Below are 72089 nucleotides of genomic sequence, written 5' to 3'. Positions count from 1 at the left end.
CCAAGAATCAAAGAGTGGATCTAATTTCTCTATAAATTTGCATTGTTGCAGGATCTTCGAGCCGAGGTGTCTAAAATTGAGCCAAAACATGAAAAGGAAATTGCTTCATTGATAGATAGTTACAAAAGTTTGTACAATGAGTGGGCTTTTGAGTTACAGTATGTACATTCCCACTCATTTCTTTTATAATGTGCAGTTATGGCTTTAAACGAACAGAGTGAACGCGAAGGGTGGTTTGTTCGTTTAAGTTTAACAATTTAACAATAGGAATACTTTCTTGCTCCAGTTCGTTTGTTAAGAAAATTAGATTGGTCATGTTCGTTCAGTAATAGATAAACAACATAGTCTAAAGTTGTAAAATACATAGATTATTTTAAAAATAGTCTATCATTAAAAAAATAAAGCTATTATGTATCTGAATGTTTACAAACTTAAATGAACGAACAAAAAGCTTGTTCATATTGATTCATTTAACTAAACAAACATTAGTTGTTGTCATGTTTGTTCATTTGACAAATAAACTAATATTATTAAGGTTCAATATGTACTCATTGATTTAAAGTCTCACTATGCCCCAGAAAAGGTTCGCTTTTGGAGTCACATTAGTGTTTTTGAATATTCATACTGATACAAATATCTTTTGTTTTCTAACCCCAAAATGTTCTTTACATGTAAGGATCAATGTTTTGCACCAAACTAAACAGTTTGTTTATCAGTTTGAACCAAGACAGAACTCAACGACACTAAAAAGTTAATTATGGATTTGTTTTTCGGGGGTCAATGTTATTAAATAATAAAAACTAATAAATATTATTTTTGAACTCTTGCAGGTATGGTTTTGGTCTTCTACTTTATGGTTTTGGATCTAAGAAGACTCTCATTGAAGATTTTGCCTCAACAGCTTTAACAGAGTATAGTGTGATCGTAGTTAATGGATATCTTCAGTCGATCAATCTTAAACAGGTATGCTCTTTTTATTTACATAATTTTAAATATATATATATATGTTTTGTGCTTTTGTGTGTGTCAACATTATCATTCAGTTGAAGGCACTAACACATGGACATAATGTATGGTAATGCTTTTACAGAACCCGGGGGGTCGAAAACATATATACCAAAAGTTTCTATACGAAAACTACATATATAACACTACTGAGCGAAAAGTTCGGGGGGTCGGGCGCCCCCTCCCACCCCTTTTATACTTCGCCCCTGCATGCACAAATCGGCCTTTGTCCCGATTGTTGAGTGTTATGCGCCTCATGTCCAAGGCTTGATACAAAACTAGTATCGAGCCGGGGGTCTCACTGGAAGCAGCCTCTCTATTTCTATGGGGTAGAGGTAAGGTTGTCTACATCTTACCTTCCTCAGATCCTATCTTAGCTTTGCTATTGGTGGGATTTACTGAGTATGATGATGATGATGCATGGTGATTGGTCAACATCCTCCAAAGGGACAATACACTTGTTTGTTGACTTTTGAATTTGGTAGAGATAATAACTCTAGCTAATCTTGTTAGTATGAATAAAGTAATCTACTATCTTAAGTTTATTCTGGCACATATACATTTCATGTTTTCAGTATAATTGTAATTTATGATTATTTCCTTTTGTTGGTATAATTTAATTATAAAAAAAAGAAGGAAAAAAATGCTAAGCTACTTAATCTTCATACCCATTCTTTTTTTCTTTTTTAATTAATGATAAATATGCAGGTGGCAACGGCAATGGCCGAAGTGCTATGGGAACAACTGAAACTACAACCAAGGTCTGCTTCCGGAGGCTCGATTAAAAGTCAACAACCTTTTAATTCCCGGTCAATGGATGATCTCATTGCTTTTCTTGATGGGCCCCACGCACCAGAAAACGAATCTTTTGTATGTCTTGTTATCCACAACATTGACGGGCCCGGGTTGCGAGATTCCGAATCCCAACATCTTCTAGCGAGAATCGCTGCTTGTTCTCATGTTCGTGTTGTTGCTTCTATAGACCACGTGAATGCACCTCTTTGTAAGATGAATTCATCTGATGACAATTTTTTCACAATATTTACCATATTGCCACCACTGTTTTGATGGAAACTGACAGTGCGACAATTTAATGACAGTGTGGGACAAAAAAATGGTTCATGTACAGTTCAATTGGTGTTGGCATCATGTTCCTACTTTTGCACCGTACAAGATTGAAGGTGTTTTTCATCCGCTTATTCTTGCTCATGGCAGCGCTTCACAAAGTGTCAAAACGGCAACGATAGTCTTACAGAGCTTGACGCCAAATGCTCAGAGCGTTTTTAAAGTTCTTGCACAACATCAACTAGCCCATCCTGATGATGAAGGTACACTTTTTTTTTTTTTCATTCTGACCTGACCTGATCCCTTTTGACTCATTTGGATGTATTGTTTAGCCCAAATAAACCAAAAAGATTAACTAGAAGGCCTTGATCGATCCAGTGTGATACTTATGGGCTAACGTTGACTTTCTTGACTTTTTTCTTGGTTGCATTCAGGAATGCCCATTGATGTGTTGTTCACAAGCTGTAGAGAGCGTTTTCTGGTCAGCAGTCTAGTCACGCTAAATTCCCATCTGACCGAATTCAAAGATCACGAATTGGTCAAACTACGAAGACACTCTGATGGACAGGATTGCTTGTACATTCCTCTCTCAAAAGACGCACTCGAAAAACTGGTGCAGGAGATCAACCAATAGGATGTTGCCACATGAGTTGGTTTATAGGGAATGATGTTTTAGGCAAAATTGTTGGCAGGTAGGAATTGATGATGTAATGTTTTGGTTTGGTACATAAGTTATGTTTATTGTACCATTTCATATGGTTAGTGACAATGATGGAACTTATGAGGTCACCTTGTGAGCATTGAGGGACCATGAGTTGATTGCATTGCTACTTTGAACCATTTAATTGTATGGCTTAACTACACATTGTCAAAACTCATAAGGACCTTGTGGATTGGATTTGACGTACTTAGAGCCGAATCTGATTAGGTTTAGTAAAGTCTAACCCTCCGATATCGGATTTGTATAATTGATACATATTGATTGTGTCAAAGACATTAAACATAATCCTAACACGTTTAAAGCTATGTGACCTGAGCATAAACCATATAAGCTGTCAAGTTGTAAACAGTTTAATAGAAGATTAGGATTCAGGGTCTTTAGGCTGGAGACATTCACATTTCAATCCTATGAAATGCATCCGAAGATCAGTAGTACTAGTAACCTCTCTACAGAATGATTTGTTGTTGGAATTAATGTAGCCGGTGGAATTTATGGAGCAAGTACAAAATTTATAATGGTTTAAACTTAAATGTGTATGAGTTTGGGGTTTGGTATTAATAATTGTTCGAATTTTTATTTACAAAATTATCAAAATTATGTTTTTTTTAATAGCTATCAAAATTATGTGCATTACAGAGTTTTATTGTTAATTTAAGAAATAATGGATTTTAATAATCTCAACTATTAATCGTTGGCCGGCAATGGACTCCAACTTCAAAAATAACCAGTGATGGTCTCACATTTTCACATATTGTAAATCAATGAATCTCTACTGACATAAAAGGAAAAAGAGACAAAAAGAAATATGGTTCTGCTAGTAAAGGTCCATTGGCTTACAATATGTAAAAATGTGTGACCACCACTGGTTATTTTTGAAGTTGGGACCGTTACCGCCCAAGAACTAATAGGTGAGATTATTAAAATACATTACTCCTCAATTTACAACATAAATTATATAAAAAAGTTATATACAAATTTAGAAATATAATTAGAGCATCCATAACAAAATCGTTATTAGCGTCCTTCAGACATTATCATTATTGAACACACTTGTCTCTTGCCCTACTCTTCCCCACTCACAAGCATGCTCGCTCCCTAAAAACTACCTTCCCCCTCCTCACATTCTTAGTTTTGGACGTTCATATGAACAAGATCACCGTCCATCACCTCCACCTCACAACCTTGTTCCTCCATCTCACATCTCTATTTTCTAAAAGCAACTAGAAGTGTTAGAATTAGAACTTTTATAGGTTTTTAGATAATAACATGTTTCTCTGTTGGTGCATATGTCTGTCGACTTCGTCTTGTATTGAGTCTTGTGTCTAGATTGGATAGAATGGAGCTCGCTAGGCTAGATAATAGGGTTTTAGAGGTATTGGACCAGTTCGCACGAACTGACAAGAGCCAGTTCGTACGAAATGAACATTGACCATTTCGTACGAAATGGATCATGTCCATTCCATGCGAATTGGCATCCCCTATATATACCTGAGCTTGTCATTTCATTTGTAACTTTGTGATTCTGGAGCAGAGGTGCTGCCGAAGTGTCTCCAGACCGTGTAAAGTTGTGAAATCAATACAAGAGACATTATAAGTGATTCTGTGTGTAAATCAAGCTGATACAACATCGATACGTCTGTTTCCGCCTTTCGTATTGATCGAGAACTCTTCTGATAGACTCGTTTAGATCGAATCTCGATTCTGCAAGTGGTATCAGAGCTCAGGAGGAAGAGTTCTTACCATTTCAGCTTGTTTTCATCGAAATTTCTAACTTCTACTCATTCTTCTTCACATTTTTCAAAATTAACGGAGTTTTTATGGTTAAAATGGACTGATTTTCATATATAACGTGCGAAACATAGTTTTAATCAATCCTTGAAAGAATTAGACCTAAAATCGACCTAAATCCTGATAAATTTTGTCAAAAATCAACCCGATCATGTGACATCAGCATCAAATCATGTGAAATTACCTCCAATTCGCACGAAATGGACTTCCACTTCGCTTGAAATTGACCCAGGTCGCACCAAAAGGTCCAATTCGCATGAAATTGCTCCAGTTCGCATGAAATGGATTTCCAGTTCGTTTGAAAATAGCTCCAGATCGCATGAAATGTGTCAATTCGCGTGAAACTCATCCAATTTGCATGAAATGGACCTCCACTTCGCGTGAAATTGCCAACTCGTTTGAAAGAGACTACCAGTTCGCTTGAAAGTGTCAATTTGTGTGAATTGTGTCCCAATTCGCACGTATTGGACTCTAAATCATCCATCCTGCTTGGAATTGATTCAGTTCGTTTGAAACTGATCCAGTTCATTTGAAATAGTATCAGTTCGTTTGAGGGTGTTAACCAATTCGTGTGGTTTGACCAGATTGTTTGAAGTTGTAATCCAGATCGTGTACGAAACATGGAAGAAGAGTTTTATAACGCTTTTGCTACTACTCCAGCTGCTGCAGTTACAGTTGCCGAAACTCTTGAAATCGAAAATGAAACGGGAACCTTCCAAAAGCCTCCGAAGCTTATGTACATTGAGGATTTTAAAGGATGGCAAAACCGTTTTGAAAACTGGGTGCAAGCTTATAAGTTTGATGCATGGGTTTCGTTAGACAAAGATTACGTTAAACCGACAGATGACCGTGGAAATGAAAAACCTTTAAGTGAATATTCAGCGAATGAGAAGTTAAAATACGCCAGTGAAAAAATGATGATTAACATTCTCCAACAAGCGGTAAAAGAAGATAATTTTGTTTTGCTTCAACATGAGGAAACTGCTAGATCAATTTGGTTAGCGTTGATTCAAAAGTTTAAGGGAAGTGCTGATATGATAAAAAATAAACGTGCATTACTAAAGAAATCTTTTGATATGTTTATAGCTTGGAAAGGTGAAACGACTAAGAAGACTATCGATAGATATTGTCATCTTGTCCAGGAAATAAAAAGATTGGACATCAAAAAGGAAGATGATGAATAGGTTGATAAGCTATCTGATGCGTTACCACAAGATAAATGGGGAACATATCTGTTGATTTTAAAACATATGAGAAAATCTGAAAGCATGAATTTGTGTAAGTTCATTCAGAAGCTTGAAGAACATGAATTAGATGTTCAGAAAACTGCTATCATGAATAATACAAATGCTCAACAAGATGATAGTTTATACTATAGAGGAAGCAAATTTGAGACTCCTCCGAGTTCGAAGATTCAGACTGCTTTCAGTGCTGATGGTACTTCAGGATCAAATGTTAGCACTACAACTCAAAGTGGTGGATATTCTTCATCGTATTCAAGTTTTGATCCGAATTTCTCAACACCAAGTTCTCAACGACAGAGTTCAAAAAATCTGCAATGTAATGTGACACTAAACATACAAAATGGTCAAAATCTTTCTCCAGAAATGGCTAAGCAACACATGGCATCACTTGTTACTGTGTTAGAATCGTATGAAAGTTTAGTTGCTGGAAGAATCAGAAATCCGATGCTCACTAAGGAGGATTATGATCAGATTGATTCTGAGGAACTTGAGTTGATGGACATCAAGTGGTGTCTAGCTAGTGTTTTGAGAAGAGCAGAAAAATTCAAACAAATCACCGGTAGAGATGATCTTCGTGATGTTGCTACATCTCAGTTAGGGTTTGAAAAATCGAAGGTTACTTGTTTTCATTGCCGAGAAAAGGGACATTTTAAACGAGAGTGTACAAACAGAGAAGCAACCGGAAGACAAGATCCGTTTGGAAACAACGATTACCATCGGAAAGCAATTTATCATCAGGTTGCTCAACAACCGTCATCATCCCGTGTTATTGAAGATGGAAAGAAGAAAGCTTATCTAGTTAATCGAGATGATGAAAGATTGCCAGAGGGATTTAGCTGGGACAAATACATTCCGGCTGATTCAGAAAAAACAGCATTTGTTGCTCGAATCTTGGAAGAAGAGTCAGTCAAATCTAAGCCAAAAAGAAAGAAGATTTTCAAGTCATCAGAAAGTGATGAAGACACCGATGATGAGGAAGAGTATATTAATACAACTAGAAAAAATTTGGACTCATTTAGTTTAGTTTGTTTTTTGCAGATAAAATCGAGATGTTGAAAGAGAAAAGGGCTGCTCGACTGAAGAGAGAATTGGAAGAATTGGAAGCAAGAAGGATTGCTGAAGAAAAGGAAAAAATGGAAGCTGAGAAAGCAAAAACTGAAGAAAAACCGACAGAGAAAGCCAAAGTTGAAGAGAGTGAAGTAAAAAATAGAAATTGATGAAGAACCGATGACTAAGAAGGTGGTGGAGAAAATTGTCGAAGTTGAAAAAATTGTCGAAGTTGAAAAAATTGTCGAAGTTGAGAAAGTTGTCGAAGTTGAAAAGATCATGGAGGTTGAAAAACCTTGTCTAAAATGTTTGGAACCATGCAAACATTATGAAGAAAAAGACAAGAAGTATAGTGAACTAGACGAGTTGAAAGAAAAACTGTTGTTTGATGTTAAGTACGTAAATGAATCGTATGATGTGCTGAACAGAACGGTTGATAGTTTGAACAAGACAAACTTAGAAGTAGAAGCTGCCTCAACGATGATGAGTTCAACATTAATGACTAAGCAGAAGGCCATCAATCATTATATTGAAGAGTGTGCAAAGCTGAAGCAGGATTTGGAGACCGAAAAGATTGAAAATGAAAGAATCAGATGATTGTTGCTGAGTTATTCATCTTGTGATTATTTGACTGACAGAGTTTATCCTACTGTTGCAGGTCTTGTAGTTTTTCAAGATAAAAAGTCGGAAGTAACGGATACTAGTAAGAAACAAGGTGTCAAGTATAACAAGTGTCCGCCTGCGATCTGGGAAAGTTATTCTCCCAGAAAACCAAATGAGGAACAATTAAAAAAGGCAGTCAATATAAAGTTAAAGTCTGAAACAACTGATGAGTTACCAGACAACATTGACGTCACATTCACAGCGTCTCACACTGATCATGAGTCTGAGTTATTAAAGAAAGTGGTCGATCAAGTGTTGGATATGGATGAAGAGTCAAAGTCGGAGTCTAGATCTGAAAGTTCGAGTCCGTCAGACAAAAGCTCGAGTTCACCAGTCAAACGGGTTTACAATAAAGAATTTCTGATGTCGAAAAATAATTTGAATGACGAAACATTCAAAGTAGCATATACTTTGAATGATTCTGACAAATTATTTTCTGATGAGGAATTTCCAATAAGAAGTGTTAAAACTGAACAGGTTTTCAAATTAACAGAAATTAATATTTCTGAAATAAAAGGTGTAAATCTTACGGAAAAACCTAAAAAATACACTTCAAGGGTTCAACAAAGATTGAACAAGAAAAAAGGTTACAGTTCTGGTTCAGGTTTTCAACAGAAACCAAACCATAACAGTAATTTCAAAAAGAAAGGTTTAGGTTTTATTCCACCTGAAAATTATAAAAATGAGAAAAATTATAAACCAAAAACTAAATTTGTTTCAGGTACAAGTTCAGAGGAAGAGAAGGAGAAACTGTTTAGGAAACAGTCAAATCAAGAGTTTCTCGCAGAAAAGAAAAAGAATGTTTTGAAAAAATCTGCATCAAGAGTTGACAGAAGAACTTGTTTCAAATGCCAAGAAGTTGGACACATTGCTTGGAATTGCCCCAAGTCCACTTATACAAAACAGGGAGTTACTTCTAACTCAGATTTGAAAAAGAAATGTGTTGATAAAACAGAACAACCAACAAAAAAATTCAAAGTGTTCAAAAATTCGACTTTCGAAGTTGATGAAAGTTCGAAACGTTTTTACAAAAGAAGAGTCGATTTGAACAAACAAAAATGGGTTGTTAAATCTAAAACTAGTTCTAACAATGAATCTGACTCGTCAAAGTTAGAGGAGTCATTTGTTGTGAAAAATGATGAGAATTATGTTCCAGAAATGAACGATGAAAACTTTCCGCCATTGTCAAAAGAAAACTTGAAGTTAAAAGTTGGAAAGATTGAAATATCAGATCAATTCTTCCCTGGTAAAGAAGAATTTGATGCTGAAAAGGTTTTTAATGGAAAAATGTTACATATTTTTGGGAAAATGGCTGATGGGAAGGTGAAAGGAGCAAAAGAGTTTTATAAATCAAAAAGATGGTGGATTGAAGATGATTCACAATCACCCAAGACTGGTCAGGCTTGGGTGACAACATTCTCTACTTAAAATCTTGACTTGCCGGAGCTCCCAAGTTGGTAATCGTGGAGCATGAATCGGCATCTTTCTCAAAATTGAAAATTGTCATATTTTAATTTACAAGTGGGTATTGTTGATAAGTGAACCTACAAGTGGTTGAAAAAGGGGTTTTCACCTACAAGTGGTTAATCAAGGTCATTAAGTTGAACTTGATTTAACTTTCATACTAGTGGTTGAAAAAGAAAAACAATGTGATGAATTAATCCCCGATCTTACAAGTGGAATCAACAAAACTTATTTTCCGGAAAAACCATTTTAATTAAAACAAACTTAAGTGTTTTGAAATCATAATGGGAAAATAGTTTGTTGTCAAGGGGAGTTCAAGTTGTTTATGCCAAATGAATGGAGAATTGAAGCAATTCACATCGGTTTGTCAAATTTTCTTTAAATGGTTTTGAATTTTAGGGGGAGTAAGAAATTTCAGAAAATCCAAAAACATTAGAAAATTTGAAAAAGCCAAAAACATGATAAAATCTAAAATCCAAAAAACATTGATAAAAATCAAAAAAGAGTTTTGTTGTGAAAAAGAGGAAATGATAGTACATCAGTGGACTATCACAACACGCTAAAGAATTGGAAAGTCAAATGTGATAAACGATCTCATTGATGATATGCCAGTAGGTTTTTATACATTCAGTAGATTGTTTTCGAGATATAAACATAAATATCAAATGCTTACTTATCTCGTGGGGAACATCTCACGGATATATAGGTAACCCCTGAAATCTTGTTTGAAGGGCTTTCTATTTCTGACATACTAGATCTTTGTGCGTGATGATATCTAGGGTATTATACCAGGACTTCTGATTTTGCGGGAACAATAGCCTAGTCCTCGTATAATGCTCTGCACTGCTTAAATCTTTAAGACCACCCTCAGCATAAAAAAATGATGAAACATTGAAAAATGCTAACCATGTGCTGTTGAGGAAAAGATCCCCAAACGGGACACACTAAAAGTCGAGCCATCATCTCTCTGATTGAACGGAAGTTCTAGCCTGAGCTCTCATGGTCTCGCATTTACCCGTTTACAGATATCATTAGTGTACATTCACCTGTAAGACTGAATATAGAAGTCTGGATACGAGAGTATATTCTGAGGTGGGACACGCGAATAAGTTTAAGTCCATTAAAACACTAATCTCGTATCTCGAAACAGTTGAACTTTGTGTGAAAATTTAAGTGGATCAGTATACTGACAATCTAAGTTGTGACACCCCAGGAAAACCAGGAAACCATGCAACCTAACTAGCTTCCTCAGTAACTACGTGCCAAATTTCGGGATGAAATTTCTTTCAAGTTGGGGATGATGTGACAACCCGAACTTTCAAGGTTGGCGACGTTTAATTCTGTGATCTTAACTTCTCGTTATTCCTCTCTAATGTGCTATATGTTCTGTACTGGTATAACTCCGTTGAGCTTAAACTTAAACGCGTAATGATCTTGTTAAATAATACATACCTATGTGTGTGGGCCGCACTTGTCAAGAATACCATTGGACCGTCACCGCATTTAAAATAACCCGGCCCGATTCCCTTGTGCATGCTACCACTCGGCCCAATATTCTCAAACAATTTGGCCCAACCCTCCCTCTTCTATATACGTAAACACATGAGTGGTGATACACAATTTCCTTGAAAATTACAAACCCTAAAACTCTTTTCTCCCATACGCAATCAACGACGAATTTGGACGAAGTCCTCCTTCCTGTTCGTTCTCCTTTCTTGTGTGGTAAGTATGCTTCTCATTAAGATGTCATGTTGCGATGTGCTATGTGTTCTTGTGTGGTAAGTATGCTTCTCATTAAGATGTCATGATAAATTAGATGTCATGTTGCGATGTGCTATGTGTTCGTGTGTGAGAGTATTAATTTAGAGTTTATGTTGCGAAATAATTAGGAATCATGTTTTGACTTTATGATCGACGATGAATGATGTGTGTTGATTTTGTATTTGTATGATACCAGATGCATGTTTATAGAACTTTTGGTATGCATGTTATGACCCATGGATCTGATATGGTTGATGATATAGTTCGGTTACACAGATTTCAAGTATGGTGATAAAGTTGCATGTTTATTGATTAGTTGGAACAATGATTAGGATGTCAGAAGTAATTTATATATATGTATTAATTTACAGTGAGGAAGGAAACTACTTTTGTGACAACTCGTAATTTGAACCTACTTTCTGTAACGTTACGTGCTTACGTGAATTATGTTAATTGAATGTTATGTTTTATATCATGTGAATGTGTGTATATTTGTAATCGAACCGAATCGCACAACCCTCACTTCTTTACATTATCAACCGCACAAGCCTTTTGGGCCGTAGTGCTTGTAACCGAACTTTTAAGGCAGCCCAAGTATGGGTTCGGCCCAACCTTTCTTGAATGATTAACACCTAGAGTGTTGGCAACCTTCTCATTTGTTACAAAACACACTTCACACACAAAACCCTACTCTTTATCCTCTCTCTCGAAAGCGACGGTAACCCGAAGAACCGGAGCCATCTCATGGAACCTCCTAGATCGGATCACCTTTGTGTACTCTTAATCGGTTAGTGTGATTATCCATTGATGATGTTTTGATGTGTGTTTTATTATAGACTTGCATGATGATCTAGGGTTTCGGATTAACATGATTGATTAGGTGGTTGAAGGATATTATTATTGATAATCGGATCATAGGGTTCATGTTTACATAATTGATAATGTACATACAATTGGATTACACGGCCTAGAGTTAGAACCAAGCACCCTGTGATCGACAGTGTTATGTTGTGTGTTGATAATTGTGATTGATGTTCATGTTATGTTTAAGTCTAGGGTTCATAAGAATTGAGGTTGGAATCCTTGTTTGATCGAAATCTATCGTGTTTGGAAACTGATAACTTGTTAATTGATAAATGATAAGTATGGAAACCTTGTAATTGATTGGCAGGGTTAATGCTTGTAACCGAATAGGCATAAATTTCGGATATTTAAAACTGATCAAACAAGAGTCCTTGATCGCACAAGGACCCAAAGCGCACAAGTTGTTGATCACACAAGATCAGGTCGCACAAGACCTGATCTGATCGCACAAGCTGGACGCACAAACCCAGTCGCACGTTATGTTTATCTATGCCTGATCGCACAACATCTTGTGGATCGCACAAGATGATGCCGGTCGCACAAGATGTTGGGCCACACACACATATGTTAATGTTAGTAAACTGTTGGACCTTAAAGCCCAAGACACAAGCACACAACCCAATCGGATCATACAAGGTACATGGATCGCACAAGATTGACTATTACTTATATGTTGGGCCGGTTGCCTTTGGGTTTAATCAAATCGCACAAGTTGTATTTTCTTGATAGCTCTTGGGCCGCACATGTATGCTAAATGTTTATGTATTGGGCCGGGCTTATTGGACCGCACAACATGCTGTGGATCGCACAAGGGTGTGCCGATCGCACAACATGTTGGGCCGGATATTATTGGGCTGATTTATTTATTCGCACAAGTTGAATGGATTGTTTGACTGTTATGTGTTTGTACTCGTAACGTGATAACTTGTGTGAAACATACGTGCATTACTTGAGTCAAAACCTGACCTGTACGGTAACCCTGTTAGGACGTGATTGACTACTCTTAATTCAAGTAACTTTGGTATAATCTGCCGAGCAAACCAAGGTGAGTTCATTGCATTTTCTCAAGCATGCGTCCCGGTGGTTTGGGACAACGGGTAAACATTTGAAAGGGGAAACTTGGGGTAAACAACTGGAACATAGAAACAATCATCTACCGGATTGCCTGTAAGGCAATGGGGTAATTAGTTGATAGCGCTATTAGGTTTGGCACCCTCACACCGGGCCGTAAGGACGGGCGTGAACTAATTACTGGGACAACATGTGAGTATAAAGCGGATATAAGACCTCCTACAGCTTGTCAAGGTTGTTTGATACCTTGACTTTGACCAATGCCTGGTTATGGGCATTGGGGTTAGGCATTCCCATCATTGACGCTGCATACGGTACAGTAATCAAGTAACAATGTCATCGGAACCAAACAACGAGTTGATTTAACTAATATCTGGTAACTTCACACGTAAGGAACACCTTGAACTCACCAGCGTAGTCTGACACACTTGTTTGCATGCTTGTAGGTCATTAACGTTTGGAACATGGACTTGCTATCTGGGAGGGCTGGAGTGGTCATGGATCGAGGCTCTTGGATTAACTCACAATTGATACATTGGTTTTAAGTATTATTATGAAACATTTGCTAAACGATATTTATATGCTTCCGCTACACAACTTTTGAGAATTGATATTATGTTGACTTCTTATTTTAGTAATTAATGTCATGACTTATTTAAATATTTATCATTGGTTCAATGTGATTGGTGGCTCGAACTCTGATGCGTAACACGCCTCGCGGGGTTTCCGCAGGTGGAATTTTGGGGGTGTTACAGTTGGTATCAGAGCCACTGGTTATAGTGAACTAGGTTTTAAAACGTTTGTAAAACCAGACAATAACCGAACACCTTCGAAAATCGATCATGACACTCAGCTCCAGATTGCAAGGTTCGTCTCTCTCACTTTGTACACTATTTGCCTAGCAGTCACACACTCACAACATACATGAACTGAAACATTTAACACCATAGTGACTTGATAGTGTGACACTACTCTTCGACTCATGTGAACCATAGACCTGTGATACCATCTGTTGTGTTGTTTGAACGGGGGAAACTTCGAGCGCAAGCTAAGAGGCACTGAGATAAGCATGCAAGTTGCCTTATTATTATGGGTGCACACTTAATAATAACGCGGGGTGCATGCAAGTCCCAGTGAGGCTTATCGAGCGTGAGAAGGGTTTTGCCTTATTATGTGCGAACTTGGTAGTACGTAGATACGAGCATGATACTTGACTCCCATCTCGTTTCGATTTCTAAATCGGTTTATTCCCAACTATAGAAACATGAGTGGACGAGGACACGGACGTGGAAACATCAACATGACTCAGGCTGAGTTAACTGACCTAATCAACACCCGTGTGGCTGAGGCTTTAGCAGCCTATCAAGCTGGTACGGAATGTACCAAGTACTCCTTACTCTTATATCGTGTACACGTCTTTTCATTTCTATAATGTGCTTCCTTTCACCCTTTAGGTCAGCAAGTGCAACCTCAACCCAACCAGCCTGCGTGTACGTTCAAAATGTTTATGGACTGTAAGCCACAGACCTTCACCGGGACTGAAGGGGCTGTGGGACTCCTAAGATGGTTCGAGAAAGCAGAGTCGGTGTTTGCTATCTGTAACTGTCCCGCTGGGGACAGGGTGAAATATGCTGCGGGTACCTTGGCAGATGGTGCCCTAACGTGGTGGAACGCCCAGGTACAGTTGTTGGGCATCGAAGCAGCGAATGCCACAACCTGGGAAGACTTTAAAGAACTGATCAGGGAGGAGTACTGTCCTCGGGATGAAGTCCAGAAGTTGGAAAACGAGTACTACGACTTGAAGATGGTTGGATCTGAAGTCGAAGCGTATGTGAAGCGATCGTATGAACTGGCCGACATGTGCCCGAACTTGTCCCGGCCTATGTCTCGGAGGATTGAGTTATTCATCAAAGGGTTGCCTCCGCGTGTGAAGAGCTTGGTCACGGCAGCCCATCTCAATGATTTGACACAGATCGTTCGTCTGACTCATAAGATTGTGGACCAAGAGGTAGAAAGCAATTCGTTACCCAAGCGTATTTCGGCCACTACTGCTGCTACACCCACTGCCACTGCGTCCGCTAATGATAACAAGCGGAAGTGGAGTGATTATGATAAAGCATCCAGTGCTGGTCAGACTCAGAAAAGGCCAGACAACAACAACAACCGCAACATCAGCCAGTCGTCTTCTGTCAATCAAGGCCAGGGAAGTGGCCAAAGTCAGGGCTCGTATGCAGGGAAGAAACCACAGTGTAATAAGTGTGGCTACCATCATTTCGGGCCGTGTAGTCGCACATGTCGCAGGTGTGGTAAAGTGGGCCATGAGGCCAAGGATTGTAGGGCCCCACAGCCCAAACACCAGCAGCAACAGAATCAGCACAACCAGAGACAACAGGGACAACCGCCCCAGCAGAACCAGGGTTTTAGGAGGGGATGCTATCAGTGTGGGGATGAGGGTCACTTTAAGCGGGATTGCCCTCAGTTAAACCAGAACGCTAACGACAACAACCGCCCGAATAATAACAACGCTGGAAACAACAACAACAACAACGGCAATAATGGGGGAAATGGTGCTCGAGGCAGAGTGTTCCAGCTTGGAGCAGGGGATGCCAGGAATGACGGCAACGTTGTAACTGGTACGTTTCCTGTTAACAATCGTATTGCTTCTGTATTATTTGATTCGGGTGCCGATTGGAGTTATGTGTCCCTAGAGTTTAGTCAAGGATTAGGGATAAGCCCAACACCTTTAGAAGTTAAACAAGTAGTAGAACTAGCAGATGGTAAAACGATAGAAGCCTCGAATGTCCTTTTTGGATGCAAACTAGATCTCGTGGGTCAGGTGTTTGATATTGACCTCCTTCCCGTTACACTAGGTAGTTTTGACATAGTAGTAGGGATGGATTGGTTGTCTAAGCACCAAGCAGAAATTTTGTGTAAGGAGAAAGTTGTGCGTATTCCTCTCCCTGATGGGGAGTCACTGTTAGTTCAAGGGCATCGTAGTGGGACGATGGTTGGGATTATCACGGCCATGCGTGCACAACAGTATCTACAAAAGGGGTATCCTGCACTGTTAGCGTTAGTTACCAACGCTCAGTCTGAAGAGAGTAAGATCGAGGATCTACCAGTGGTGCGAGAATTTGCTGATGTGTTCCCAGAGGAGCTACCAGGGTTACCTCCCCACCGTCAAGTAGAATTTCAGATTGATCTTGCGCCGGGAGCGGCCCCAATTGCTCGAGCTCCTTACCGGTTAGCACCTGGAGAGTTACAGGAACTGTCCAATCAACTGCAGGAGTTGTTGGACAGGGGTTTCATACGACCCAGTTCTTCGCCTTGGGGAGCCCCAGTTCTGTTCGTGAAGAAGAAAGACGGGTCATTCCGTATGTGTATCGACTATCGAGAGCTCAACAAGGTGACCATTAAGAACCGCTATCCGTTACCACGCATCGACGACTTGTTTGACCAGTTGCAAGGGTCAAGTTTCTATTCAAAGATCGACTTAAGGTCGGGTTACCACCAGGTAAGGGTTAGGCAAAAGGATGTTCCCAAGACTGCTTTTCGAACGCGCTACGGACACTACGAGTTCTTGGTCATGCCGTTTGGATTAACGAATGCACCAGCGGTCTTCATGGATCTCATGAACCGCGTATGTAAGCCATATCTCGACGAGTTTGTTATAGTGTTTATTGACGACATCCTAGTCTATTCCAAGAACAAGGAAGATCATGAGCGTCACCTACGTCTCATCTTGGAACTTTTGAGAAGGAAACAGCTGTATGCGAAATTTTCTAAGTGCGACTTTTGGATTCGAGAAGTACATTTCCTGGGGCACGTTGTTAACGAGAAAGGGATACATGTGGATCCTGCAAAAGTAGATGCAGTTAAGAATTGGGCGGCACCAAAGACTCCCTCTGAGGTGCGACAATTTCTTGGTCTCGCAGGGTATTATCGAAGGTTCATTAAAGATTTTTCGAAACTCGCGCAACCTCTCACCTCGCTGACACAGAAGAACACGGCGTACTCTTGGGGAACGAAGCAGGAAGAGGCCTTCCAGTTGTTAAAACAGAAACTTTGCAGTGCACCGATCTTGTCATTACCAGAGGGTACCGAAGATTTCGTGGTTTATTGTGATGCTTCGATTCAGGGTCTCGGTTGCGTATTGATGCAACGCGAGAAGGTGATAGCTTATGCTTCTCGTCAGCTAAAGGTGCACGAGAAGAACTACACGACACACGACCTGGAGTTAGGAGCGGTGGTATTTGCGTTGAAGATTTGGAGGCACTATCTGTACGGTACCAAATGCACCATCTACACCGACCATAGGAGCCTCCAGCACATCTTCGACCAGAAGGAATTGAATATGCGACAACGGCGATGGGTGGAATTATTGAATGATTATGAATGTGCCATAAAGTATCATCCGGGCAAGGCGAACGTCGTAGCTGACGCCCTCAGCAGAAAGGATAATGCACCTAGGCGTGTACGAGCATTGCAACTCACGATCCAGTCCAATCTTCCTTCCCAGATACGAGACGCTCAGTTAGAAGCGTTGAAACCAGAGAACGTTCGAGCTGAAGCTCTACGTGGCTCGAGGCAACGACTAGAACGAAAGGGAGACGGTGCTTACTACGTAACTGGATGCATTTGGGTCCCATTCTTTGGCAACTTACGAGAACTTGTAATGGAAGAGGCACATAAATCACGTTACTCTGTACATCCGGGATCAGATAAGATGTACCACGACTTGAAAACTACCTACTGGTGGCCCAGCATGAAGGCTCATATAGCAACCTACGTCAGCAAATGTTTGACTTGTGCTAAAGTCAAAGCGGAGCATCAAAAGCCCTCAGGTCTACTGCAGCAACCAGAGATACCCACATGGAAGTGGGAACAGATCGCTATGGATTTTGTGACAGGATTACCCAGAACTCAGGCTGGGAACGATACCATTTGGGTGATTGTTGATCGCCTCACGAAGTCAGCACACTTCTTAGCAATCAAGGAAACAGACAAGTTTTCTCAATTGGCAGCAATCTACCTTAAGGAAGTGGTTTCTAGGCATGGGGTGCCAACTTCTATCATCTCAGATCGAGATCCGCGTTTCACTTCAGAGTTATGGCAGTCAATGCATAAATCGTTCGGTTCCCAACTCGACATGAGTACCGCTTATCACCCGCAGACGGATGGTCAAAGCGAGCGCACCATCCAGACACTTGAAGACATGTTGCGGGCGTGTGTGATTGATTTTGGGAAAGGGTGGGAGAAACACTTGCCATTGATAGAATTCTCCTACAACAACAGTTATCATACAAGCATTAAGGCAGCTCCGTTCGAAGCACTGTACGGGCGGAAATGTCGTTCACCTCTCTGTTGGCATGAGGTGGGGGATAGTCAGATCACAGGCCCTGAGTTTGTTCTTGAGGCATCAGAAAGCATTGTGCAGATCCGAAACCGTATGGCCGCAGCTCGTGACCGCCAGAAAAGCTACGCTGACAACCGTAGTAAACCGTTGGAATTTGAAGTTAATGATCGCGTAATGTTAAAGGTCTCACCCTGGAAGGGTGTGGTGCGTTTTGGGAAACGCGGCAAACTAAACCCTCGCTATGTAGGGCCATTCAAAATTCTGGAACGAATTGGAAAGGTGGCCTACAGATTGGAATTACCCGCTGAGTTGGGTAATGTCCATGATGTGTTTCACGTATCGCAGTTAAAGAAGTGTTTGGCTGATGAAACACTTATTGTACCATTTCAAGAGCTGAAGATAGATGACAAATTGCAGTTTGTCGAAGAACCAATTGAGATTATGGATCGGGAAGTTAAAGTTCGTAAACACAGCCGTATACCGATTGTGAGAGTTCGTTGGAACTCAAGACGTGGTCCAGAGTTCACGTGGGAACGCGAGGACCAGATGAAACTTAAGTATCCACATTTGTTCCCCGAAGACCAGTCAAAACCTAGTGAACCTAGTGTTGATGCAACTAGCGAATTTCGGGACGAAATTCCCATTCAAGTTGGGGAGGATGTGACACCCCAGGAAAACCAGCAAACGATATAACTTACCTAGCTTTAACTTATCTAGTTTTCTCAGTGAGTGCGTACCAAATTTCGGGACGAAATTTCTTTTTAGTTGGGGATACTGTGACAACTCGTAATTTGAACCTACTTTCTGTAACGTTACGTGCTTACGTGAATTATGTTAATTGAATGTTATGTTTTATATCATGTGAATGCGTGTATATTTGTAATCGAACCGAATCGCACAACCCTCACTTCTTTACATTATCAACCGCACAAGCCTTTTGGGCCGTAGTGCTTGTAACCGAACTTTTAAGGCAGCCCAAGTATGGGTTCGGCCCAACCTTTCTTGAATGATTAACACCTAGAGTGTTGGCAACCTTCTCATTTGTTACAAAACACACTTCACACACAAAACCCTACTCTTTATCCTCTCTCTCGAAAGCGACGGTAACCCGAAGAACCGGAGCCATCTCGTGGAACCTCCTAGATCGGATCACCTTTGTGTACTCTTAATCGGTTAGTGTGATTATCCATTGATGATGTTTTGATGTGTGTTTTATTATAGACTTGCATGATGATCTAGGGTTTCGGATTAACATGATTGATTAGGTGGTTGAAGGATATTATTATTGATAATCGGATCATAGGGTTCATGTTTACATAATTGATAATGTACATACAATTGGATTACACGGCCTAGAGTTAGAACCAAGCACCCTGTGATCGACAGTGTTATGTTGTGTGTTGATAATTGTGATTGATGTTCATGTTATGTTTAAGTCTAGGGTTCATAAGAATTGAGGTTGGAATCCTTGTTTGATCGAAATCTATCGTGTTTGGAAACTGATAACTTGTTAATTGATAAATGATAAGTATGGAAACCTTGTAATTGATTGGCAGGGTTAATGCTTGTAACCGAATAGGCATAAATTTCGGATATTTAAAACTGATCACACAAGAGTCCTTGATCGCACAAGGACCCAAAGCGCACAAGTTGTTGATCACACAAGATCAGGTCGCACAAGACCTGATCTGATCGCACAAGCTGGACGCACAAACCCAGTCGCACGTTATGTTTATCTATGCCTGATCGCACAACATCTTGTGGATCGCACAAGATGATGCCGGTCGCACAAGATGTTGGGCCACACACACATATGTTAATGTTAGTAAACTGTTGGACCTTAAAGCCCAAGACACAAGCACACAACCCAATCGGATCATACAAGGTACATGGATCGCACAAGATTGACTATTACTTATATGTTGGGCCGGTTGCCTTTGGGTTTAATCAAATCGCACAAGTTGTATTTTCTTGATAGCTTTTGGGCCGCACATGTATGCTAAATGTTTATGTATTGGGCCGGGCTTATTGGACCGCACAACATGCTGTGGATCGCACAAGGGTGTGCCGATCGCACAACATGTTGGGCCGGATATTATTGGGCTGATTTATTTATTCGCACAAGTTGAATGGATTGTTTGACTGTTATGTGTTTGTACTCGTAACGTGATAACTTGTGTGAAACATACGTGCATTACTTGAGTCAAAACCTGACCTGTACGGTAACCCTGTTAGGACGTGATTGACTACTCTTAATTCAAGTAACTTTGGTATAATCTGCCGAGCAAACCAAGGTGAGTTCATTGCATTTTCTCAAGCATGCGTCCCGGTGGTTTGGGACAACGGGTAAACATTTGAAAGGGGAAACTTGGGGTAAACAACTGGAACATAGAAACAATCATCTACCGGATTGCCTGTAAGGCAATGGGGTAATTAGTTGATAGCGCTATTAGGTTTGGCACCCTCACACCGGGCCGTAAGGACGGGCGTGAACTAATTACTGGGACAACATGTGAGTATAACGCGGATATAAGACCTCCTACAGCTTGTCAAGGTTGTTTGATACCTTGACTTTGACCAATGCCTGGTTATGGGCATTGGGGTTAGGCATTCCCATCATTGACGCTGCATACGGTATAGTAATCAAGTAACAATGTCATCGGAACCAAACAATGAGTTGATTTAACTAATATCTGGTAACTTCACACGTAAGCAACACCTTGAACTTACCAGCGTAGTCTGACACACTTGTTTGCATGCTTGTAGGTCATTAACGTTTGGAACATGGACTTGCTATCTGGGAGGGCTGGAGTGGTCATGGATCGAGGCTCTTGGATTAACTCACAATTGATACATTGGTTTTAAGTATTATTATGAAACATTTGCTAAACGATATTTATATGCTTCCGCTACACAACTTTTTAGAATTGATATTATGTTGACTTCTTATTTTAGTAATTAATGTCATGACTTATTTAAATATTTATCATTGGTTCAATGTGATTGGTGGCTCGAACTCTGATGCGTAACACGCCTCGCGGGGTTTCCGCAGGTGGAATTTTGGGGGTGTTACAACTTTTACTATGACATAACAAATAATGAGATGCCTGACAATTCAAAGAATCATGTGAACAACTTGTAAACTGGTCAATATGTTAAATGCTGTTGATTTCTATTGGACTGATCAATTCACTAAATTTGTTTACAATTGGGCCGCCAAACTTAAAGTTGTTGAAACTTGTTCATAATTAAACTATAAAATAGGGATGGGTCATGTGCATGATGTTTGTTATACGATGATGGGTCAGCGAATTTCTTTAAATTCATGGTAGTTGCCTAGTTGGGTCATAAGTGTGGTGGGCTCGGGTTGTTACCACGTTGGGCCGTATGGTGCTGTTGGGCCACACACAGGTGATCAGCCACCCACTTTATATGACTGGACCGTAGGATGTGGGCCGCAACCATAAACCCTTACACAATAAATCTGAATTGCACACATACTCGTAAACTGGACTGTTAACCAAAAAGGGCTGTACACTGCATAGAATAATGTGATAGACTATGAAACTGTTACCCGAACCACGAACGTCTGTTAGAAATGTTTATATGACATAAATTCCTACAATGTGATATGTGACGATTGTTTTCTATTACCTGCAAATTGTTAAACGCCATGGACTGTTAAGTGTTTATTTGAACAAACTGATTTGTGATGTGTTGTTGATTATGGTCTGATTAGGTGTCATGCGTATGTGATGACGAGCTATGTGATAATGTATGTAGTGTACAATGTGTGCTATGTGAAATGGGGTGTACGTAAAACTAATTGATTATGGTAATCATACTAGGCTACGAATGACTGCTTAATTGTGAACAAGAAACTTATCAAACCGAGCAAACCAAGGTGAGTTCACACACTTTCTAAGGCATGGGATTCCCAAGGATTGGGAATGGGTAAAGGATTTAAACTGAAACTGCGTGATCTCCTGGCTTGGGACACGTACACACCCTCTTTATTGAAGGGTGACAACACGTACTAAGAACTTAATCGGAACCTGCGTAATCTCCTGGTTTGGGGATTGCGTACACACCCTCTTTACTGAAGGGTGACAACATGGATACTAGACCAAAACTCTCTATCATGAAGTCCCTCCTTTTATATCGACTTAATCGCCGGGCCAATGGCGAGCGGGTCATTAGTTAGATAGCGCTATTTAGGTTTGACAAGCCTCACACCGTGCCGCAGAGGACGTGCGTGAACTAATGGATCTGGGTACTAGTCAATGATGATAGACATTGACGTCAGGGCACCAACTTACTTTAGTCAATGGTCGATATGGTAACGGTCTAGTGGTTCACATGGGGAAGCCCCCACTGGTTATGGTTTGGGAAAGAAGGAATTGGTTAATCATATTTTCAACTATGGGGTAACCCCCACGGCAAGTAAGCCAGCTAAAGAAAAACTATGTTTTTGAAACGACTTAACACGAACACCCAACTGTGAACTCGCTCAACTTTGTTGTTGATTCGTTGTTACATGCCTTGCAGGTCTTTAGGTGCTTATTGTTGGAACTTGCTGTCTGGGAGGCTGGAGTGGTCATGGGTCGAGATTCATGGAATCGCAACACAATACTAATGGTTTTTACATGTGGTTTATAAACACTTAACGAATGAATTATGCTTCCGCTTTAAACTGTGAATTATTTGTAACGTTGTAACACTTAATGTTAATAAATGAAAGTTTTATTTAGAAATATACCTATGAGTTCAATGTGATTGGTGGCTAGATCCTGGTCAGTCACGCCTCCTGCGGTGATTCTCCGCTTGTGGATTTTGGGGGTGTGACAGATTGGTATCAGAGCCATTGGTTATAGTGAACTTGGTTTTAAAAAGGGGAAAACATTTTTATAAAACCAGACTATAACCAAACAGTTCTGAAAACGTGAATACGACCATGACACTCAGCTCCAGATTGCAAGGTTCGTCCCTCTTACTTGTTGTATACATTACGTAACTAGTACACATTTGTTTATGACGAAACATACGAACACACTCGTCACTATAGCATGATGGCATGGATTGCTTGCTTACCTTATGATGCGTTGATATTATGCCATAGTCCTTGGATTTTTGTGACCTTATTACCTTAACGACCTCCGTTTGACATCTGAGTTTGAGGAACCATTTGACATGAGTTAGGAGGAACTGGGATGAACATGCAAATCACAATATTATTGTGGGTGCACACATAATAATAATGTGGGGTGCATGCGAGTCCCAGTGAGCCTTAACAAGTGGAAAAAGGGATTCCGTTCCGTTATTTGGTCGATGTGAAACATAACAAACCTATAGGGGCCATAGCAGTAATTGTCCCCTACTCGAACGTGAACTTTTCATTCATCTTTGAATCCTTTCGAATCTCGATGCTATCGAGTAGTACCTGTACACCCATCTGAACGCCTAGCGAACCGTGTAGAATGTTAGGTGCTTATACGAACGTTCCTGAGTTGGATGTCGCAGCGTTGAATAATTGATCGATACCTTCTCACTCCTCTTCGTTTGCTGGAACTCACGTATTGACGTCTTGGATCCTGAAGTGTGATCACTTCTGCAACACTCTCATAACAGACCGTGTACTACCCAAACAACTTTCAACATCGATGAACAAGAGGATGAGCGTAGTACTTTACCAACCTCAGTATTTGGACGACCCCGACTACCGGCAACGAACATCAGCGAATTGACTTCAATCGAGTCCGTAACTCTAGTCAGCGATTTATGGGAGTCAACTCTTACGAATCAATCAGGACATAAGCAATGACAATCGACTATAATGTGGAATGTGTAACTGCCAGTACAGTGAGTAGCACTTTAGGATGTGGCTCAGAATGTGAAAAGATGGACCTTGATGGTGAAGAATCGTAGGGCTTCGTTTCGAGCAACGACATTGGGAGCAGCAGTCACAGCGACAACAAGGTATTCGTAACTCTAGCATACAATATGGAAATAAAGGTGCCTACAACATGGATTGGCTGTGGTTAAGTTAAGAAGACAACGACCCAAGGAACAACGGCAGTACTTGAAACCCTTGTAATGAAAACAGCAACACTGGAAATGATACTCATGGAAGGGCATTTAGGGCTGGCGTAGGCAATGCCAGGATTACACCATCATGGTGGCCAGCACGTTTTTGGAAGCTAATCGTTTTGTTCCTGTTCTGTTCAACCCTGATACTTCCTAAGACCAGACCTGTTGTGGAATCGGCTGATGGCAAGACAATGGAAACCTCATATGATCGTTGGGATGCAAACTCGACCTTGTGGAACAAGTGATCGACATCGACCCTTCATCTGTTGTTCTTGATAGATGTACCCTGTGAGGAGAAGATTCTACATATCCATTTTCTTAGTGGAGGATTGTTATCTGTTCTAACGCGTCGGAGTGACACAATGGTTAGCGTCATTTCAGCAATGAAAGCCAGGAGTGTCTACGGAGGGATTACCCCGCTATGTTAGCAACTGTTATTGACGTAAGGTTAGGAAAAAGAGGATCGAGGATCCACCAGTTATTCGTGATTACCCTCCATGTGCCACCCGAGGAACTTCCAGGATCATCTCTACAACTGTTAGGTAGGAACTCAGTTTGACCTCGCGCCAGAGACAGTTCTAACTACTCGTACTCTTTACCGTCCTGCACCAGGAGGGTTGCAGGAGCTGTTTAACCAACTACAGGAACTGTCGGACAGGAGTTTTCGCTTTAAGGAGTCCTCGCTATACCATAAAGAGAAGCCTTTTCGTATGTGTACTGACTATCGAGAACTCAACAAGGTGACAATCAAGAACCGTTTGCCTCGACCACGTATTGACAACCCGTCGACCAGTTGCAAGGAACAAGTTTCCATTCGAGGATTGGCTAGTGAACGAACTATTATCAGATGGAAGTCCAAGAGGAGAATGCTCTTAGAACAGCATGTCGAACGCAATGCAGGCATTTTAACTTTGTACACCATGATCATTTAGTTGATCAGCACACCAGCAGCTTCAGGGATCACGTGGATCGACCGTATTTTGTTGACGATGTTCTGAATCATGACCAGGAGAAAGGAACGCCACGGACGGCATCTGTATCTTATTTAGAGCCCCAAAGGGAGGAGCCGTTCCGTATGAAGTCTTGCCAAATGTAACATCTGGATTCAAGGGATTTTTGAAAATAGCGCCGCTGTAATCTCTTTAGCACAACAGGGTGCTGTGTTCATGAAAGACATAACAGGAGGACGTCTTTTCAGCTTTCGAATCCCGACTCTGCAATGCTCTGAGCATCGTCTTTACCCATGGGTACGGGTGATTCAGTGGTATATCCTTATGGTTCGAATCAGAGTCCCTGTTACACGCCGACGCAACACAAGAGGGTGATGACTTACGTAATGGAGTTACAAGAGGAACTGCACGACACAACCGGTGGTGGAAACCGTGGTCTTTGGATTTTCTTGGAGGCATTACTTGGACGGTACCCAATGCGTTACCTAGACCGATTACAAGGGCCTCACGTGTATCGCTGTTCGAAAGAGCTGAAGCCTGTAATGACATCGCTGGATGGAACGACTGTGAAACCTAAACATATACGAGCTCTGCAGCTCGCTATCGACTCTAACTTACCTGATCAGACTCGCTCTGTTCAAACTGGAGAGCTAAAGAAAGAGGATGTTCAAGTGGAACCCATGCGGGGCATGGAGGAGTAACCTTTGACAGGTTGGACGATACTCGTTACCTCATGGAACGAGTGTGGATCTCATTATACAGTGACTGTAGGAAATTTATGTTGAGTAAGCACCGGCCTCGATATTCTAATCATCTGGGTTATGATGAGAGACATTAGGATTTATAAACCTTGTACTGGTGATCGGGCATAAAGGCCCACCTAGTTAAGTATGTGAATGATGAATTGACTTGTGGGAAAGTCAAGGTGAAGTATCAGCAACCAGCAATACCCACATGGAAATGAGAATAGACTGCCATGGATTTGGTCGCCAGACTACTTATAACTCGAAACGGAAACATTATCGCCCGAATAACCATTGATGGTCTCACCGAATGACGTGATGTCGTGGTCACAATCAAATTTTATCCAATTACAACTAAGTAGATAGCGATAAGTGGGTATCGAACACAGGGAGTTTGTGGAAAATGTGCTATTTCAATAGTTTCTCTAAATTAACTAAGTTAAACTAATTGTAATAAAAGTAAATTCAAGAGTTGGTTTGATTGGATTGGTTTTTAAAACTAAGAGTACTAATTAATTTGCGAAATTAAAATTGAGTTTGTAAACAATTTGGAGACGAATGACCATCCTAAGTTTCCGGTTTGCTTCAACAATTGTGCTATCATCCACTAGAAAGAACTACATAGACATAGTTCATGTGTAATTACTTATTGTGATAAAAGGGAACGAAGTACTCAGATTCCTAGAACGTGAGGTTGTTACCCGATGACCAATCAACCCTTACCCAATCCTAATTCTACCCATGATATCTCGATTGCCAACGGCACCAAGAACGTATGGTTTCAAACTAGAATATCATAAGAATCAACAATTTACAAATAAGCAATCACACACCATGATAAACAAGACATAGATAAAGTTTACCATTCTAGAAATATGGAATCAAAACACAATTGTTTCAAACAAACCTTCAACCTAGGATGACCATAGAGTGTTTAGCCATGCATGGCTTGACGCAACATCATAACAAAAGTTTTAATGTTCAAAGGAATCACCAACATAAAAACCAAAGATTACTATTGTTCTTCAAGCTCCAAAATCTCCAAAAAGTCTCCAAAATTCGTTCACAATCAGGTGGTAACCGATTGGCAATGATAAGTCCCCTTAAACCCCATCAAATTGACAACTAATGAAGGAGTTACAAAGTTGGAATCAGTCGGAGCCGTAACCTACGGTCCCCAGCCGTAGGTTACGGCTGTCAGCGAGGTCATACAAGTCAGCAGGGAGCCGTAACCTACGGCCACCTGCCGTAGGTTACGGCTAGCAATCAGTCTTACGCCAGCCACACTCTGTCTTACGGCTGTGTCTTTTGGCACATAGTGGGAGCCGTAACCTACGGCAAGGAGCCGTAGGTTACGGTGCTGTATGTTTTGCTTTTTCTTGTTTGCTTCGTTACAAGTGGAGTTTGCACTTCTTGTTTCCACGATCATTTAGCATCCATCCAAACTTCATATTATCCCACTTTTATGCACTTTAACACCTGCAAATACCAACGCACTGTAGTTACCAAATTCCCACAATTAACCGAATAAAGCATGAGATGTGCACATATTTAGATCGTTTAGGGGTTGTCCTACGGACCACCCGTCACATCCCCACACTTACTCGTTGCTTGTCCCAAGCAACCCATTCAAAGATTATTCACAAACACAAGCGATCAATCATGCAAACCAAGCTAAAGTGCCATCCTTTTTCTAACTTTCAATCATACCACAAGACACACCACTCACAAAAACTCTCGGTGACAAGAATTACTAGCATGTAATGCAAAACCACTCAATGCGTGTGTGTGTGTGTGTGCGACAATAAGCTTGTATAAGAATCAAGTTTCCTCCTAACAAATATCTAGCATGCTTATGAATCAAGAAGGACTTACGGGTTATAACGGGGATATGTGTAAAGGTAGGAAAATGGTGGGACATATATGCAAGTAGCTCATTGATTTGACCCGTTTTTATTTCTACTAAATAAATAAAGCAAACATCACTATATACACAACTTCTTCGACATTCTCAACTACTATTGCACTAAACACTTCTTTTTGTATTTTTCTCATATTTTTCTCTTTTTTTAACACATCAAACTCAACAATATATATAAGAACATCACATTACATACTAAATCTCCTAAACCGGGTCATTTCAATAGGTAAAATTTTATAGGAAGTAGGCTTGGGTCACAACCGAATGTTTTAAGGCTCAAATGTGGCTTTCTAAGGACCAAACCCCCACCCCTCACAATACCAAGCTCATATATGTAAAGTATGAGGTCCAACCCACCAATCCCGCACTCTCACACATCAAGACAAGGCTTCCTAAAAGTCCCCTATCATTTTCAAAAGCATACTAACTCTAGGATTTAACAAGAATTCACACACAAGTTCTATTAACACACAACACACACCGCCACTCAAACAATGAAATATCAATAACAATCATGTGTGGCTCAAATCCTCACCAAGAAAAGACTAGGAATGGGTGTCGGTGTGTCAAGTGGAACCATATCAAGTTTTCAAATTTTTGACAATTTTCGCTTGGATTTACAAAAATTTCAAAATTCTCAAAAATTTTCCCCCATCCCCACACTTGGGATACATTGTCCCAATGTATGGTTTTGAGGGAAAGATCGCTTTATCCAAAAACACCAACATTTGCTTATACTCTCAAACCCCAAGTTTCTTTTTGTAATTTTTTTTATATTTTATTATTAGAGACACCACCAACTCTCACAACCCAACAACATATCAACATCAAACACCACCCTACCTCCCAACCATAACATAGACAAACTACATAAAAATATACAAAAATGTACAAAGGAGCAAGATACGACCTGGCTAGTAGTACTTCGGCTGTGGAGGCCCGAAGATGGATGTCATCATATCAGTCCACTCACCAAAGCCAAATGCTCCACCGCTACTGCTGCTTCCTTGATCACCACTTGGATTCGCCTGCTGGTAACTCATAGCATGTGGATCCACCCACTGAGAATGATGCAATGGTGGGGTGGGGTATGACACACTGCCATCATTTGGTGGCAATGTGGTGTAGTCCACAACAGGCGGATCCGCTTCAATTGGTTGGCCCACATGCCACTGATCATGCACGCGTCTCTGCCGATCATCTAGGTAGCGATTGTTCACTTCTTTCTCATGGGCATACATATGAGCACGGTTCCATTGCTCATTTCTATCGTAGCTCCGTTTGATAGCTCTTTCCACACTAGCACCCATGAAAGTTTGTTGATCAAATAACATCTGGTTTGGTTCACTCCATTCACCGAAAGTGGGTGGCTGCCTTTATTCAATAATTTGGCCCATATTCCCCGAATGGGCCCAGTACGGATCATAAGCCTGTTGTGCATAATCAAATGCATTCCCCACATAACCAGATTGTACACCAGCTCCCTGAACTCCCGCCTGACCGGCACCCTCTACCTGAGCATCTACCATGAATGTGTCTTCACGGTAGTCATCGTCTCCACTCACTTCATTATTCGTTGTTTCGGGCTCCCCGGCCTCTCCCGGTCGTAACGGTCTCGCATCCACCTTCAATGCTCTCCACCTTCTCCCATCTGTTTTCAACTTATGTAACCTCTCCGATTCTGTGTAAATCCACCCCGGCCCAAGATTCTTAAGGTCAAATGGTCTAAACCTCTTGTAAGAACCCTTTTCGTCACCTTTAATTGCCCCATATTTTTTAAGCAATGCCGTAATCAACCGGCAATGGGGTATAATCTTCCTTTCTCCACTATTTTTACCCAGCCAGATATTATTCAACACGAGAAATCGGAAAGGGACCTTGGGAGAACCATGCATCATCATATATAGGATCGGTACCTCCTGATGCCGCACTTCCATCTTGTCACCCCGCCTCAGAACAACGTTATACATGCACAACGTCAATAGTAATTTTGCTTCCATTCTCAAATTGCTCCTATATAACTTTCCATGCGTTGTGCCCGGAAGGAAGAGGTAGTCTAGCATATTTTGCCATTGCGGATGCTTGTTAGGCTCGTGGTAGAGATCTTTGAGACTCGGTTAAATGTACTCATTTGCGGGTCCGTCGTCAAACTTTGCTATTTTGCCCAAGGAATCATAAGACATTTCTACTTTCACTCCATTACACCGTCCAACAAGTCTCATCTTGCTTGGGGCCTTAAACGAGGGACATTCAAGTGATGCCACCCATTCTTGAATCTGCTTGTCATACATCTTCTTTACCTCGCCATCATAACACTTCGTAGCCGCCCCCAACCCAATGCGTTAAACTTGGCCGTGATCCCGAATGGCCCGAAATCGACCTCCCGTATCTCCTTTTCACAATTAAATGCTTCACCTCTTTGCTTCAAGTTGTTCATTTGTTCATGAAATAGATCTTATCTCCATTCCGCGGGTTGGTCTAGCAATGAACCGGATGTCCAATCCGGCTTCGGACCCCTTGGAGGTGCATCCTCCTCCGAGTCCGGGTCACCAACCCGGGTCAATCTCCTCCTCTTTTGTTGCGCATCATCCAGAGCCGGCCCTTAAGGAGGGCGGGGAGGACAACCGTACAGGGCCCATGATTTCGTAGGGCACGTAATTTTTTAAAAAAAATCCGATATTATATATGTAAAAAAAAATTTAATAGGGTATAACCAAAAAAATATTAACATAGGCCCACTTAAAAATAATCATATTGTTTAAACTATTTAGCCCATTAGGTTAATGAGCCCAATACCCAAATATTTTCTAAAAACTAATAAAAAAAAGAATTTTGGGCGGCCCTAAGGGCACGTTTTTCCGAGCTCGAACATGGTACATAAATTCTCAGGGCCGGCCCTGGCATCCTCCCCTTGAGGCGCATTAGAAGAACTTGCAATTCCTTTCCCCTTTTTCGTCACCATGCCTACACATATTCAAAAACCACACAAACAATTCAAGTTAGTATTTCTACCCAATCTTCCCCACACTTGCTTCATGTTATGGGTATAGATGTGCAAAAACCACAAATTTCATTCTTTCAAACAAAATTTTGACATGATGTCCCCTATAATTCAGAACTTTTCCAAAAATTTTCACTAGACATCAACACATTTATACCCATACATGCAATAGTTCACAAATTCCTACATCTATCATGTACTAGCAAGTGTGTGTAAGCAAAAACAAAGATTGAAACTTACAAACCTAAATGTACATAAAAGAATGAAGTGAAATTGCATACCTTGGTGTTGTAGAAGATGAGAATCATAAAAACTTGAAGTTCACACAAAAACCCACAAAAAAACCCCAAAATTTCAGCACCCCTAATGCTCAAATCCGACCCCGAAACAAAGAAATCTTCAAGATACAAGTGTAAATCTGGATTCCTTGTGAAATTTCACCCAAAATGGACTCAAGAATCACTCAAAACGATCAAGATTTGAAGGAGATATGAAGTTTTGAAGCTTATGGAGGTTAGGGTTTTTAAGAGATGAAGAAGAAGAAGTTGTGTGGATGGGGTTAGAAGGATCGATGGTAAGAGTATGAGTGGATGGGGTTATTGTTGTTTTTATTAAAATGTTTATGATTATTATTATTTTCGGATTTTTTTTATATGTAATCGACAAAATAAGGGCCCCAACACTTTACTGCGAGCCGTAACCTACGGCTCCTTGCCGTAGGTTACGGTGGTATCTGGGAGATTGGGTTTCACCGTAAAACAGGGGCCAAGAGCCGTAAGATTGAAAATTTTCACTTGGAGCCGTAAGCTACACCCCAGGGCCGTAACTTACGGCTGTAACTGGGCATTTGAGGGGCCATAGAAAAACTTATAAACTTGCAAAATTAATTTCTTTTTTTTTTCTTTTTTTTGTGTTTCTAAACTTTACGAAAACATGAAAATTATTACCCTACCCCCGTTAAAAACCCGTGTTGTCCTCAACACTATGTTCGGGAAATCAGTAAAAATTTTCCCACACTTGTTTCGAACACCGTTTTAAATGGGACTTATTGAAAACGAATTAAACTAAACTATATATTTACAAATACCAAACCTGGGCCTCTTTCACGTTTCTTCGTCATCCACCGGGCGTAAAATGTAACCCACTTTGTCAAGCTCGAGATTGTTGATATCGTTACCTTCCAAGTACGGTTTGAGCCAATGCCCGTTCACCGTTTGTTGCTTATTTGTTTGTTCGTCTTGAATATCAACATCACCAAATCTTTCCACTCTTCGGACAACGTAAGGACCCATCCACTTGCTTTTGAGTTTCCCCGCGAACATCTTCAATCTTGAATTATACAACCACACTTTTTGACCCACTTCAAAGTTCTTTTTCCTTATCTTTGCATCATGAACTTTCTTTAGTTTGTCTTTATATGCGGATGCACACTCATAAGCTTGATCCCTTATTTCCTCAATTTCATTCAATTGTAGCTTTCTCGCCCGACCCGCTTCGTCATAGTTTGCATTCACCGTTTTAATTGCCCAATATGCCCGATGTGCCAACTCCATAGGTAAGTGACACCCTTTTCCGTACACCATTCGATAAGGAGTGGTATCAAGTGGAGTTTTGTAGGCCGTTCGATAAGCCCACAACGCATCATCAAGCTTGCTTGACCAATCTTTCCGATCCGTTCTCACCATCTTCATTAAAATTTAATTAATTTGCCGATTGGAAACTTCAACTTGACCACTCGTTTGCGGGTGATACGGTGTAGCAACACGATGATTCACATTGTATCTCTTTAACAACTTCCCGAAATTGAAATTTTTGAAATGTGAATCACCATCGCTTATTATCACCCGAGGCACACCGAATCGAGCAAAAATATTGGATTGCACAAACTTACATACAACGGAGTGATCATTGGTCCTCGTAGCGATAGCTTCAATCCATTCGAAACATAGTCAACCGCAACCAATATGTACAAAAACCCATTTGAGTTTGGGAAAGGACCCATGAAGTCTATTCCCCACACATCAAATACCTCCACTACCAAGATCGGTTGTAACAACATTTCATCCCGTTTCGAAATGCTTCCCACTCTTTGACAATTGATGCAATTCCGGGCATACTCGCAAGAGTCCTTAAAAATCGTGGGCCAATAAAACCCACTAGATAACACCCGATAACCCGTCTTGTTCCCACTAAAATGCCCTCCACATGCCGAAGAATGAGCATGGGTCAAAATCTCTAAAACTTTAGTTTCGGGAACACATCTTCGTATCACTTGATTGGGCCCGATTTTGAACAAGTCTGGTTCATCCCATATATATTGCTTCACTTGACTTAGAAATTGTTGCCGTCTCTTCTTTGTCCAATGATTCGAAATTGCACCCTTGGCCAAATAGTTCACATAGTGGGCGTACCAAGGTGCAACAAAAGTAGAAACGGCTAACAATTGCTCATCGGGAAACCGTTCATTGATTTCGCTTGGGTCATGGACATCTTCCAATGGGATCCGGGACAAATGATCCGCAACAACATTTTCACATCCCTTTTTGTCCCGGATTTCAAGATCAAATTCTTGCAACAAAAGCACCCAACGAATCAACCGAGGCTTTGCATCCTTCTTTTCCATTAGGTATCGGACCGCGCTATGATCCAAATACACTATCACCTTGCTCCCCCAAATGTAAGATCTAAACTTGTCCAAGGCATACACCACCGCTAATAATTCTTTCTCGGTCGTGGTGTAATTGAGTTGCGCCTCGGACAAATTTTTGCTTGCATAATATAACACCACCGGTTTCTTATCGACCCTTTGACCCAAAACCGCTCCAATAGTTGTGTCTCTAGCGTCACACATAATTTCAAACGGCTTTGACCAATCCGGTGGTTGCAAGATAGGAGCCTTCACCAACTGTTCCTTCAAAACATGAAACGCTTGCAAACATTCATCAGTAAAATCAAATGGAACATCTTTCAATAATAAGTTACATAAAGGTTTTGTAAATACACTAAAACCCTTAATAAACCTTCTATAGAACCCCCCGTGTCCCAGAAATGATCTCACCCCCTTAACATTCTTTGGTGGGGGTAGAGATGAAATTACCCGAATCTTTGCTTTGTCTACCTCCATTCCCTGGTCCGAAATCACATGCCCCAACACAATACCCTCTTGAACCATAAAATGGCTCTTTTCCCAACTTAGCACCAAGTTTGTCTCAACACACCTTTTTAAAACTTTCTCTAATTCATCAAGACAAGTGTCAAAACTTGGGCCAAAAATGGAAAAATCATCCATAAACACTTCAAGAGATTCCCCGACCATGTCCGAAAATATACTCATCATACATCTTTGGAACGTGGCGGGGGCGTTACATAGTCCAAATGGCATCCGCCGAAAAGCGAATGTACCATATGGACATGTAAACGTGGTTTTGTGTTGGTCATCCGGGTGAATAGCAATTTGGTTATATCCCGAGTACCCATCCAAAAAACAATAATATTTTTGACCGGAAAGTTTTTCAATTATTTGGTCAATGAAGGGTAATGGGAAATGGTCTTTAGAGGTAGCAGCATTTAGTTTTCTATAATCAATACACACTCGCCACCCGGTTACCGGGCGGGTGGCGATTTGCTCACCTTGCTCATCTTTTACTACTTGGATGCCGGATTTTTTAGGCACTACCTGAGTCGGACTTACCCATGAACTATCCGAGATGGGATAAATGATCCCCGCATCCAACCACTTGATAACTTCTTTCTTTACCACCTCTCCTCAAGTTTGGGTTCAACCTCCTTTGTGTTTCACGGGTCGGCTTTGCATCCTCACTTGTAATGATCTTGTGCATCACAATGGATGGACTAATACCTTTTAAATCGGCTATCGTCCACCCAATTGCCGCCTTGTGAGCCTTCAACACCCGTATCAACTCTTCCTCTTGAGCTACCTCCAAGTTGGAAGCAATGATCACCGGTAAAGTGTCATTCTCCCCCAAAAATGCATACTTCAGGTGCTTTGGTAGCTCCTTCAACTCCACACTTGGTGGACATTCCAAAGAAGGCTTTGTACCCGAATCAATTTCCACCGGTAAAGAGTCCGTTTGGTGGGTCCATGGCGGTCTTCCTTCTTTCACCGCAAGAGCCTCTTGCCCTTTCTCTTCCATTTCCAACTCACATGCATGAACCTGCAAAGACACATCACAAACACAAGAACCCAAAATTTCCTCTTCGAACTCCTTCGGGTCATATCCATCTATGAACTCTGCTAAGAAACACTCATCACCATAAACATTAGTACCGTTAGTAAAAACATTTAATCTCATTTTTCTATTACCGAATGTCTTGTCGACCGTACCATGTCGACAATCAATAACGGCATGTGCGGTGTTAAAAAATGGCCGACCCAAAATAACATTTTGTTGTTGAATTGGGTCCGCGGATGAGTAATCTAGCACAAGAAAATCAACAGGATAATAAAACTCATCAACCTTAACTATCACATCCCGTATGATACCATGGGGAAGTTTGTGAGACAAGTCGGCTAATACAACCGTTGTCTCAACCCACTTCAATGGACCAAAATCGTATTGGTCATACAACCCCCCCGGTATGATACTTACCCCGGCTCCAAGATCCAATAACGCCCTTGCGGTTTGAAAATTTCCAACTTGGATGTTTATTAGAGGCGTTCCCGGATCTTGTAGCTTAGGAGGAAGATCTCCCTTCAAGACCGCACTTACCCGCTGCGTTAAGTCTACCAATTTAGGCACTTTTTGTTGCCTCTTTTGGGTACACAATTCCTTTAAAAACTTGGCGTAAGCGGGTACCTGTTTGATAGCTTCAAGTAAAGGAAGATTAATTTTAACCTGTTTAAAAACCTCCCACATTTCCTCTTTTTGAGGACCCCGTTTTGAAATAAAATTTTTTCTACCCGGATCTAATAAAGCCGAGGGAAATGGTACTTCACTAGATCCCTCACCCTCATTTACTTTTTCTTTTTCTTTATTAACTTCGGGTTTTTCAAAATTGGGTTTTTAGAAGAAACAATAGGTGGTTCATTTTCTTCCTCACTTTCTTGACCCGTTATATCCTCAACCACGCCATCAACCAAATCCGGTGAAGGATGGGTTTTGTACTCTTTCCCACTTCTCAAAACACTTACATGGTGAATATTAATGTTATTACCTTTTGAAGTACCATGAGATGGGTTTACCTTAGTGTCGCTTGGTAATTGACCTTTGTTTTTCTTCAATTCAGACACTTCGATTGCAAGTTGACCCATTTGGGTGGTCAAAGTTTGAATTGCTTTGTCTTGGGCCTCATCCTTTTGTATGCGTGCGTCATCCATTTGATTCCTCTTTTGCATCTCCGCTTGCATGCTCTTCAACATTTCCATCATTTCATTTCCACCCGAAGACCCCCCTTGTTCTTGACCCGTTCGATATTGCCTTTGGTATCCTTGGTTATTCCCACCTTGATATCCACTTTGGTTATTGTAAGGTTGGCGCGAACCATAATTACCTTGGTTACCTTGGAAATTCGGGTTTGCTTGATTCGAAGGGTTCCCATAACGAAAATTTGGGTGGTTCCTCAACCCGGGGTGGTAAGTGTTAGAATTCATATTGAAGTTTCTACCACCCCCTCCTTGACCTTGTAATGCATTCACCTCCTCATATTGCCCATCCAACATTCCTTGGCAATTCTCAGCCGCATGACCTAATTCATTACAGATAGCACAAACATCATAAATTTGGTTAGTGGTTTGAACATTACCGTCATCTATTGCGTGCACTTGAGGTCGGGCAATGGCCGGTCGTGCTCTCCTCGATGCTTGAGCTTTTCTTTTTGATGTAGTTTCCATGCTCTCCAAAAACTCCCAATCATCATTCTCGTAATTTGTACCAAAAGTCCCACCGGTGATAGACATTAAATCACGAGCATCTTCGGCACTCAACCCCTCGTGAAAAGCATTCATTAATTCCCACAATTCAATTCCATGGTGAGGGCAATTTTTGATCATCATATTGAAACGCTCAAAAGCCTCATGAAACATTTCACCATGTTGTTGTTGAAAGCTCCTCAACCCTTTTCTAGCATCATTCGTCTTTTGAGTGGTGTAAAATTCATCCAAAAAGGTTTGTTGCATTTCCCCCCATGTATATATAGATGCTGAAGGTAATGTGTAGAACCACTTTTTCGCCTTGTCTTCCAAAGAAAATTGGAATAGTACCAATTTAATATCATCGGCTGAGAATCCTTGACTCCCAAGAGTGTTGCAAATCGAGTCATAAGCCTCCAAATGAAAGTAAGGCTCCTCCGTTGCTAAACCCTTATATTTTGGCATGCTTTGCAAAGAGTTAGTCCTCACTTCAAATGTCCTCCCTTGATCATTGTGAGGAATGACTACCGGTGAAGGATTATGAGTGATTATCGGCCTAAAATGCGCTTCAATGCCCCTCACATTTTCTCTAAGATGCCTCCTTGGTACACCAAACCTACCCCTTGGGCGAATAGGACCCATTGGCCTTGGTATATGCCCTTGTGGTGCATTTGGTTGTTGAAATTTTTGTTGCGGCATCAGTGGGTGTTGAATAGGCCTTTGAAATTGTGGTTGTACATGTTGCGGTCGAACTTGTTGCAATGGTGTAGGGCGTTGCATTTGTGGCCCTTGTGGTCTTGGCCGAATGTGTTGTGGTATGAGTTGTTGCTGTTGTTGTACTCCACCAACACTTGGCATTACTTGCATTTGACCTTGCATGTATCCGAAATCTCCTTCATCTCCATCACCCCCATAAGCATACCCGTCTTCATCAAAACCTTCAAACTCCTCATATCCTTCATCATACCCATCTCCTTGAATTCCCGAAGATTGCCCAAATGGAAGAGTCGAGTACTGAAAACCCGATTGGTGTTGTGGTCTAAAAGAGGGCATAGCATGCACAATAGTTGAATTTGGTGCAATTGTGAAGTTGGATGATGATTGACCCGTAGTTGGGGGAAAGAAGAGGGATAATGGTGGGATTGTGGTAGAAGGGTTAAAGGTAATGGTGGGTTCGACTTGGGTAGTGATCGGTTGAGTGACATTGGTTGGTGTGAATTCGACAGTGGTATTAGGTAAAGTGGTGTTTGGTGATGGTTGGGTGGAAGTAGGTATAAAGGATGAGGTCGTTTGACCCGTTGTAGGTGGAATTTGTGAATCAGCCATGATGTTTCTCGGTGTGATGGGTGAAGTGGGTGAACCAATAATCTTGTTTTCCCGTACTAAAACTCTGTTTTGCCTTAGCGTTCTTTCAATTTCCGGATCAAAAGATAGCGGTGATGACCTGTGAGAGCCCCTAGTATGCATACACCTGAAGTACCTCCACACTAAACATAACCAGCGTAAACCCGAAAATAACAAAACAAAACTATTAAACTAACACACGTTGCGCACTACTCCCTGGAAACGGCGCCAAAATTTGACGTGATGTCGTGGTCACAATCAAATTTTATCCAATTACAACTAAGTAGATAGCGGTAAGTGGGTATCGAACACAGGGAGTTTGTGGAAAATGTGCTATTTCAATTGTTTCTCTAAATTAACTAAGTTAAACTAATTGTAATAAAAGTAAATTCAAGAGTTGGTTTGATTGGATTGGTTTTTAAAACTAAGAGTACTAATTAATTTGCGAAATGAAAATTGAGTTTATAAACAATTTGGAGATGAATGACCATCCTAAGTTTCCGGTTTGCTTCAACAATTGTGCTATCATCCACTAGAAAGAACTACATAGACACAGTTCATGTGTAATTACTTATTGTGATAAAAGGGAATGAAGTACTCAGATTCCTAGAACGTGAGGTTGTTACCCGATGACCAATCAACCCTTACCCAATCCTAATTCTACCCATGATATCTCGATTGCCAACGGCACCAAGAACGTATGGTTTCAAACTAGAATATCATAAGAATCAACAATTTACAAATAAGCAATCACACACCATGATAAACAAGACATAGATAGAGTTTACCATTCTAGAAATATGGAATCAAACACAATTGTTTCAAACAAACCTTCAACCTAGGATGACCATAGAGTGTTTAGCCACGCATGGCTTGACGCAACATCATAACAAAAGTTTTAATGTTCAAAGGAATCACCAACATAAAAACCAAAGATTACTATTGTTCTTCAAGCTCGAAAATCTCCAAAAAGTCTCCAAAATTCGTTCACAATCAGGTGGTAACCGATTGGCAATGATAAGTCCCCTTAAACCCCATCAAATTGATAATTAACGAAGGAGTTACAAAGTTGGAATCAGTCAGAGCCGTAACCTACGGTCCCCAGCCATAGGTTACGGCGGTCAGCGAGGTCATCCAAGTCAGCAGGGAGCCATAACCTACGGCCACCTGCCGTAGGTTACGGCTAGCAATGAGTCTTACGCCAACCACACACTGTCTTACGGCTTTGTCTTTTGGCACATAGTGGGAGCCGTAACCTACGGCAAGGAGCCGTAGTTAACGGTGCTGTATGTTTTGCTTTTTCTTGTTTGCTTCGTTACAAGTGGAGTTTGCACTTCTTGTTTCCACGATCATTTAGCATCCATCCAAACTTCATATTATCCCACTTTTATGCACTTTAACACCTGCAAATACCAACGCACCATAGTTACCAAATTCCCACAATTAACCGAATAAAGCATGAGATGTGCACATATTTAGATCGTTTAGGGGTTGTCCTACGGACCACCCGTCACCGAACCAGCACACTTTCTAGCCATCAAAGAAACGGATAAGTTTTCTACATTTGCAGTCATCTACCTGAAAGAAGCGGTTGCTAGGCACGGGGTGCCAACCTCCATTACCTCTAATCGCGACCCACGATTTGCATCTGATTTGTGGCAAGAGGTGCACAAATCCTTTGGCTCACGTCTAGGCATGAGCACAGCACATCATCCACAGACGAATGGGCAGACAGAACGCACCACCCAAACTCTTGAAGATATGCTTCGAGCATGTGTAATCAACTTTAGTAACTACTGGGAGCGGCATCTACCGTTAGTGGAGTTTTCGTATAACAACAGTTACCACACCAGTATCCAGGCTGCTCCGTTTGAGGCATTGTACGGACGGAAGAGCCAATCACCTCTTTATTAGACAGAAGTTGGAAACCGCCAAATCACTGGCCTAGAACTCGTCGTAGACACAACAGGGAAGATTGTTCAGATACGACAACGAATGGCGGCAGCTCGTGACCGTCAGAAAAGCTACGCTGATAAGCACAGGAAACCACTCGAGTTCCAGGTTGGGGACCGAGTATAGCTTAAAGTCTCACCTTGGAAGGGTGTAGTTCGTTTTAGTAAACGAGGCAAACTCAACCCGTGATATGTTGGATCTTTTGAAATCATGGAGAGAATTGGCAAGGTTGCCTACAAATTGAATCTACCCCAAGAACTCAGTGGAGTTCACAACGTGTTCCATGTGTCGAAATCTGAAGAAGCGTCTGTCAGATGAAACTCACATAGTTCCTTTCAAGGAACTCACCATCGACGATCAGTTGCGAATTGTCGAAGAACCAGTGGAAATCTTGGGCTGGGAGGTCAAGATTCTCAAACGCACCAGGATACCTATTGTTCGAGTTCGTTGGAACTCCCGTCGTGGCCCAGAAGTTACCTGGGAACGAGAAAACCAAATGATACACATATATCCCCATTGTTCGAGAACAATGAAACCACTACTGAGGCTGAAGCTACTGCGGAATTTCGGGACGAAATTTCAAACCAACGGGGGAATGATGTGACACCCCAGGAAAACCAGGAAACCATGCAACCTAACTAGCTTCCTCAGTAACTACGTGCCAAATTTCAGGACGAAATTTCTTTCAAGTTGGGGATGATGTGACAACCCGAACTTTCAAGGTTGGTGACGTTTAATTCTGTGATCTTAACTTCTCGTTATTCCTCTCTAATATGCTATATGTTCTGTACTGGTATAACTCCGTTGAGCTTAAACTTAAACTTAAACGCGTGATGATCTTGTTAAATAATACATACCTATGTATGTGGGCCGCACTTGTCAGGAATACCATTGGGTCGTCACCGCATTTAAAATAACCCGGCCCGATTCCCTTGTGCATGCTACCACTCGGCCCAATACTCTCAAACAATTTGGCCCAAACCTCCCTATTTTATATACGTAAACACATGAGTGGTGATACACAATTTCCTTGAAAAATTACAAACCCTAAAACTCTTTTCTCCCATACGCGATCAACGACGAGTTTGGACGAAGTCCTCCTTCCTGTTCGTTCTCCTTTCTTGTGTGGTAAGTATGCTTCTCATTAAGATGTCATGTTGCGATGTGCTATGTGTTCTTGTGTGGTAAGTATGCTTCTCATTAAGATGTCATTAAGATGTCATCTTGCGATGTGCTATGTGTTCGTGTGTGAGAGTATTAATTTAGAGTTTATGTTGCGAAATAACTAGGAATCATGTTTTGACTATATGATCGACGATGAATGATGTGTGTTGATTTTGTATTTGTATGATACCAGATGCATGTTTATAGAACTTTTGGTATGCATGTTATGACCCATGGATCTGATATGGTTGATGATATAGTTCGGTTACACAGATTTCAATTATGGTGATAAAGTTGCATGTTTATTGATTAGTTGGAAGAATGATTAGGATGTCAGAAGTAATTTATATATATGTATTAATTTACAGTGAGGAAGGAAACTATTTTACTATGACATAACAAATAATGAGATGCCTGACAATTCAAAGAATTATGTGAACAACTTGTAAACTGGTCAATATGTTAAATGCTGTTGATTTCTATTGGACCGATCAATTCACTAAATTTGTTTACAATTGGGCCGCCAAACTTAAAGTTGTTGAAACTTGTTCATAATTAAACTATAAAATAGGGATGGGTCATGTGCCTGATGTTTGTTAGACGATGATGGGCCAGCAAATTTATTAAAATTCATGGTAGTTGCCTAGTTGGGTCATAAGTGTGGTGGGCTCGGGTTGTTACCACGTTGGGCCGTATGGTGCTGTTGGGCCACACACAGGTGATCAGCCAACCACTTTATATGACCGGGCCGTAGGATGTGGGCCGCAACCATAAACCCTTACACAATAAATCTGAATTGCACACATACTCGTAAACTGGACTGTTAACCAAAAAGGGTCGTACACTGCATAGAATAATGTGATGGATTGTGAAACTTTTACCCGAACCACGAACGTGTGACAACTCGAGTTTCCAAGATTCCACTTTCGCATTTATTGCACGTTCACTGTTTGTTTAGTTGTTTACTTGCACAATTGGTTTGCTTTGTAACTATATATGTTTTGGTTCGATAAAGTGTATTGTAATTATGCATGGTTATGTGTTACTTATGAAAGATTTGACAAATGCATGAACTTGGTGATGAAACTGTAAATTATATCGTGATGGGTGTGTTCTATGTAAAAGATGATACTTAGGGGTGAGTAGAGTAGATTGTGAAACCTTAACAACTCTTAACCCTAATCTTCTTCACTAATCATCTCACAAACCATCATACGTATCTTCAAGATTTCTCTACAACCCTCTCTTGCAATCATCCTCTTTCTCATTGGCACAAGTTCTCTTGCATCAATCTTGATCTTTCAATCCATCTAGAATCAATCCAAGGTAATTGTTCAATGATTTCTTGTTGTTAATCTTTGATTATGTGATTCATACAAAACCCTAGTTCTACATACAATAGTTCTGTGTTTATTGATTGATTCTGATTATTATGAAATGGTTATGATTGTTGTGTAATCATTTGCCTGATGATTAAGATGCATGATATGTTAGAACTGTTGATGGTTAATTTGATTTCTGCACTGTGAATATATGAAATTAGGGTTTCTTAATCGTATGTGTAACTATTCCATTGATTCTGTACATTGGTTGTGGAAATCACATATGTTGTAACTCGGAGTTAAGGTCTGAGTTTTGTATATTAAAGCATGTCCGAGCTTTGTTTACTTGATGTGTAAGTCCGAATTTTATAAGACTTGTGAACATGGTCCGAATATTATACATGTATATGTAGTCCGAATTCTAATTGTGTATGTGTACTCAGAGTTTTGATTAACATGCTTGTCCGAGTTTTCTTGCTTGATGATAAAGGTCCGAACTTCCCTAGTAACACATATGGTCCGAACTTCTTGAATATCATTGGTCCGACTTTTTAATGAAATGAGGGGGGTCCGAACTTTATGCACATGGGGGTGTCCGAACTTTGTAGTTAGGACACAAGTCCGAACTTTTATCATACAACATGTAATGTCCGAGTTTTTAAATGAATGCAAAGGGTCCGACTTTTAATATATGTGATCCGAACTTGTTAGATATCCAAGGGGTCCGAACTTTTTAGATGTCACAAGGTCCGAACTTTTGTGATGTGTATAAGGGGTCCGAGTTTTGTAATTGAGGTAGTGGTCCAACTTTTAAAATGATATATATGGTCCGAGTTTCTCCTAGAGGTGTTTGTCCGAGTTTTTATTGAAGGCAAAGTCGGAGTTTTGTGATTTACATGTAATTTCGTCGTGTATTATGGTACTGCAACTCTGTTAAAACTTATTAACCCTGTTCGTTCAGCAAACACAGTTAAATATCAGTTCTAATAGATGTTAACTCTGTTAAGTTATGCATGTTAATCTGTTTAACATGTAACTCAGTTAAACGTGCTGATTCTGTTAAGCCTCTAAACGTCTGTTAAGTTGTTTACTTAGTTAAGTCATTTAACTCTTTCAATATGTAACTCGGTTAAGGATGTGCATTTAACTTTTGTTAACACTGTTAACTAATATGTCCTGTTAAGCAAGATAACTCTGTTAGACATGTAACATTGCTAGTGTATGTGTTCTGATAAGTGAGTTAACTGTATGAAGTATGATAACTGCCTATTAATCCTGTCAAGCATAAATGGTGCGATTTTGACTAAACTGCATACGTGATATGTGATAACTGTTTAAACACACTCCGTGACAGAAATGGCATGCGAACTTGAACTGATTTAATATACATGCATACTATAGGACGTGACTGATTATTCGTGAGCACATAGTTTAGCAAACCGAGCAAACCAAGGTGAGTTCACACTCTTTACCAAGGCATGGGATTCCTGGGGATTGGGAATGGGTTGAATGATGGAATTGAACGATTTCTCGTACTTACACGGTTACTAGACTATCTACCATGGTCCTCGGGTTAAGCAGGACACTTACGTAAAACCTACGTAAACAAGTACACACCACTGTCTTCCGGAGTCAGGAAGGACACTTACGTAAAACCTACGTAAACTCACACATGCTACTGTCTTCCGGAGTAAGGAAGGACACTTACGAAAAACCTACGTAAACCCCCGCGTACCCCTGTCCTCGGTTGTGAAGGATACTTACGTAAAACCTACGTAAAGCTTGTACGTACTACTGTTCTCGGGTTATGAAGAACACTTATGGTTACGAATAGTCTAGTGTATATGCAAACATGGGAAGCCCCCACCTATAGAACATACTATTGGCCCAGTAGAGCCACACGTTACAAATGAACTTACTATTACGAACTTACTTTCTGTGAACTCGCTCAACTAGTTGTTGACTCTCTGTTACATGCCTTGCAGGTCGTTAGGTATATATGGAGCTTGCACAGGGAGGCGCGGTCGTTGTGGACAAGGATCGTGAATGCTTGATTTAAACATTATGACATTACACACTTTACTTATGATTGGGCTTTTACTCAGATGCTTCCGCTAAACTTTGTTATTATACTTATGTTTTGGAACACCTTTCATATGGATTGGTTTGGTTTAATTACATTCACTTTTACTATTTACATTGTTCGGTATGATTGGTGGCTTGATCCTGGTCAGTCACGCTCCCAAGCGGTGTTTCTCCGCGTGTGGTTTTTGGGGGTGTGACAGATTGGTATCAGAGCCATTGGTTATAGAGAACTCGGTTTCAATAAGGGAAAAACGTTTTTATTAAAACCAGACTATAACCAGTACAGTGCTCAACGATCCACAACGACGCCTCGCTCCACGTGCAAGACTCAACATCCTAGGTAATAAGGTTAATGTTTATTGCCTACATGCTAGAATTACATAGAACTTTGCTCGTGGTATGCTTAGATTACATTGCCTGCTATTCGTTATTACTTGAAAACACTTGTGTGCTTACTCCCTTCTGTCATCGCACTATTCGCGAACCTCTCTCACTTACGTTACATTTGCTATGAAGATCATGGCCGGACGTATCAACATGACTCAAGCCCAGTTGACGGCTCTCATTAAAGAACGAGTTGCTGCGGCACTTGCAGCCATACAAGCAGGAGGTCAACACGCTCAGCCACCTGTTTGCACCTTCAAAAATCTCAAGGATTGCCGACCTAGTACCTTCAGTGGTACTGAGGGAGTTGCAGGCCTCCTCCATTGGTTCGAGAGGCTCGAAACTGACTTTGAGGTGTGTGATTGCCCTGAGTCTCGTAGGGTAAAGTTTGCTACTGGAACACTCGAAGGTGCTGCATTAACCTGGTGGGAAGCACAGGTTCAAATGTTAGGGCTGGCAGCTGCTAATGCCACCCCCTGGAACGAGTTCAAGGACCTAATTAAGGAAGAGTTTTGCAGTTGGGAAGACATCCACAAACTAGAGGTAGAGTTCCTCAACTTACAGATGGCGGGGTCTGAAATTAAGGCTTATACGAAGAGATCAAATGAATTAGCCACATTTTGTCCCACTATGGTAGACCCTCCCACCAAACGCATCGAGCTGTATCTCAAGGGTCTGGTGCCCGAAATTCAGAGCCATGTGACCGCAGCTAATCTTGGAACTATCCAGCAAGTCACTCGGCTTGCTCATCGTCTCACAGACCAGGCAGTAGAACAAGGCAAACTACCGAAACATGTTAAAGCTGTTATTACATGTGCATCTGGTGACAACAAATGCAAGTGGGATGGAAACCTGAGCAAGGGATTAATTCCAGTTCAGCCTCTGGCGCAGCAGCAAAAGATAGATGACTACCAGAGTCCCAGTCAGCAGTTTTCTGGTAGTCGCGGGCAGAGTGGATATCGAGGAAATCATCCAAAGTGTAACAGATGCAATAGGCACCACAGCGGTCAGTGCAACAAGGGTCGTTGTCAGAGGTGCCTCAAGATAGGTCATGAAGCTAAGGATTGTTGAAGCTCACGTCCTGCAACTCAAGAACAGCAACGGCCGCCTCAATCTCCACAGAATCAGCAGCAACAACAGAGTTTTAAAGGATGTTTTCAGTGCGATGCTAAAGATCACTATAAGAGACATTGTCCGCAAATAAACCAGGACCAGACTCAGAACCACGACCATGGAAACAGGGACGACAATGGGGATAGCATTGGGGGAAACAATGGAAACGATGACGCCGGGGCCGCGTGTACGTGATTGGTCAGGGTGACGCAAGGAGCGATCCTAACGTAATAATAGGTAAGTTTCTTCTCGACGACTTTTATGTTACTGTCTTGTTTGACTCGGGTGTGGATACCAGTTATATGTCTTTGAAAGTTAGTCAAATGTTAAAACGTGCACCAACTCCCTTGAACACCAAACATGTCGTAGTGTTAGCGAATGGTAAAAGTCTAGAGGCCAAACATAGTTCAGGGTTGTAATCTTATCCTCGCTGGTCAGACGTTCTCTATTGACCTCATTTCCTATAGTTCTGGGCAGCACCTATAGCTCGCGCACCGTATCGCTTAGCTCCATCAGAATTGGAAGAACTATCGACGCAGCTACAAGAACTCTTGGATAAGGGATTTATCCGACCTATCTCTTCGCCTTGAGGAGCTCCAGTGTTATTCGCGAAAAAGAAGGACGGTACCTCCCGCATGTGCATAGACTACCGCAAACTAAACAAGGTCACCGTGAGGAACCGCTATCCTTTTCCACGTATTGACGACTTATTCGATCAGTTGCAAGGGTCGAGCTACTACACCAAGATTGACCTGAGGTCAGGTCACCATCAGCTGAGAGTCCGGGATGAGGACGTCTCCAAAACAACATTCAGAACTCGCTACGACCACTATGAGTTTCTAGTCATGCCATTCGGGCTAACGAACGCACCTGCAGTTTTCATGGATCTTATGAACAGAGTGTGCAAGCCATATTTAGACAAGTTCGTGATTGTTTTCATCGATGACATTCTGATCTACTCCAAGAGTCAGGAGGAGCACGAGCAGCACTTACGACTTATCTTAGTACTTCTTCGAAAGGAACAACTGTACGCCAAGTTTTCAAAATGCGACTTCTGGTTTCGTGAAGTCCACTTCCTAGGCCATGTGGTAAACAAGGATGGGATTCATGTTGATCCATCCAAGGTGGATTCGATCAGGAACTGGCCTGCACCGCGTACATCAACGGAAATACGCCAATTCTTGGGTGTGGCGGGTTACTACAGACGATTCATTAAAGACTTCTCAAAGATTGCGCAGCCGCTTACACTACTGACACAGGAGGGTGTCACTTATCGTTGGGGTAATCCCCAGGAAAACCGCTTTTCAGCACTAAAGGGATAGACTTTGCAGTGCACCTATTCTCACATTTGCCAGAGGGCACGGACGATTATGTGGTCTATTGTAACGCATCGATACAGGGGCTTGGTTGTGTATTGATACAGCGGGATAAAGTTATTGCTTATGCGTCACGTCAACTCAAGATTCACGAGCGGAACTACACGACGCACGATTTAGAGCTGGGAGCTGTTGTTTTCGCGCTTAGGATATGGCGATACTACCTGTACGGTACCAAGTGCACTATTTACACCGATCACAGGAGTCTCGAGCATATCTTCAAGCAGAGGGAATTGAACATGCGACAACGTCGATGGGTCGAGCTACTTAATGATTATGAATGCGCCATCAAGTACCATCCAGGCAAAGCCAATGTCGTGGCTGATGCCCTCAGTCGAAAAGATACTACACCTAGGCGTGTACGAGCCTTGCAGCTTACTATTCAGTCTAGTCTCCCTGCACTGATACGAGATGCTCAGGTAGAAGCATTGAAACCAGAAAGATGTCAAGGCTGAAGCCGTACGCGGTTCAAGGCAGCGTTTTAAACAAAAGGAAGACGTCGCCTACTATGTAACGGGGCGTATTTGGGTCCCACTATATGGCGGTTTACGAGAACTTGTGATGGATGAAGCGCACAAGTCTCGCTACTCGGTACATCCAGGTTCGGATAAGATGTACCACGATCTTAAAACTACGTATTGGTGGCCAAGCATGAAAGCCCTCATCGCAACGTACGTCAGCAAATGTTTGACCTGTGCAAGGGTCAAAGTTGAATATCAGAAACCATCAGGCCTACATCAGCAACCAAAGATACCGCAGTGGAAATGGGAGGGAATTTCCATGGATTATGTTACTGGCCTACCTAGATCCCAGCGTGGGAATGATACTATTTGGGTGATCGTGGATCGACTCACAAAGTCTGCTCACTTCCTAGCTATTAAGGAAACGGATAAGTTCTCTACCTTAGCAGACGTATACTTGAAAGAAGTTGTTTCGAAGCACGGAGTGCCAACCTCCATTATTTCGGATCGGGAAGCACGATTCACTTCAGAACTATGGCAAGCGATGCACAAATCTTTTGGTTCTCGATTAGACATGAGCACAGCTTATCACCCTCAGACGGATGGGCAGTCTGAGCGCACGATTCAAACCTTAGAAGACATGCTTCGAGCGTGTGTTATCGATTTTGGCAACAGCTGGGAAAAGCATCTCCCGTTAGTGGAGTTTTCGTACAATAACAGTTACCACACCAGCATTCAAGCCGCTCCATTCGAGGCATTATACGGACGTAAATGCCGGTCACCTCTCGGTTGGGCAGAGGTGGGGGATAGTCAGATCACAGGTCCAGAACTTGTAGTTGATGCTACTGAACGAATTGCACAGATACGAAAACGCATGGCGGCAGCTCGCGACCGTTAGAAAAGTTACGCTGATAAGCGCAGGAAACCGCTCGAATTCCAAAGTTGGGGATCGAGTGCTACTCAAAGTCTCACCCTGGAAGGGTGTGTTTCGTTTTGGTAAACGGGGCAAACTCAATCCGCGGTATGTTGGACCGTTCGAAATCATCGAGAAAATAGGCAAAGTTGCCTACAAACTGAACCTACCAGCTGAACTCGGTGCAGTTCACAATGTCTTCCACGTGTCGAATTTGAAGAAGTGTCTGTCAGATGAGACCCTCATAGTTCCTTTGAAGGAACTCACTATCGACGAGCGGTTGCAGTTCGTCGAGGAACCAGTTGAAATCACGGACCGGGATGTTAAGGTCCTCAAGAACACTAGAATACCTCTTGTACGAGTTCGTTGGAACTCCCGTCGTGGCCCAGAGTATACCTGGGAACGAGAAGACCAAATGAAACTCAAGTATCCCCAGTTATTCGAAAACCGTGCAACCACTGCTGAGGCTGAAGCTACTACAGAATTTCGGGACGAAATTCCAAATCAACGGGGGGATGATGTGACACCCCAGGAAAAACCAGTAAACGATACAACTTACCTAGCTTCCTCAGTAACCGCATGCTAAATTTCGGGACGAAATTTCTTTCAAGTTGGGGATAATGTGACAACTCGAGTTTCCAAGATTCCACTTTCGCATTTATTGCACGTTCACTGTTAGTTTAGTTGTTTACTTGCACAATTGGTTTGCTTTGTAACTGTATATGTTTTGGTTCGATAAAGTGTATTGTAATTGTGCATGGTTATGTGTTACTTATGAAAGATTTGACAAATGCATGAACTTGGTGATGAAACAGTAAATTATATCGTGATGGGTGTGTTCTATGTAAAAGATGATACTTAGGGGCGAGTAGAGTAGATTGTGAAACCTTAACAACTCTTAACCCTAATCTTCTTCACTAATCATCTCACAAACCATCATACGTATCTTCAAGATTTCTGTACAACCCTCTCTTGCAATCATCCTCTTTCTCATTGGCACAAGTTCTCTTGCATCAATCTTGATCTTTCAATCCATCTAGAATCAATCCAAGGTAATTGTACAATGATTTCTTGTTGTTAATCTTTGATTATGTGATTCATACAAAACCCTAGTTCTACATACAATAGTTCTGTGTTTATTGATTGATTCTGATTATTGTGAAATGGTTATGATTGTTGTGTAATCATTTGCCTGATGATTAAGATGCATGATATGTTAGAACTGTTGATGGTTAATTTGATTTCTGCACTGTGAATATATGAAATTAGGGTTTCTTAATCGTATGTGTAACTGTTCCATTGATTCTGTACATTGGTTGTGGAAATCACATATGTTGTAACTCGGAGTTAAGGTCTGAGTTTTGTATATTAAAGCATGTCCGAGCTTTGTTTACTTGATGTGTTAGTCCGAATTTTATAAGACTTGTGAACATGGTCCGAATATTATACATGTATATGTAGTCCGAATTCTTATTGTGTATGTGTAGTCAGAGTTTTGATTAACATGCTTGTCCGAGATTTCTTGCTTGATGATAAAGGTCCGAACTTCCCTAGTAACACATATGGTCCGAACTTCTTGAATATCATTGGTCCGACTTTTTAATGAAATGAGGGGGGTCCGAACTTTATGCACATGGGGGTGTCCGAACTTTGTAGTTAGGACACAAGTCCGAACTTTTATCATACAACATGTAATGTCCGAGTTTTTAAATGAATGCTAAGGGTCCGACTTTTAATATATGTGATCCGAACTTGTTAGATATCCAAGGGGTCCGAACTTTTTAGATGTCACAAGGTCCGAACTTTTGTGATGTGTATAAGGGGTCCGAGTTTTGTAATTGAGGTAGTGGTCCGACTTTTAAAATGATATATATGGTTCGAGTTTCTCCTAGAGGTGTTTGTCCGAGTTTTTATTGAAGGCAAAGTCGGAGTTTTGTGATTTACATGTAATTTCGTCGTGTATTATGGTACTGCAACTCTGTTAAAACTTATTAACCCTGTTCGTTCAGCAAACACAGATAAATATCAGTTCTAATAGATGTTAACTCTGTTAAGTTATGCATGTTAATCTGTTTAACATGTAACTCAGTTAAACGTGCTGATTCTGTTAAGCCTCTAAACCTCTGTTAAGTTGTTTACTTAGTTAAGTCAGTTAACTCTTTCAATATGTAACTCGGTTAAGGATGTGCATTTAACTTTTGTTAACACTGTTAACTAATATGTCATGTTAAGCAAGATAACTCTGTTAGACATGTAACATTGCTAGTGTATGTGTTCTGTTAAGTGCGTTAACTGTATGAAGTATGATAACTGCCTGTTAATCCTGTCAAGCATAAATGGTGCGATTTTGACTAAACTGCATACGTGATATGTGATAACTGTTTAAACACACCCCGTGACAGAAATGGCATGCGAACTTGAACTGATTTAATATACATGCATACTATAGGACGTGACTGATTATTCGTGAGCACATAGTTTAGCATACCGAGCAAACCAAGGTGAGTTCACACTCTTTACCAAGGCATGGGATTCCCGGGGATTGGGAATGGGTTGAATGATGGAATTGAACGATTTCTCGTACTTACACGGTTACTAGACTATCTACCATGGTCCTCGGGTTAAGCAGGACACTTACGTAAAACCTACGTAAACAAGTACACACCACTGTCTTCCGGAGTCAGGAAAGACACTTACGTAAAACCTACGTAAACTCACACATGCTACTGTCTTCCGGAGTAAGGAAGGACACTTACGTAAAACCTACCTAAACCCCCGCGTACCCCTATCCTCGGTTGTGAAGGATACTTATGTCACACCCCAACCGATGGCGGAAACATCGGGATGAGACAAAGTGTGTAAAGATTGCTAGAGACGTCATAACACTATGTGACAATATTTAATTAAATTCAAATTTCATTTCAAAACTAAATGTCATACAAGTTCAAAAGGAAATAACAACATTGTTCCAACAAATAGCATAACAAAAAAAAGAGATAGATAAATTTAGGTGTGTATCTAGTCCACCCTAAACTTGTTTCATCAATCATCCATACTTCAATAATCAACCTGCAACATGTATTAAAATAGAGTTTCAATGCAAAAGCAAAGAGCGAGTATACAAGTTTGTTTACATAGCATAATAGAATAAAAACTCGTATCCAACATGAACATATTAAAATAGTTTCAACCATGCTAGTTTTCGCAGTCCAAGTGATAGCCCAAGTTTCCAATGCGTTAAAGTACCTAACCCAAAGTTTCGCGGGAGGTTAATATATCTCCTCCTAACAATACCCCAAAGACTAACGGGGAGGTGCATTACCCCTATAGCGCTACCATTGTTAAGGCGGAACTACACACAAGGATTAAACGTTCACATAGCACAAAATAGTCTCAAGTATCACAAGTTTCATGTTTCATGTTTAAAAGGATAGAGCATGTTTCAAATAAGTTTCAAGTGTCACGTGCGTTTAATATAGAATACATGTTGCACCCAAAGTGTTTAAAAGTAAAAATGGGTTCGAGTATACTCACGGTTTACAAGTCTTGACTTGAAGTTCCGAGAGCAAGTTTGGTGGATGAATTTAGTTTGGAGCACCTTGTCCTTCTACACGAGGAAAGCAAAGGTGTGTGAGTTTGGGGAAATCGGAAGATTATAGATTCAGAGTCTAAAATGTATAGAAAATAACATAGGTGAAAATAATCATCTTGTACACATAACCCTTGTTCTTGACACTATTAAACTCAAAAGAGTTGGTATGATTTCATGGATCCAAAGGTCCATTAGAGTCGTAACAAGAGCATGGTCATAGATGATGTAACATATTCTTAACAAGTAACTATTTAGTTATCATTAAGTTTAGTTACTTAGGTATTTACATATAGAATAACTTAGATAATATATAGATTACAAGTCATATGATTCAAGCATGAGGTAGGAGATTAATGTCTCCATTTAGGCACCTCTTTGTGACATAGAGTTCATACATGAGGTAGGAAGAACAAGCTTCCATTTAGGCACCTCTATTGTTCACCACTACACTTGTTGTCATAAACAACAAGGAGGGTCATGAACATACAAGTATTAAGGTAATAACAACAACTAATCTATGGAAAAACATCAAGTAGTGAGTGGATTTCTATGAAGGATAGCCCAAGCTAGTCCAACCATCACACATTCAACAAGTTTCATACTTGTACACTACTTGTGGGTAAAACCCTAATTAAAACAGAAAGTTTGTGAGGTTTTAACCTCTGATTTAAGTGTCTCAACCATGTTTTTAAGCCTAACCAACCATAAGAGAGGTTGTAAGCATTAGGACATTGGTATGAGATGTGTTAAACACAAGTTGGATGAAGTTTAAACAAGTATGTAACAAAACAGAAAGTTTATGGTCAATTTCATAGCAATTCCAGGTCTGATTTCTCCAAGGAGAAGTCAAGGAATCAAACTCCATGATTAACCAAGCAAGTAGGAAGAAGAATCAAGTGATTTCATCAAGAAATGAGCAAGTTATGCCAAGTTTTGTGCAAGAGTATGAATCTGTCCGAAAATGCAGATTCTTGCTTGAATTTGAGAGTGTTTTGGTGAGATTAGAGAGTGATGAAAGTGTCCAAGTGCTTGGAGGCCCTTGGGTACTTATAGGGAAGTGTTTAGGGTTGATTAGAGGGGTTAACAAGAGCCAAAACTCGGTTTAAATAAGGAAATCCCGCTCAAAGTTGAATCTGGTCGCGACTGTCCACGTTTCTGCAGAACTGGGGGTCCACGCGGGCCGCGTAAAGGAACTGGGTAAGTCCACACGGGCCGCGAGCCCTTTGTGGTTCCGGATACAAGTTTCATCTTTTACAATTTGGCCCCTGAAGTTGTGTAGTTGATGTTTTGAGGTGTTTTAAGGACCATTCTTGCCACAAAAGCATATTTTAAGGTAAACCCAAGTGCGAGGAGTATAAACCAAGTATAATTAAGCGTATGAGTATCAAATCAAGTGTCGTTCTCGTTCAAAATACGATCCATGCATAAATTTAGATTAATTACAAGTTTCGCACATAGTTTCCAAGAATAACGATTAAACATCGATTGATTCACGAAGTCGAACATACGAGCATACATAGAATGCGTATAACATAAATGTAACAAAATACAAGCTTCATTAATGATCCAAGTCTCGATTTGATAATGATTACAAAGAAGGGAACGACCACAAGAATACAAGGTTTCCAAAAATAGAATTTCAAGCAATGGTTTCTAAATAGGGAAATTATGAAAACGCAGGGCGTTACGACTTATGAAAAACCTACGTAAAGCTTGTACGTACTACTATTCTCGGGTTATGAAGAACACTTATGGTTACGAATAATCTAGTGTATATGCAAACATGGGAAGCCCCCACCTATAGAACATACTATCAGCCCAGTAGAGCCACACGTTACAAATGAACTTACTATTACGAACTTACTTTCTGTGAACTCGCTCAACTAGTTGTTGACTCTCCGTTACATGCCTTGCAGGTCGTTAGGTATATATGGAGCTTGCACAGGGAGGCGCGGTCGTTGTGGACAAGGATCGTGAATGCTTGATTTAAACATTATGACATTACACACTTTACTTATGATTGGGCTTTTACTCAGATGCTTCCGCTAAACTTTGTTATTATACTTATGTTTTGGAACACCTTTCATATGGATTGGTTTGGTTTAATTACATTCACTTTTACTATTTACATTGTTCGGTATGATTGGTGGCTTGATCCTGGTCAGTCACGCTCCCAAGCGGTGTTTCTCCGCGTGTGGTTTTTGGGGGTGTGACAGAACGTGTGTTAGAAATGTTTATATGACATAAATTCCTACAATGTGATATGTGACGATTGTTTTCTATTACCTGCAAATTGTTAAACGCTATGGACTGTTAAGTGTTTATTTGAACAAACTGATTCGTGATGTGTTGTTGATTATGGTCTGATTAGGTGTCATGCGTATGTGATGACGAGCTATGTGATAATGTATGTAGTGTACAATGTGTGCTATGTGAAATGGGGTGTACGTAAAACTAATTGATTATGGTAATCATACTAGGCTACGAATGACTGCTTAATTGTGAACAAGAAACTTATCAAACCGAGCAAACCAAGGTGAGTTCACACACTTTCTAGGGCATGGGATTCCCAAGGATTGGGAATGGGTAAAGGATTTAAACTGAAACTGCGTGATCTCCTGGCTTGGGACACGTACACACCCTCTTTATTGAAGGGTGACAACACGTACTAAGAACTTAATCGGAACCTGCGTAATCTCCTGGTTTGGGGATTGCGTACACACCCTCTTTACTGAAGGGTGACAACACGGATACTAGACCAAAACTCTCTATCATGAAGTCCCTCCTTTTATATCGACTTAATCGCCGGGCCAATGGTGAGCGGGTCATTAGTTAGATAGCGCTATTTAGGTTTGACAAGCCTCACACCGTGCCACAGAGGACGTGCGTGAACTAATGGATCTGGGCACTAGTCAATGATGATAGACATTGACGTCAGGGCACCAACTTACTTTAGTCAGTGGTCGATATGGTAACGGTCTAGTGGTTCACATGGGGAAGCCCCCACTGGTTATGGTTTGGGAAAGAAGGAATTGGTTAATCATATTTTCAACTATGGGGTAACCCCCACGGCAAGTAAGCCAGCTAAAGAAAAACTATGTTTTTGAAACGACTTAACACGAATACCCAACTATGAACTCGCTCAACTTTGTTGTTGATTCGTTGTTACATGCCTTGCAGGTCTTTAGGTGCTTATTGTTGGAACTTGCTGTCTGGGAGGCTGGAGTGGTCATGGGTCGAGATTCATGGAATCGCAACACAATACTAATGGTTTTTACATGTGGTTTATAAACACTTAACGAATGAATTATGCTTCCGCTTTAAACTGTGAATTATTTGTAACGTTGTAACACTTAATGTTAATAAATGAAAGTTTTATTTAGAAATATACCTATAAGTTCAATGTGATTGGTGGCTAGATCCTGGTTAGTCACGCCTCCTGCGGTGATTCTCCGCTTGTGGATTTTGGGGGTGTGACATAAGTGAATATTTTAGAATTTAAAATGATTTAAGCTTAACGGTGTTAGTGATTTGTCTCAAAAACTGATATGATCCTCTTACACAAACTCACAAAAATATTGTCTGTAAATATTTGTTTATTGCATTTTCATTAAAAACAAAAATTCAAAAATATTGTGTTTTTAGGATAAAATTTTGAAAATTCAAAAAGATTTTATTTCATCTTATTTTCGACAACTAATGTTGGAAAGATGATTTTCAAAATTTCGGGTGCTAAACATGATGAACAGAGGTTTGGGAGAGTTTGTTGGAAATGAGAATTGATTTTGAAACAATTAAATGGTTCATTAAGTTGAAACCAAATTTGAATGTTTCGATTACATGTGGTTAGCAGTAATTAAATTTGTTATATATAAAAATACCCAAAACATAAGATTTGAAAAATGAAGTTAAAAGTTTGAAATTTACTTTTGGGTAGAGGATGTGCAGGTTAACCAGGGTTCAACTTCTGAGAATTTTCCGCAGATTAAAGCCAAGTTTCTGATCCAGTTGCTACGGAGAGCCTGGGGAAGTTTTAGAACCTGTGAAAGCCAGACTACGATCCCGGAACAACTTAAGGGGGAGTCTGTTAGCAAAGGGGAGTCTAAAGACAGTAGAGCCAGATTCTGATACTAGATCTTTGTTCAAGACAGAAGCTGATGTTGCTAATGAGTGAGAGAAAGAGGAGATTGAAGATTAGATCAACATCCAAGGGGGAGGTTAGCTGCTGATGCTGAAAAGAAAGGAGATAAAGTTTGAAGGGTGCTTACATTGTCAGATACTTTGGAAGAGCACGAAGACTGATCAAGACTGAAGACTTGTCATACTGAAGACTCGACACCGAAGACTTCGTCAACATCCAGGGGGAGTCTGTTGGTGCATATGTCTGTCGACTTCGTCTTGTATTGAGTCTTGTGTCTAGATTGGATAGAATGGAGCTCGGTAGGCTAGATAATAGGGTTTTAGAGGTATTGGACCAGTTCGCACGAACTGGCAAGAGCCAGTTCATACGAAATGAACATTGACCATTTCGCACGAAATGGATCATGTCCATTCCATGCGAATTGGCATCCCCTATATATACCTGAGCTTGTCATTTCATTTGTAACTTTGTGATTCCGGAGCAGAGGTGCTGCCGAAGTGTCTCCAGACCGTGTAAAGCTGTGAAATCAATACAAGAGACATTATAAGTGATTCTGTGTGTAAATCAAGCTGATACAACATCGATACGTCTGTTTCCGCCTTTCGTATTGATCGAGAACTCTTCTGATAGACTCGTTTAGATCGAATCTCGATCCTACGTTCTCTATGTTTCATAAGCTCTCACATGCACTTAATATGATGTCGTGTGTCGTCCGTAGTTACATGACATTTAAAAACTTATTCATATAATATATTCTTTTAATTTTATAGTGTCTATGTTAATTTCAACAAGTTTATATAACTTATAGAGCCAGTATTAACTAATTAAATAAATGTTTTTAAGATTTACTTATACCATAAAGTTAATTCAAAAGGTTGATATGAGCTTTAACTTGGCTTTTCAACAAAACAAAAGAGCGGATTTAGCCGGAACTTTTCACCAAACGTAGAGGCTTAGCCGATGTCTTTTATAAAAAGTTGTAGGCTAAATCCTAGCTGTCTTAGTCAGCGATAACTTTGAAAAAGAAAATGTGAGTTTATTAGTATGGTAAAGACTAAAATGCCATATCCATTTTAAAAAGAGAAAAATGCTTGGATAGTCCATGTGGTTTGTCAATTTTCACCTTTAATCCATAACTTTCTAAAATTACAGCTATAATTCTAAACTTTTGCATTTTCGTTCCCGGATAGTCCTTGGATATCTTAGATTTTGTAGTCAACTTTGACTATTTTAATAATTTTCCCAAACAAAAAAACCAAACACCCCTCAAGGGCACTGAAGTCAATTCATCACACCAACTTCTCTTCTCCTCCCTCCATTGATACCACCACCTCCAAATCAAATATTATCTCACTACTACCAATATTTATAGGAAAATCACAACAATATTTCATCTAAAAATAGGCAAAACCAAAATATGAAAAATAAAAAAAAATATCGGAAAACTGCTCGGCCTCTCAGATTACACGAGTTTTGAATCTTCATCCATATCCATTGAAGAATATTTTGAATTTTCATCATCCAGAGGTAAAATTCCGCTGTTTTTCTTCCGTTTTCCTCATCATATCATCATCAATTTCATTCGAATTTTGTGTTGTAGTGGATTCGAAGCTATAATTGTTGATGCGTCGACATTATTCGACTTTTTACCCGCCAAAATCCAGAGAGATTTTGTAATAAGCTTCTGGATTTCACTCTGGCGATTTGCTGGTATGCTCTCCATGCATTATTCTGTCGTTAATTTTGAGATAAAAAAAATTAGGTTTAATCTTCGAAGTTTGGGGTTTTATTGAATTATATATGTTCGGTTAAGAATTTGAAGCCTAGAATCATGTAATAGATCTTATTATTGCTTTTAATTTAGGGATTATCATGTATTTTGGCTTAATTAACCTAGTTTTTGCTCGTTAAGTTCCTTGTTTAACCTAATTATGTTATGAAATCATGAGACCGACGATGGTATAGAAATAGTTTTGTTTGTGTAGAATTGGTAAAATGGAAATTTAGTCTGCTAGTATAACCTGAGTGTTTGTCCGTGATCGGGTGATACAATAGGGATTCGGCTATGGCCGCTTGCACCGAGGGTTCTTGGTTTTAGAGGATTAGTGATTTGAACACGAACTACATAACTTAACTGATTGCTTGAAGGTCTTGATTGAAGTGAGTTTATGAATAGGAGAATTGAAGAGTTGTTAATACTAGTATTTAGGAATCGCCCTTTGCTGCGGGAAAGTTAAACTGAATAAAAAGTAGATGCAACAAGCGTTGAACCATGCACGTCCATGGCGGCGTGTTATATAAATTAAACCCAAACATAAAACATAGAAAAGAATAACTAAGTCCATGTGGGACCCGCACATTGCCACGAAATCGTTAACCCGCAAAAAAAATAAACGTAAAAACATTAAACCACACATGCATGCGCGTAGCATTTAGCTCACAAAATTTAGACCGATACGTATAAAATTATCGTAAAAAAGAATAACTAAGCCAAAATGATAAAAAAACCTACGTAAAAAAACCAAAAAGGTAAAAATTAAAAGTTTGAGGTTTAAATAATTAGCTTAATGAAAGTGGAGGTGTGATTTTTTTAGGGGTGTGATGTGTATAAAATGAAAGTTGAGGGATTAAGATTTGTAAAAAATTGAGCAGTAAAAAGCTCACACAAAGTTTTTTTTTTTTTTTTTTTTTTTTTTTTTTTTTGGCAAATTAATAGATAGGAAATAGTGGAGTTAGATGAGACATTATGGTTGCATGAAATGAGATATGCAGGTCCACATTGTAACTTTAAAATGCTGCATATTAGGCTTATTAGCCTATTAGGTATAAGATGTTCATCTACAAACAGATGATCAGTGAATGAGGTAATAAATAGGTCATACATGAATTTTAAAAAGTTCCTCTTAGTCTTAGGTCTTTCATTGAATGTATGATATGCAATCTACTTCCAGTATCCATAATATTATAGTATGCAATAAAATCTTGTCTTCTCAACAGTATTAACTATAAATTTCTCTAATTTATCGAATTTCAGAAACCGAGCTGACTCTGATCTTTCTGGAATGGATGAAGAGAAGGTTCGGGAGAATGATGTTACAACCGAGCGCCCAAATCCCATTACTTTACCGCCAGACGCACATCCAGTTGACCAATCGTCCTCTGAACATGGTAGCGAGGACACATTTTTAAGTTTAAGTCCAGATGGGTATTCTGGGCATAAAAATGTTGAGAATATTAGCATTTCTCCAAATGTAGACAAAAACGGCTCAAATGAATTGCTTGAAAAGCATGACCCGAAAGTTGGTTCCCCGAACGTAGATAAAAATGGCTCAAATAAACAGCCCGAAAAGAATGACTCGAAAGTTGGTTCAACTTCCCCGAACGTAGACAAAAATGGCTCAAATATACATCCCGAAAAGCATGACTTGAAAGTTGGTTCCCCGAACGTAGACAAAAATGGCTCGGATAAACAGACTGAAAAGGATGAGGCGAAAGTTCATCATATTGATACGGCTGCCCCCTTTGAGTCGGTTAAAGAAGCCGTTTCTAAATTCGGTGTGATTGTTGACTGGAAAGCGCACAGAGCTCAAACCAGCGAGGTATGTTCCTCGCTTCGTTTCGACTGTTTATGAGTTTATTAATTTAATAAAAGAGTAATATGTTTCTTGTCTATGTGGTTTGGCCAAAATAACCAATTTAGTCCAGAAGTTCTTATTTGGCTTTTTCAGTCTAATAGTTTTATTTTCGTTTTAGAGTAAAATGTCATTTTCGTCCCTGAGGTTTGGCCACTTTTGTAACTTTCGTCCAAAGGTTTGTTTTTCCTCATCTGGATCCAAAAAGTTTAAAATCTTGCCATTTTCATCCGACTCGTTAGCTCCATCCGTTTTTCTTCATTAAATGAGGTGCATTTTCGTCTTTTAGACATTTTTTATTAAAATAAAATAAAAAACTATAAAAAATAAAGATCCACCTCTATTGACTTTCTCCCCACCCAAATCTTTTAACCATCATAAAAATGTCTAAAAAGACGAAACTACCCCTGACTTAACGTTAAATAATGGATGAAGTTAACGAGTCGGATGAAAATGACAGGATTTCAAACCTTTTGGATCTGGATGTTGAAAAACAAACTTTTGGATGGAAGTCACAAAAGTAGCCAAACCTCAGGGACGAAATTGGCATTTTACTCTTCGTTTTAATTAAAACCATGCGTCTTAACACCTATTTTAGCCAACCCACAAGGACTAAAAGCGTAGTTTCATAAAATGTTGACCTAAGGCCACTCGGGGCGCTACGTGGTGGTTCAATGACCACGCGTTGTTTACCGTGGAACACCACCGCCGCCCTTGCCCATCACGCGTGATCAGTATAACGCGTTGTAGCCATAACGCGTTGTGGGTTGTTTACTGCCGCACATGTTCGGTTGTTTTTCAAATTGTAGATGTTTGTGTGGTGAGTGATGGGCATTTCCACTAAAATCCATCACTAGTGATGGAATAAAGCTCGATGACATGGCGGAACTTGATTGGATGTTGTGAGTGATGGAACTCCATCACTAGTGGAGCGCCCCTACCCCCTAATCCTACCCACTTTGGTGTATATAAAAAGATGACCCGTTTTGACCCGAACATTAGGATTATGTGTATCATCAAACATTGTTTCTTAAGTTACCCATCATAACTGGAAGACAATTGTTCATTAATCTAAGTGTTTGTTTGATCATACAGAGACGCCAGTACATAGAACATGAACTCGAGAAAGCCGAAAAGGAGATTCCAGTGTTCAAACAAAAAGCCGAGTTAGCCGAGCAAGAAAAAGAGCAAGCATTACGCGATCTCGACAGCACGAAAAGGCTAATACATCAACTAAAACTAAATCTCGAACGAGCCCAAACCGAAGAACGCCAAGCCAAACAAGATTCCGAACTAGCCAATTTACGAGTCCAAGAGATGGAACAAGGAATTGCCGATGAATCAAGCGTAGCAGCCAAAACGCAACTCGAAGTCGCCAAAGCCCGACACCAAGCCGCAGCTTCCGAACTCATAACCGCCACAAACGAACTCGAAGAAACCCGTAAAGATTATCAGATTTTAATATCGGAACGCGATTCTGCTACGCAGAAAGCGCAAGAAGCGGTGTCTGCAGCTAAAGAAATCGAACGACAAGTCGAAGATTTGACTATTCAACTCATAACAACGAAGGAATCGATCGAATCCACACACGCGTCCCATTTAGAAGCTGAAGAACAGCGGTATCAAGAAGCGAAAGAACAAGATGAATATGCGATCAATTTAGACGTTGAGATAAAACAAACCGAAGAGGAGTTGGAAAAAGTTAACGAACAGATCGTCTTAGCGAAAGACATGCGAACGAAACTAGAAACGTCTTCGGGGTTGCTGCGTAATCTGAAAGATGAATTGGCGGTTTATATGCAGGGGAAGGTGCCGGAAGTAGACGAGGATGAACAGTTTACGCGTAAAGATATACAATCGGGTATTGCGGTTGCGAAAAAGGAGCTTGATGAAGTTAAGATTCAGATCGAAAGAACAAACGAAGAGGTCATGTGTTTGAAAACAACTGCAACGTCGTTAACCGCAAAGCTCGAGAGCGAAAAAAAAGTGTTAACGGATGTGCGGAAGCAAAAAGGGTTAGGAGCAGGAGCGGTTGTGAATCTCGAGTCGGAGTTGAAACGAACGCGGTTAGAACTTGATAACATTCGAAAACGAGAAAAAGAAGCTCGCGAAAAGCTTGCGGAACTCCCGAAACAGTTACGAAAAGTAAGCGAAGAGGCCGAAAAGGCTAGATCATTAGCCGACGAAGCGCATTCAAAGTTGAAAAAAGCAAAAGACGCAGCCGAGGAAGCAAAAACCGGAGTGGATTCGCACTCGGATCGGCTCGCTGCGATTCAGAAGCAGATCGACGCTGCACGGGCTCAAGAAAAGATAGCCTTAGGAGCCATTAACGCGCTAAACGAGAGCCAGTCGAAAAGCGGGAAAAAAAACGAGGACTTAAAAGGCGCAGTGACCATCTCGTTACAGGAATATTACGACATGAGTAAACGGGCCTATGCGGCTGAAGAGGCTGCTAACAAACGCGTCGAAGAAGCCGCAGCTAAAATAGACGAAGCGAAGGATTCGGAAATGCAAAGTTTAAACAAACTTACAAAAGTGAACCAGGAAAATGCTGCACGAAAAGACGCGTTAAACGCTGCGTTGCAAAAGGCGGAAATGGCGAAAGAATCGACGGAGAGTATTCAAGAGGAGTTGAAGAAACGGAAGGGCGAAGACGGCGGTGAAACGCAAAAGGCCGAGGCAGCTCCCGCTCCGCGTGTCGGGTTGTTTAAACGGTTGAGCCAAAAAGGGGGCCTTGACGCAGCGTCACCTAGCTCGACACCGGCTAACCCGTCGCCGGATACCAAGGGTGGGGGGCCCGATGCGAACGGTAACGCGGATGAATCGGCGACAGAAGGTAAGGGTTTCTTTAGGAGGAGGAAGAAGCTGCAGATGCCCAATGTGATGCCCAAGATGAGCTTCATTAACATGAAGAAGAAACCGCTTTTCGGTAGGAATTCGAATTCTTAAATGCTGTATCATTTCTAAAACATCTTTTGTATAGAGTTGCATGAATAGACAGACAATAGTTTAAATAATGTTAAGATTCTGAATGTGGTAACTTAGGCTATTGTTGTTCCAGTTAAAACATCTTTGTCCAATTTTAGTAATAGATAGTGAGAAGATTATTTTCAATTGTTACTAAACCAGTTTATGTAAATCTATAATTGCATTTTTTAATTAAGTTACTGAACCAGTTGCAATGACTTCTTCGGATAACATGTTTTTCTTAGGCTGATAAATGTGTACTAGATAGCGGTAGTACTACCACTATTCTCAAATATATGAATTTTTTCTCTAAGTTGTCTTCAGCTATAGCTATATCTAGTGACATATCTAGTGACAGTAACCTTATCGAAGGCTTCGGCAAAGCACACATAACATTATCTTCGGGTACCCAACTGACTATTGATAATGCATTACATTCTATTAAATCCAGAAGAAATTTACTTAGTTTTAAAGATATTCGTAAAAACGGTTACCACCTAAAAACAATATCTGGAAATAATATCGAATATCTTCAAATTACTTCAAACAAAAATAGCAAAGAAACCATTGTTGAACAACTAGAAGCATTATCCTTAGGATTATATTGTACTAATATCAATCCTATCGAATCATACATGGTGAGTAACCAAAATTGTTAAATAAAGATACATTCAATGTATGGCATGACCGACTAGGTCACCCTGATAGCATAATGATGAGATGAAATATCAAAAGTGCCAACGAGCACCCTCTTAAAAACTTAAAAGTTTTGTTACCGCAACGATTTACCATGTGCAGCATCCTCTCTGGGCAAACTTATAACTCGGCTTTCACAAACTAAGTTGATACATGAAACCACCTCATTTTAGGAAGAATCCAATGGGATATTTGTCGGCCTATTCATCCTTCATGTGGACCATTCCGCTATTTCTTGGTCTTAATTGACGCATCCTCAAGGTGGTCACATGTGAGTCTTTTAGCTACTCGAAATGTAGCATTTGCCCGACTTTTAGCTCAAATCATATAATTGAGAGCGAATTTCCCGGATAATAAAATTAAAAACATTCGAATGAATAATGTGGAGAATTCACATCCCAAGCTTTTAACGATTATTGTATGTCAAGCGGGATTAATGTTGAACATCCAGTGCCTCATGTTCATATATAAAACGGTTTAAAACGGTTTAGCTGAATCTTTGATTAAACGATTACAAATAATCACTATACCGCTCTTAATGAGATGTAAACTGCTGATCACGAATACTCCCCGTTGCATTTGGTCTCTAGACGAGAACCAAGCTTGTCCCACTGATGCGTGTCAGTGTATATATGTTTTTAGATGTATATTTAAGCCCTTTTTACACTTTTAGCCAAGTTTTAAATTTATAAAACACGATATTTACTAACACTAAACACACATATGGGCAAGTGCACCCATCGTGGACGTAGTATAGTGTTGGTAAGATACCGAGGTCGTCCAAGGACACAAGAGCTTTTAATACCGGTTTATCCTCAACGTCTAATCAAATCAAAAAGGTTAGAAAAATGTTTTAAACTAAGAAAGATAAAAACTAACTAAATGCTGAAAATAAAAATAAAATAAAAAAAAACAGATAGACAAGATGAATCACTTGGATCCGACACGTGTATTAGTATAACCTTTGATTATTTTCGCACTTTTGCACTTGTTTAAGAGATTATCTTAGTTATTGTAGTAGGCCCCTCTTTTGAAGGCGACGTTACCCTCAACCCAGTAGTTTGAGTCAGCAAGGATACAATCCTAAAGGGTCGGATTATTGAAAGATAATGAATTAAGTTATTAATGCAAATTGTGGTAGGCCCCGCTTTTGGCGGTGACGTTACCCTCGGCTAAGTAGTCTGAGTCAGCAGGGATACAGTCCTAAATAGCCGGGTTATAGTATTAATAGTAGTTAACTTATGAGGGGGTCAAAGAGTTTGGATCCCCGCCATCCAATACCTATGGGCATTGAAGGAGATCCTACTAAATTTGACCCAGGTCCCAAGCAGGACCTCTAAACGTTGAACAAGGGCAAGACCCTTACCAAACCGTTCCCTTAACCCCCGACCAGGTAGCCAACATACCTCCATATAGACCGTGGAGATATGAATGGTGAAAATCTTTTATTTTATATAGACAGTAAAATAATGCCAAGACACCACGGACAAACGATAAGGAAAGATCACCTTCAACATAAGTAACTAGTTATTAAAGTCATTAATACAAAACCAAATAAAAAGTGCAAAAGATTAAAAATAAAAAGTATTATACTAAACACTTGTCTTCACCAAGTGATGTAAGAGACTTAGGCAAACATGGCCTTGATTGTCAAGAACTCTTACGATCAATCTTGGATCCCGAGACGACTCACACACACTCTACGATGGACAATGGATGATGGTGGTGGATGATGGTGTTATGGTGGTGGTGGGTGGTGGATGAGGTGTGAGAGAGGTGGTGTGCCAAGGGATGAGAGAGAATGAAGCCAAGCTCCTCTATTTATAGGCTGAACAGAAGGCTGGACACGGCCCCGTGTCCGCTGGACACGGCCCCGTGCCCGCCTGACACTCTCTCTCCTCATTAATTGTAATTGCGAATTACAATTAATGCGCCTGCTGTACTTTCACCACGCCCCTGTGCTCGCTGGACACGGCCCCGTGGTGGGCAATGGAAGCTTCTACTGGTTTGTCTTTTCTGCTGCTTCCTGGGCACGCCCCCGTGTTCGCTGGACACGGGGCGTGTTCAGACTCTGTTTCTTCCTTTTTGCTTTGGGAGGTGCCGTTGAGGGTCCGGGCAGTCTACTTTTGTTCCTTTTCTTGTATTTATGGTAGAATTAGTGGTCTTTTTGCTTCTTTTGTGATTTTGAGCTCATTTCATCCTGAAAATACAAAAGGAAGACAAAAACACTCTTTTTCCAACATTAGTACTAAAAAAGGGTTAGTTTTATGCCTTAATTGATGTGTTTTATATGTTGCATTTTACACACGTCAAATACCCCCACACTTGAACTTTTGCTTGTCCTCAAGCAAAACTCTTTAAATGTGGCTTACACTCCCAAATGGAATAGGTAGAAGAGAAGTTTTTTTAGCTTGTCCTAGAGTGTCGGGAATCCAAGGTTTTTATAGGCTTTATTTTTATTTATTTACAATCCTATTCGTTATGATTTATTTTGAACTTTTCATAAGATAAATTACTTATTCGGGCATAGCATGCCTTATTAAAAATCCATTTATATACAAGTTCACATACCTCACGGGAGATCACTCAACACTCGGCCGAAGGTGTATATTTTAGTGAATCACTCGAGAGCGGCACGGAACTTACGTCTTTCCATAGGCTTGCCAAGCAATCAATCCTCCTCCTTTTTAACTTTTTACCTTTGTAAATATCAAGAGGACTTTTTGGGTGAAGGCTTGGGTTAAAAGGTGGGTGGTTGGTTAGTGGTTAGTAAAAAGGGCGAAAATCGTAACAAGTGTCGGTTTTCGTAAAATACCTTGTTTTTAGTGACTTATTATTTTTGAAGTATTTCTTCAAACAAGCTTTTGTAGCTTTTGTAGCTTTTGTTTGTTTTTGACTTCATCATCTAGTTTTTTTTTTTTTTTTTTTTTTTTTTTTTTTTTTTTTTTTTTTTTGATGTCACTTGAAAGGGCAAGTTGACGAAAAACCGAGCTTGTTACTAAAATAAAGGGAAAAAAATGAAAAAGGTTTTTGGTGGGTAAAAATGGTTTTTGGGGTAATGAAATGAAAGGTTTAGGTTCAAAGGGGTTTTCTAGGGGGATTTTGGGTAGGTAAAAAAAATGAAAAATAATGGTTTTGAAAGAAAAATGGTTAGTCCTAATGCCTCCATCATTTACTTACTTGGGTTTAAGTTGGTAAGGACCGGGAATGTATCGTCGTGGCAAGTTCTAGATTTGTAAGGACCGAGCGGCTATTCACACAAGAAACGAAAAATGAGCATTTAATCTAAATATGTGTATTTTTATGCTCAATAAAGGCTCAAAACTCACTTTTGTGGGAATGGGTTTTTAATGTGACCAAGCATATATAATCGAATTTTAAACTAGACTTGTTATGCCGTTTCATAATTTTCTTATGTTGGTTCCTTTTTATCATGACGCTATCGGTTGTAAACTTGTAAAAATATAACCTTTTTTAGAACTTGTTCTTCCCAACTTAAGCTAAGACAAGTAAATAAAAAAAATTGAAAAAGTTTTTGAAAAAATTTGGGGTGTTTAGCGGTTCCAATAGAGTTTTGTGTAAGGCTTGTGTTTAGGATTTTGCAAAATTTCAAGGTTTTAGCATCCCCCCCCACACTTAAATTACACATTGTCCTCAATGTGTCCAAAAATAATATTTTTGGTTGATTAGAATGTATAAAAGTATGTTAAAAAGCAAAGATTTTTGTTACTGGCATCCTGGACACGGCCCCGTGTTCACCGGGCACGGCCCCGTGGTCAAGTGCCAGTAACAAAATTTTCAGAATTGAAACAGAAGCCTGGACACGGGGGCGTGTCCGCTGAACACGGCCCGTGTCCAGTTACCTGAACTGGGTGATTTTTCTGCAGGGGCTCAACACGGGGCCGTGTTGGTTGGGCACGGCCCGTGTTGAGCCTTCTGTAATGGAGATTTTTGTCGGGTTGCTCTGTTCTTCGTGCATGGTTCCATTTTTCTCGTTCCCTTTTTCATCCATTACCACCATGAGTGTGTTTTATTCTGCAAAAAATTTAAAAGATTAAACTAAACTAAACTAAGGGTAGATCCGCGGAATGCCTCCGTGGTGCGCCACGTTTATAAGGGTCCTTGGCTAGACCCGATTTCTGGTTATATATCTTCTGAGTGGAGTGCCTTGCTTCCCAAGTTACACCGTCGGAGAGCGGCATCCAAGCTTGAATCAATAACCTTCATGTAATTGACTGGGTCGTCGTCCTCTATTTTCTTCCCAACTCCGAACTTCACCTCATCGTCCCCATACCTGAAAGTCAGTGTTCCTTCATTCATGTCTACCACTGCTTGTGCTGTGGCAAGAAAGGGTCTCCCTAGGATAAGGGGGACCTCGGTGTCTTCCTCCATGTCGAGTATGACAAAGTCAACGGGATAAACGAATTTTCTTACCCTCACCAAGACATTCTCGATGACACCTTGTGGGAACTTGACTGATCGATCAGCGAGTTGTATGCTTATTTTTGTAGGGCTCGTGGTTCCCAAGCCAAGCCTTTTGAACATCGATGAGGGCATGAGGTTAATGCTAGCCCCCAAGTCGGCCAAGGCATTGCGAACGGGTGATTCCCCTATTGAACATGGAATCGTGAAACTTCCGGGATCGATTTTCTTTTGGGGTAGTTTATTGAGTACGAGGGCAGAGCATTCTTCGCCTAAATTAACTAATTGCAAATTTTCAATTTTCTTTTTATGTGTAAGGAAGTCCCTCATAAATTTAGAGTATTTGGGCATTTGGGTTAGAACTTCGATAAAAGGAATATTGACATGCAATTGTTTTAACAGACTTTCGAATTTTGCGAATTGCTCATTGGTCTTTTGACGAATTAACCTACCGGGGTACGGAACTCGAGGAGCCTTGGTAGGCTCTGGTGATGGGGGAGAGTTCTTTTCCTGCAGATGTGTTGGCATTGTTTCTTCCGTTGGTGGAGGTACTTCTGCAGGCCCTACGGTGCGGTTTCGTAGTGTGATGAGGTGAACTTGCGCCTTTGGGTTTGTTTCGGTATTGCTAGGTAATGCGCCTTGCGGTCTCTCGGAAAAGTTTTGTGCTAGTTGATTTATTTGTTTTTCTATGTTTTGAATGCTAGCTTGTTGATTCCTAAAATTAGATTCTAATTGTAGAAATCTTTCCGAGTTTTTCTTATCAGTGTCGGAGACGAGGCGAGATATAGTATCTTCGAGCCTTTCTCGTCCACCTTGTTGTTGAGTGAAATTTTGTGACTCATTTCTTGATTGCTGAAAGTTTGTTCGTTGGGTTTGTTGGTTACTACTATTGCCGGTTTCCCTCCAACCAAGGTTTGGGTGGTTTCGCCATCCTTGGTTGTAAGTTCCCGTTGGAGGACCCGACGGCCTAGGTCTATTATCAATGTAGTTTACCATTTCTTGTTGATCGTCCGTTTCTTTCATGCAACTCCAATTTTCATGTGACCCACCACACCCTTCACAAGCCATAACCGAGACTGTTTTTGTCATTTCTAATTTTTTTATTTTTGAAGAAAGGGCCTCGATTTGGGCTTGTAAAGAGGTGTTTTCGTCGACCTTATGGGCGCCCGGGGCGATAGACTTATTTCCCCGGGGAGTGTGCCATTGAAAATTGGTTTGAGCAATTTCCTCAATTTGATTATATATTTCGTGTGGGCGTCGATTACCTAAAAGTCCCCCGGAGCTAGAATCAAGTGTCTGCCTAGTGTGTGGCAACAATCCATTGTAGAAAGTGGATACTTGTTGCCATATTGCGAGGCCATGATGGGGACACTTGCGTAATAGCTCCTTGAACCTTTCCCATGTTTCATATAAGGATTCCCCGTCCTCTTGTGAGTATGTGTTAATTTCAGCCATTAATTTAGCAGTTTTAGAAGGAGGGAAATACTTGTATAGAAACTTTTGGGCTAGTTCATCCCAGGTGTTTACCGATCCAGCTGGGAGGGTGTTGAGCCAAGCTTTCGCTCGGTCTTTTAGTGAGAACGGAAACATACGGAGGCGTATGGCGTCGTTTGATGCTCCATTGATCCGAAAGGTATCACATATTTCTAAGAAATTAGTTATATGTAGATGAGGATCCTCGTCCGCAAGCCCGTGGAAGGTTGCGGAGTTTTGGAGCATTTGTATCAAATGCGGTCGAAGCTCGAAGTTATTGGCTTCGACATTCGGAGCATTGATAGCGGCGCCTGGATTACCTACAGTGGGCCGTAGATAATCCATAAGGGTACATTGGTCCGCCATTGGGGGTGGATCACCCGAAACCTTCTCTTGGTTTTTGGCTTTTAACCTTTTTCTGAGAAAGCGTTCGGGTTCTTCTAGCGGTTCTTTTATGTCTTTATTGGAACTGGAGCTCATACACTACGTGAGGATGGTGTCGGGTTCCAAGTCCTGCAATAAAAATGTCACACCCCCAAAATCCACCTGCGGTTAACACCCGCTTCGAGGGCGTGACTGACCAGGATCCAGCCACCAATTATACCGAATAATTAAATTGTTAACAAAAGTAATACTTACTAACCAAAGGATTAGCAAATATCAAGTTCAGAGTTTAAGGTTTTAAGTTCAAACAGTTAATAAGTAGCGGAAGCACAAGTGAAGCAGTTTAAACAAAGTTCATGTTTCAAAATAAGGTAACACCCAACACAAGGGTGAACAGACACTACACGTTCCCAAGCAGCAAGCTCCTTCGTCACTGGTTACCTGCAAGCATGCAGTAAGGGGTCAACAATAATGCTGAGTGAGTTCACTAGTTGTCCAGTTTTAATTTCCAAAAACTTTGTTTCACCGGTTAATTTATCCGTTTATACATGCCCTGGGGAGCTACCCCAAAAGTTAGCGACTAAACTGTTTTTCCAATACCGAACACTAGGTAACCGTTGCGTATCCGCAGGATGCCCCGATGTCAATGTTCTATCATCATTGACGGATTTCTGAGTACATTAGTTCACGACCGATCCCAAACCAGGGCACGGTGTGAGGCTGGTAAACACCTAAATAGCGCTATCAACTAATAACCCGTTCGCCTAACCCGGCGACTAATCGGTATTTGTAGTAGGGACTTGAGTGATAGAGTTTCGTTTAGTGCCGTTAGTTGCAATCCGTATAAACAGTAATTAACCAAAAGGTTTCCCAATACCAGGGAAGGAAAAGTAAGTTTTGTTCCCAATAACTAGGAAATGTATGTAAATGGTATCCCCTTTTACCAGGGGATAGGGTTGTTCTAGTCTCGTGTCCCAAACCACCGGGACGCATGCTTTTAAGTTGTGAACTCACCTTGGGTTGCTCGGTAGATTTAGGTTACTTGTCAATCACGTTGGTCACCACGTCCTAACATGGTTACCGGTATAGGTCAGGTTCGGTGTACAAGCATTCACATAAAAATCTACACATAACTAACACGTATCATGCATACAAGTAAACAGTGGGTTACTGGGCCGGCCCTATCATTTACAAAATCAAACAGTAACACATAGTCCAGTTAACAGATAGCCCATATCACACATATCGGCCCAATAACCAAAATGGACAGCCCACTCGCAACCGGATGGTCTCGAGTCGCAACCAGGAGGTCTCGGCTTGTCACGTTATGGTTGCGAGTCGCAACCGTGTGGTCTCGAGTCATCATGCTGTGGTTGCGAGTCGCAACCGTCGTAGTCTCGAGTCGCAATCATGAGGTTTCGAGTTGTCATGCTATGGTTGCGAGTCGCAACTACGTGGTCTCGAGTTGTCTTGCCTTGGTTGCGAGTCGCAACGGTGCGGTTGCGAGTCGGAATGCTGTCTTTTTCATGTACACGTGATGATGCAGATCTAACAGTCCAATATGTACTATGCAATCAGACCCAGATTAGGAAACAGCCAATAAGGTTCCACTAACATTTTTCCTAAACTGACCAGCAATGAAAATAGATCAAACTTTGCCATTTTTGAAACCTTTAAACCATATTCAACAAGTTTATCCTATATTCATAAATTTCTAGGGTTTTCATGTCAAACAAATCCATATATTTATGAACCAAATCCACACGTTTTTAACAAGATCATGATACAAAACTAGAAAACATACATTTTATAACCTTGAACATAGTTTTGGTTGGCCATAAGCATTTTTAAACCACTATTCTATAGCCATTATAAACATGTTATCAAGCTTCATACATAAGGGTTTTTCACATATAGTCAAGCTTCACAAACCATCCTAAAAATCATGCATAATACTACTAACCAAGCATTTCTAGTTCATTTAACAACCATAAATCCTATGCACATAATAAGCACTAACCGGTTGTGAAGAATGAGCCGAAAACAA

General features: G+C 40.6%; 3 protein-coding genes and 2 non-coding genes across 6 annotated transcripts in view; all 5 read left to right on the top strand.

Annotated features, from left to right (window-relative positions):
• LOC110936133 (origin of replication complex subunit 2) overlaps window positions 1-2966 on the top strand; it is a 4006-nt gene extending 1040 nt beyond the window's left edge. The window contains exons 2-6 of the mRNA XM_022178466.2: window positions 52-158; window positions 831-963; window positions 1714-2008; window positions 2106-2333; window positions 2505-2966. Coding sequence (XP_022034158.1) covers window positions 52-158; window positions 831-963; window positions 1714-2008; window positions 2106-2333; window positions 2505-2704 — 963 coding nt within the window. The 3' untranslated portion in view covers window positions 2705-2966. The remainder of the gene's footprint in view (window positions 1-51; window positions 159-830; window positions 964-1713; window positions 2009-2105; window positions 2334-2504) is intronic.
• Window positions 2967-6790: 3824 nt separating this feature from the next.
• LOC110933209 (probable serine/threonine-protein kinase irlB) lies at window positions 6791-7467 on the top strand. The gene is made up of 3 exons (XM_022176442.1): window positions 6791-6803; window positions 6862-7017; window positions 7205-7467. The coding sequence occupies exons 1-3, from the start codon at window positions 6791-6793 to the stop codon at window positions 7465-7467; spliced, it is 432 nt and encodes a 143-aa protein (XP_022032134.1).
• A 29265-nt stretch (window positions 7468-36732) lies between these two features.
• LOC118492026 lies at window positions 36733-36838 on the top strand. The gene has a single exon (XR_004892467.1). It is a non-coding gene; the product is annotated as a small nucleolar RNA R71 (small nucleolar RNA).
• Window positions 36839-57862: 21024 nt separating this feature from the next.
• On the top strand, window positions 57863-63160 carry LOC110936131 (protein WEAK CHLOROPLAST MOVEMENT UNDER BLUE LIGHT 1). Of its 2 annotated transcripts, XM_022178465.2 has the most exons (4): window positions 57863-57995; window positions 58069-58178; window positions 59503-60067; window positions 61196-63160. In XM_022178465.2, exons 3-4 carry the CDS (start codon window positions 59531-59533, stop codon window positions 63047-63049), a joined length of 2391 nt encoding a protein of 796 aa, XP_022034157.1. In that variant the 5' UTR covers window positions 57863-57995; window positions 58069-58178; window positions 59503-59530; the 3' UTR covers window positions 63050-63160. The 2 variants fall into 2 exon arrangements, with proteins under 2 accessions (XP_022034157.1, XP_022034156.1); XM_022178464.2 differs by lacking the exons at window positions 57863-57995; window positions 58069-58178 and adding an exon at window positions 59284-59332.
• A 6379-nt stretch (window positions 63161-69539) lies between these two features.
• Window positions 69540-69646, top strand: LOC118491836. Its single transcript, XR_004892281.1, has one exon. It is a non-coding gene; the product is annotated as a small nucleolar RNA R71 (small nucleolar RNA).
• The last annotated feature ends 2443 nt before the right edge of the window (window positions 69647-72089 follow it).

The sequence above is a fragment of the Helianthus annuus genome, chromosome 4 (genome assembly GCF_002127325.2).
Source record: "Helianthus annuus cultivar XRQ/B chromosome 4, HanXRQr2.0-SUNRISE, whole genome shotgun sequence".
In the NCBI taxonomy this organism is placed as follows: Eukaryota; Viridiplantae; Streptophyta; class Magnoliopsida; order Asterales; family Asteraceae; genus Helianthus; species Helianthus annuus.
Note: the sequence above shows the minus strand (reverse complement) of the source record. Positions and strands in the feature narration are given on the sequence as shown.

Coding starts and splice junctions, on each gene's coding strand:
- LOC110933209 (XM_022176442.1), top strand. Junction 7,018..7,204: donor GAAAGCCAAAGTTGAAGAGA/GTGAAGTAAAAA, acceptor AACATTATGAAG/AAAAAGACAAGAAGTATAGT.
- LOC110936131 (XM_022178464.2), top strand. Junction 60,068..61,195: donor ACAGAGCTCAAACCAGCGAG/GTATGTTCCTCG, acceptor TTGATCATACAG/AGACGCCAGTACATAGAACA.